General features: G+C 41.6%; 1 protein-coding gene across 4 annotated transcripts; it reads left to right on the top strand.

The window, feature by feature from the left end:
- Positions 1-43361: 43361 nt before the first annotated feature.
- On the top strand, positions 43362-62088 carry LOC115124277 (cytosolic phospholipase A2 epsilon-like). Of its 4 annotated transcripts, none has more exons than XM_029653682.2 (15): positions 43362-43466; positions 43870-43955; positions 44487-44594; positions 44834-44976; positions 45227-45422; positions 45640-45745; positions 46147-46287; positions 46455-46532; positions 52953-53135; positions 53218-53385; positions 55017-55061; positions 55233-55316; positions 57073-57227; positions 58036-58210; positions 61324-62088. In XM_029653682.2, the coding sequence occupies exons 2-15, from the start codon at positions 43929-43931 to the stop codon at positions 61506-61508; spliced, it is 1794 nt and encodes a 597-aa protein (XP_029509542.1). In that variant the 5' UTR covers positions 43362-43466; positions 43870-43928; the 3' UTR covers positions 61509-62088. The 4 variants fall into 4 exon arrangements, with proteins under 4 accessions (XP_029509542.1, XP_029509540.1, XP_029509543.1 ...); XM_029653680.2 differs by lacking the exon at positions 55017-55061 and adding an exon at positions 54903-54983; XM_029653681.2 differs by lacking the exon at positions 55017-55061 and adding an exon at positions 54903-54983 and having other exon boundaries at positions 43377-43466; positions 43900-43955.
- The last annotated feature ends 10001 nt before the right edge of the window (positions 62089-72089 follow it).

Here is a 72089-nt window from a genome sequence, read left to right as displayed (position 1 = left end):
TGCTCTTGGTGAGGCTTCTCCTCCGCTTTCTTCACTTGTTGTTCCTGATAAGGTTTCTCCTCCACTCTCTTCGCCTGTTGTTCCCTCCTCAGGCCGAACTGGGCTTCCATCTGGGAAGGCGTGCCTTTCAGGGAAGAGATGTTCCCATTCTTTAGGCGATACCTCGGGGTCCCACTGTAGAAGGCTTCCGTCAACAGAGTCTGCCCCAACAAGTATATCATCAGGAGTAGCAGACATGTTACCCCCCCCCCCATTTCTGGGCTTTCTGGCCATACTGGAGGAGACTTTGGTCGTTTGTCTCTTTACTTTTCAGGCCCTTTTCCCCCTGATGCTTCTTCTGAGTGTGTTAGCTGATGCACTCGTTGTATCTGGTCTGCCATTTTCTTGATTCCTCCCCGGCGCTTTGATCGATTCCGCTGCTCCTGCTCCCTCCGGGCTCCCCTCTGGTGAATCAGCATCCTCTGTGTCCCCATCTCTGTATGGTTGTGTCCTTCTCTCCGTCGGGACTCGGGTGCAGTGGTTTAGATGATACCACGTCTTGCTTCCTTTCACTTGGACGGCCGTGTTTGTGGCTGTTGCCACCTCGTGGGGTCCTTCCCTCCTCGGCTGATCCCACTTCCTTCGGAATACTCGAACGTAGACTGGATATCCTGGTATCACTGGGAGAGGTCCTTCTGGTCCCCTTGGATCATCAGATGTGGAACCTCTCATCCTGGTTCAGGTTTCTGCCTTCTTTCTGTGGGGCATTCAGACTTAGAGACTTATGGCCTCTGTTCTATGACTACACCATACATTCTCTTACTTCCATCACTCATCACACAAACTGACATTCCAGCTGAAGCTGGAGAACCCTTCTCCATCTGGTTTCCTAAACATAAGACTTGGAAAACAAAGGACAAAACATAACAGTATTGACAATGTTATGTGTTATGCATGACTATATTCATGAATACTTAAATCTGAGACCATGACAATTCCCACTCTCTCTTCACCTGACTCTATGCCTCCAGGATACTTTTCTGCTGGACTCCACAAAAATGGAGGCCCTAATTAGCTTCCTCGTGCTTTTATCCAGTCTTCCCCTTTCGGCCGTAGGTTCTGAGAGGTGTTCCCAAATCATGTCATTTTTTACTTAGTTCCCCATCTGCTCTATTTCAACTGATAAGCATGTGCATAACCTTAATCAACATTATTTCTCCTTGAAGTAATTCAACACTGAATGGGCTTCCACATCGAGCCTTCAACATGTGGTTTAGAGTACAACTACCCTAACATCTATCCTTATTCACATGATACATTATCAAATAAAACAAATAACCCCCAAACTCAACCCAGTATGTCTACAGTAGAATCTAGTCTCTCTCTCTCTCTTTTGTTTTGTTTCACGTCCTCTGTCATGGTGTTTTCAAGCTCACCCATTATTCAGCTGGACCTTACTTCTTGTGAAACTTATGCACCCATCAAAGAGAGACATGATGATCTTTACCACTGCAGGTGCTGTAAGAAGTATATCCCCAGCCCGGTGTATCTTGATGTACACTCAGTCTCCAGAACTCAGCCCATGCCCTTCCATCTGGCGTCTTACGTGCTGTCTTTTCCTGGGAACATACATACTAACACGTGGGTTATTTCCTGACAACAGAATTTCTTAAATAACAGCCCTATGTAAACATTCTGTTATGTAAACATTCTGTCTCAAATACCTGGCCTCTTGCCACAAAAATATTCATAATGATAGCCAAATTATGGTCCCTACAGCAACTGCTGTAAGAATATCATGTAATCAGTGTCTTCCAGTTGAAAGAATATCCAATCCTAACAAAACTAAGTCCTAAGCTTCTTCAAAATGTCACTACGTATTACTTTTACCATAATCTAGGTGTGTGTAATGTTCTATCGACTTTTAGAATTGTCCCTATACTTTTACAAGACCAACTGTCCTTCCTTTTCTGTGAATTATCTTGTCTATCAATATACATTGTTTCTAGAAATAACCCCCCCCCTTGTTACCATAACCTTCATATGAGCCCCCAATGTAGTTACAGTTTTTCTAACCCATAACACATAAGTCACTACTCCTAATTTCCTTCCATAGTTTGATACATACTTAAACATTCTCAAATAATTTTTAGTCAATTTATATCAGTCTCTCCTCAGATTTTCCCTTTAAGACAAAAATAAATTGACCAAACAAGAAAAATAGTAAAGTAAATTATAATAACTGCATATTTGCAATAAATTACCACTATTTATAATGTCTTCTTCATCCTTGGGTGTTATCACACAACAGTTATTCATTCCAATGTATCACTCCAATTACAATGATATTGCAAAATAAAATAATCTAATATTCTGCAAGTTCTGTCAATCAACCTGTCTCAGGATTAGTTTCCAGAGTTTTCCCATATTCAAAACATAACTAAATGTTGTTTATAAATTGTCCAATTCAATATTCAGGATAACAGTCCTTAGTGTTTACTTTACCTCAAATTTTACCTACTCAATTTAATACATCATCCCTTTAATAATGAACATTATACTAAAAACTTTTAGTACCAGTAACATCTATTTTATCATGCCCCCTTTTGCCTCTGTTTTTCTGTCATGAGTAGCCTGGTAATAAAAGGTCATTACCCCAATCCCCTTTAGTCTTTCTTCTCCCAGACACATATCATTCCAGATACAGTTCACAGGTCATCAGACACAGTTGTCCCACACTATTCAGCCAGTAGGGTGGGTTTGAGTTTCCCACCCACTTGGTGTGATGATAGTCTCTCCCAAGCATTAATGCATTCTGACATTACATTTCCATGATAACTCCCTTATTCTACTGGCAATCTCTCAAATGAGCTACAGATTATGTAGTTATCAACATAACCCTTGCAGAAACCCCCACTCCAATAACCTATTTGGAGTAACTGTTATCCCTTGTTTACATATATTTCCATTTTATATGTAGAATGAACAAAGCACATTTTGTATTTACCCAAAGACCATAACCCCAGGGAACTGATATTTTCTCCTATAACCCCATGTTAAATAAAAATAAACCTTAACTAGTCAATTCAAGATTTACAACTCTTCATCTTTTTCCCAAGGAAATAATGGAATTTCAAAGTGATAGTACACTTTGAATAGAGACTGGTGTTTCTCAATCATTTTATAATTAAATCCCACCTGTTCCAACAATTTCTAGTGAAGTTGATCAGTCTTCACGGGAAATTCTTAGGGTTCAGGGCATTTGACACCATTAAAATGTTTTCACTCTCCTTTCTTTAGAAACAACTTAACCACATTTTCAAAAACATTTCCATCCTTCTGCATACCCAATCTGAAACTGAATTGAAAAAATCATTGAAAATGTAACCCCTTTTCTCTGGAAAAGAAATGTACATTTCGTTAACATTCACAATGTTAAATTTTCAATCAGCAAGTATTACACATACTAAAATCCCCTCACTTTTCCCAAGCATGCGACAGAGGCTCCAGCCATGCACAGAACGCACAATGCCTCCCTGCTTGGCCATCTGTATCCTACCCTTAGAAATTGAAAACACCCATACACTACAATTTGCTCTTCTTCCAACCACCTTCACCACGTCTGCAATCCTTCCTATACGTTTATTCTCCGCATTTTGACGCCAATAACAACTTCTCCACGCATTTTATCACCACTGAAACCGCCATTTTAATGCAAAACGACTCCAAGTGGGGCTATTTGTAAATTACATCGGTACCTTACTAGAAGTTAGGTAAAATGTGATCTAGTACGTATTTCATCACATATAAACTGTACTCTCTATGAACCACTTTTTGATCAATCAGAGACTATACACCGCTTGGTGAAAACTCCATTCGTACTAACCTTAGAACGATCAGTTGTTGTTCTTTTGAAACGGGTGTAAATTCCTGTATATCTGCATTCTCTGCTATCACATTCCAGTGTCATCTTACACTAATTTTCCCCCACACTAGTTAGCCCTGATCTACAACTTCTTACGCTTCCCCCATCGTAATGTATTTCTGATGATAGAATGTTAATTAACATTAAAACGCTGATAAGTTAAGCTTCTTGTTATGGTTTTATGTGATTGTTCCAATTCATTATTTTATTTATCCTGTTTACCGGGTAATGTTGCCCTACATTATACGGTTTGCTCCTTCATATTCAAATTGAATTGGTAGAATTAACGTGCACGTCTTTCAGCGTCTCTATGGCTTTATTACATTTCGCTATCTCTATATTCCAGGGAGAAACAGTCCGTTTGTTTCCATGCCACTATTTATTTTCCCTAAACACTCCCTTCGCTTTATACACTTTATTGACTATTTTCCAAGATAGATCTACCCTACTTTCTCAAATAATAATTTATTAGTCACATCACTTAATACCTCCTATTAAAACCTATTTTATAATGTCTACTACTGTATTACTGAATTCTACAGAAGCCTTAATGTCTTATTCTAGTACAGCACCTCAAATATCACTGTGTTTTTATCTTTGCTTATACTATTACTTTAACATTATTCAGTGTATTAAATCCTATTTCATATAATTTCCCTTCTAATTCAGCTTTTTTACAATGTCTGCCCTTTCTTATCTCTTTATTTATCCGCTTGCTATATTCTCTCTTAGCCTATTTTACTGTTTAATTCCTGAGGCTATTTTTAAATTGCAGCCTCCTATTTCGTTTACGGGGCTCGTGATATTTTTAATATGTATTCTAGACTTCTCACTTTATTCTAGACCGCCTAGATTTATTTTAACCAGTATATTTTAGTCTATCTGTATATTTTTAAGTTATTTCTTCCTATTTCGCATCCGTTTTATACTATCCGGGTAATGCTTCTTTAATTATTTTTATTTACTTGTTTCGACATCTTTTCATTATTCTTACCGCAATCGCTTATTTTATTTTGATGTTCCTTACTTTTGTTCCCTCTACCCTATGGTATTTAAACTATGATAGGGATCACTCTGTAAATGTTTTAAGCTGATAAAGGATCACTTTTGGCCAGTCAGAAGAAGTCAACTATATACTCTGTCACAGGAGGGCTGCGCACTCCCTCTTCTTGGACGTTCTGTCTAACCACATCCAACTTGTTCCTATCTTTACAGTTCTATCCTCACACAGAATTGTATTACAACATCTTTCTCATTCATTCATTTATTTCCATTCATTCATTCAATCCTTTTGTTTTTACCTAAAAACAAAACAGTCTCTTTCTCTGGACTTAATTCCCTTCCACAACATAAACCTAGATTATAGGATTTCTTTTTGCAGTTGAACGTCGCACAATCAGGCTAGCGTTCTTCCAGTGTTCTAAATATCCGTCCGTTTCAGACCTCTTTCATAGAGCGGTAGCCACGAATATTTCCCTATCTACTTATCAATAAAGTAGCCTACCCATACAGACCTTCAGTTAAATATTTCGAAGCGGTATCGCAGGATTACTTATCAATAAAGTAACCCTATCCATTCAGACCTTCCGGTAAATATTTTGAAGCGGTATCGCAGGATTTCCTTTTTCAGTTGAACGTCGCACAATCAGGCTATTGTTCTTCCTGTGTTCTAAATATCCACCCGTACAGACCTTCTTTTCAAAGCGGTAGCCATGTGTATCTATTTACTAAATACTCATCCGTACAGACCTTTTCCTTGAAGCGGTAGCCATGGATATTTATCTATCTCATTACTTATTTATTTTCTAAACATATAAGCAGACGGCTATAGCCCTGCCCCGGAACATTCCGAATCTCACAACCGACACCAGCGAAGTTCACAGCCCCCGCCTACTTACTCACTAAACATGCATGCACATTCATTATACAATTCCCAAGCTTACACACATGCATGCAAATTCATTGAATTTCAAAAAGTTCTTTCGTTTCTATAATTTTTTGGAAATTTTAGAGAGAGAGACCTACTTGACACTCCTCTTGCTGAGGCAGGATCTCTGAAGCGATCTACGCAAACATTTCACTGTTGTCTTACCTTAGCTGGGTGGCCACCCTTGTTTGCCCAGATCGTCCAAAGATCCCGCTGCCAGCCAAGAACGTTTTTCAGTCCTTGATTCTCCTGGCAAGCTCGCCAAGTCTGTGGTGGCAAATCGGTTCAAATATGACACAACCAAGAACTTTGTGAAAATCAATATAGACTTTTAATACAACAGTATCATAAGCTGGAGCGGGCCGCGGAACACACACACTTTTTCAGAGCACTCGCTCTGAGTTATACACATACCACATAAGTCCCTCCCATATGCAAATTAAGTTACATCCCAATCTGTGCATCCTGCTTGTTCAGCCCAGTAACGCCCACATCTGCTTTCCGTCAGATTATAATGATGACAAGACCCTTGCTTTGACCTAAAGATAATATACGTCCCTCTTTCCTGTGGCCTGTGTTTAGACCCTGTAATTAGTTTTAGTGTCCCTTTGTATGTGTCTTTTATCTCTAGTTTTTAGTGTGTCCAGCTGCCCTGGTCGCCTTCTCTTCATATGGTTGTCTAAGATCAAACAGACTTATATGTCTCCCCTGTGATGTGATTGATGTCTGTAATCCATCAGTTGGTCATTTGGCTGACCCCCTCCTTTGTCTATCCCTCTGATCTTTATATGTCCAGCTGGTCTAGGCGTCTATGTATCTGCATTTTTAGTGTTCCCAGCTGTCCCATACTACCATGGCCTTTCTCTGCTTCCTGCCCTATACAATAGACAATGCATTTTACCAGACAATATTTGTGTTGTTCCATGTATGTACATAATTTTCTCCCATAACAGTTGTGATTGTATATTCCATATTGTCCATTTGATTTTGACCTGTCCTGTTATTAGGTTATGTTGTTAACATGACATGCTCATTATAATTGATTTAGTGCCTTTTAGGTTATTAGCCTATTAGATCAGAGAACCTGCATGATGTAAATGTGTCCTACATCTTCATACATTTGATCTCCAGCCAGCAGGATACAGAAAAGACCACATACTCTTTCCTCCATATCCTCTATCTGCTACATGATTTATGTTAGATCATGTTGTTTAATGAACATTGGTGGAGCGCTGCAGAGATGCATCTCTCCAACAGCACCCTGGAGAGGCAGTAGGCTCCACAATGCATCATTTATCAATTTGTTTATTGGTTCTTTTAATCCACACATACTCTACAGTGACTATGCCTGAAACTCAAGTCACACCATTGTTGTAGATAATGACATATTCCATGTATTATTCAGGACTATTATTATTTATTTTGACAACAGGACAGTCTCACAAGAGAACTGACTGCGCTAAATGGCACCCTGTTTCCCTCAGGATTTCCCAAACTTTGTCTTGGGTCTCAATCAGTTCCTGATTAGAGGGCAACAGTGAAAAAACCCAGTGACACTGGCTTCGAGGTCCAGAGTTGAGTTTGAGGGTCATAGACTAATGACTTGTTGACCTTTTAGACTACGTATGCATAACTAAATGTGAATATGCATGTAGGTCTATAGGCCTATATGTAGATGTATGGGCCTGCATATGTATAGGCCTATACTGGTAGGGCTACATATAGGTGGATAGGCCTATTAGATACACTGCACATTGGAGTATAGCCTGCATCTCACGTCTCATTTACTCGACCAGTGCAGCAGCATACTGTGGACACAGACCTCATTACGGACCTCCTGCAGGTACTAATGATCACACTCACTTCCCCTCGTTTCTATTTGGCTGTATGGGTCCGTGAGGTAGTTGGCGCCAATTGGTTTTTGCAGGAAACCGACTACTGCTGATACCCCACTAGAGGGGACACCGTGGTTAGTGCTACACCCTGGAGGAGAGACAGGGCACTAGGGTCAGTCACTAGAGGGGACACGGTGGTTAGTGGTACATCCTGGAGGAGAGACAGGGCACTAGGGTCAGACACTAGAGGGGACACGGTGGTTAGTGGAAACCCCTGGAGGAGAGACAGGGCACTAGGATCAGTCACTAGAGGGGACACAGTGGTTAGTGGTATATCCTGGAGGAGAGACAGGGCACTAGGGTCAGTCACTAGAGGGGACACAGTGGATAGTGGTATATCTTGGAGGAGAGACAGGGCACTAGGGTCAGTCACTAGAGGGGACACAGTGGTTAGTGGTATATCCTGGAGGAGAGACAGGGCACTAGGGTCAGACACTAGAGGGGACACGGTGGTTAGTGGAAACCCCTGGAGGAGAGACAGGGCACTAGGATCAGTCACTAGAGGGGACACAGTGGTTAGTGGTATATCCTGGAGGAGAGACAGGGCACTAGGGTCAGTCACTAGAGGGGACACAGTGGTTAGTGGTATATCTTGGAGGAGAGACAGGGCACTAGGGTCAGTCACTAGAGGGGACACAGTGGTTAGTGGTATATCCTGGAGGAGAGACAGGGCACTAGGGTCAGACACTAGAGGGGACACGGTGGTTAGTGGGACCCCCTGGAGGAGAGACAGGGCACTAGGGTCAGTCACTAGAGGGGACACAGTGGTTAGTGGTATATCCTGGAGGAGAGACAGGACACTAGGGTCAGACACTAGAGGGGACATGGTGGTTAGTGGAAGCCCCTGGAGGAGAGACAGGGCACTAGGGTCAGTCACTAGAGGGGACACGGTGGTTAGTGGAACCCCCTGGAGGAGAGACAGGGCACTAGGGTCAGTCACTAGAGGGGACACAGTGGTTAGTGGTATATCCTGGAGGAGAGACAGGGCACTAGGGTCAGACACTAGAGGGGACATGGTGGTTAGTGGAACCCCCTGGAGGAGAGACAGGGCACTAGGGTCAGTCACTAGAGGGGACACAGTGGTTAGTGGTATATCCTGGAGGAGAGACAGGGCACTAGGGTCAGTCACTAGAGGGGACACAGTGGTTAGTGGTATATCCTGGAGGAGAGACAGGGCACTAGGGTCAGACACTAGAGGGGACATGGTGGTTAGTGGAACCCCCTGGAGGAGAGACAGGGCACTAGGGTCAGTCATTATGGTACAATAAATTGTCAGGAAAGCAGATCATAATGAAGTATGTGTGGTCTCATCCTCTCACCCGATGGAAATAGAAGATAATGACAAAAATAGCTAAATTATTGTGAACATTACACAGAAAGTATAGGGTCATTTTACTGTAATAATACCATATAAGGCAGTCTATTCAGTGGGGTGTATTTAGAAATGTGTTTGATATTGAAGGACAATGAAAAGACTCCTCAATATAATGAGATGGGATGAGTTGCCCTGGTTTCCATCCATTATAGTGTAAATGGCTTAAAGATAAAAAAAATATAAATCAATAGAATGGGCCCCAAGAGGATTATCCATAGAGTGCAGTTGGGCTCTACCACAGTTTCATTGTGTGTATTTGTGCATGCGTGGCCGTACATGTGTCAGGGTGTGTGTGTGTGGTTGCGTGCGAGCGAGTGACCAATATCATATTACCTGAGTGCTCATGTCAGCAAAGATGTATAAAACACACATCAAACATGACACTGTGGTAGGGCCCAACTGCACTCTATGGATCTCAAACTCAACGTCTGTAATGAGACAACTACAGTGTTCTATTCACAGAATCAGAATGAATAGAACAGGCATCCCCTTCTACAGCTTCTATATCTATTGTTATCCTGAATGTGGGCTGTAGATAATAAGGGACATTGGGCCGTAGAGACTGGAGAGACACAAACACAGTCAATTAGCAGTTTTAAGACTCCCACCCACTGCTCTCATTCTTTCCTGTCTCTACATGCCCCAAAATGTTACTTCTCTACCGACCCTACAACAGAGAGTGTGGGGGTGTGTGGTTCTCACTTTACAGGAGAGATAGAGACCCACTCTCTACTCAGGTTTCTATTTTTGTGAATGTTTGTATTAAATTCTATTGATATTGTAATTATTGGGTAGATCATTGGCTCCATAAATCCTCAGAAGCCTGTGTGTGTGGGGGGGCTTGTTGTGATGCTAAATAGTTGTATTTCCAATCAATTTAACAGGTCTAAGAATTGCTTTGGTTCTTGTTGATGTTGAATTTCATTTGTCTTTGTAGTATGCTGCATGACAGTAGGTTTTACAGGGGTGACTGATTGTCCATAAATAATATATGCAGAGGACTACAATAAAAATAACCTCCATTATAGAAAATTCTGCAACAATTCAGTTACTTGCATTGCCCCTTTAAACAGGCTAGATGAGATATTGATTTGGCCTAGTTTCACGGGAATTAAAACACTGTTTTTCATGCTCCAAAAGGCCTATGCAGTTTAGCCAAATGTAGTCCATAAGAAAATGAACAGATTTCAGACAGGCATAAAAATGTATCCTACATGGGGCATCTCCTCACTGTCCTTTTGGTAAACCCTGTCCTACCCACTGACCTGCATTGTGGATGGTGTTTCCCCCACCCCTCTGAATACCCCTCTGTATGACTGACGGGTTGGTGTCGCAGTGATTTTATGCATAGCAATACTGCCACCCTCTGGCGCAAGGTAAGGATGACATCGTGGATCGCATTCAGGAGAAGATTATAGCAAATACAGTGATTTGTGTGGATAAGTGAGCGTGCCATGTGTCACTATAATTGATTGTTTACTAAGTTGAATATTTATTTGCTTTTTGTGGTTTACTTGATAGACGTATTTGTAACAGTACTCTTCTTGCGTTGTGTACAATCAATCATCGACACAAGCTCCAACTTGTAGCACCAGTTGTTATGGGTGTAAGATGGCACAGTGAATCCATCTGTTGGTAAATGTTCATTACTGCAACTCTTGTGTTTTACCGGGGTGCTTGAGATACCCGGATGTGTTGTCATGTACTGAACAAGACTGGTTACTCACATCAATGCCTCTGTCTCGTCATTTAACATTCAAACATGGTGTCAGAGTCGGATAACTAACCATGCTTTCCGCAAATTAGAGTCACCTGCTCTGGTTTACAAACAAATGCTTATTTGTGTAAAATTTACCCCGGAATTGGCCTTAAGCCTAGAGTGAGTTTGGTAGTTAGCTTCAGTGTTGTTAGCACCGGTTAGACATGGCAGCGAACATTCCCCCTCCCCGCCGTTATGAAGCTCAGCGGGGATTGGAACACGAACTGGGATACGTTTAGAGGTGAATGGGAGGACTATGCGCTAGCAACGGGACTTCTGGAAAAGGAAGATGAGGTAGTGGCTGCCGCAGTGAGGGCAAAAGGACAAAAGTGGTTTGTCACTCTGCTACTTAATAATAAACCACAGCAATGCCAGCTAGATTCAGGGGCCACATGCAACATTATGAGCCTTAAAGACAAAAGGAGGCTCGCGCCCAGAGACAAACTCACACAGAGTAGCACCAAGCTGAAACTGTATTCAGGCCAGTTCATGACCTCTTTAGGCCTGTTTGTGACAGAGTGTGTTTTACGTGGCCAGAAATACACCCTTGAGTTTGAAATAGTTGAGGGGCAGCCAGTACATGTTGTCATGTACTGAACAAGACTGGTTACTCGCATCAATGCCTCTGTCTCGTCATGTAACATTCAAACACCAGTCATGGAGCTTTACTCTGATAGAAACAGCACAAAATTCCACGTCATGCAATGCACAGCCCACCATCCAACTCTGCACGTGACGCACGCTGGTTTGGTGCTTGTTCACTGGGCAATGTAGTTAACAAAATAATATAACAATTACAATATACAATATAATATTTTGAACAATGTACCTTATAGAAACAGCACAAAATTGCACGTCATGCAATGCACAGCTCACCATCCAACTCTGCACGTGACGCAGTGTACAAAATATACGAACCCCCCCACCAGACACAGTAAGTTGCTAGCTAGTATTAGCTGGAATTCTAAAACCAAAAAACCCATTGGCTTAACAATAAAGTGTCAAGGGGAATCACCAATATAACCCTGTTACATATGTACATTATATGTTTTTGTAATGCATTCAGGCTGTATCACAACCGGAAGTGATTGGGAGTCCCATAGGGCGGCGCACATTTGGCCCAGCTTCGTCCGGGTTTGGCCTGGGTAGGCATCATTGTAAATAAGATTTTGTTCTTAACTGACTTGACTAGTTAAATAAAATATAAATACAAATAATTCAACACAGCCGCGGGATGTACAGGTGATGAAGGTGAAATGGTAAATCTGAAATAATTTGTGTTGCAATAAAAAACTTTGAAAAACTATTTTCTGTTGCATTATTGATATACATTGACATGTTTTGCTCATGATCCTATCTATTCAGTTGTGGGGGTTTGGAGTCGGACATGCTCTTGCTGTTTAGAGTTTAGTTCGAGTTAAGTCGGGTCTCTCTCTCCCTCTCTGTCTTTCTCCCCTCTCTTCTCGCCCCCTTGTAGTGAATATCAAGTGATCTGGAGCGGTGCTCGCAATAGTCATTCACTATTTTTTGTTGTTGTTGTTTACAATTCTAAACTTGTCGAAAAGGGAATGTGAACTATATAAAATAAGGAACATGGCATTATCTCGCCCTCATCTTGCAGGCCATCTTCTTTCCATGTCAAACATGTATGTGTAGGCCCACTAGCCCAACAGCCCAGCAGCCCTAGTCTAGCAAGCAGTACAGTGAGTGGTGCTTTCCATTTGTGCTCAGTTTTAATAGGCACAATCTTAGTGACAACACCCGTCTCGCTATCTCTCTCTCACACACATTTCCATTGTAATTATGCAGTACAAAGAAATGTGCGCTCTGTTCACAACTGTCTATTCCTAGGCAGCGCGTGAGTTTCAAGTTTGGGGAAGCTTACAATTTATCCTACCATTGCTACCAATCTGTTTGACAGTTATTATTTTCATCAGTGAAATTTCGTGGAACAGTTTAATTTCAATAATAACGTTTTCGTTTCTCAAAATCATTGTCACGTGGTTAATAATACAAATCTGAATTAAAATTATATAAATCCTAGAGATAACATTCCACTGATGGGAGAGCACCAGCCTCTGCCTTATGGACACGTTGATTCACTGTGAGCCATTGACAGCTAAAGAAATGAGCGCATGGAACTAAGAGATAGCCTAGACCAATGCAGCAATAGGCCTAAAATTGTCAACTAAGTAAAAATAGCCTGCAGTAAACCAACAAATTAACCTCTTGCTCCTACTGAGACGCTTGCGTCCCATCCAGAGCTCTGGAAATGCAAATGCGCTACGCTAAATGCTAATAGTATTAGTTAAAACTCAAACGTTCATTAAAATACACATGCAGGGTATTGAATTAAAGCTACACTCGTTGTGAATCCAGGCAACGAGTCAGATTTTTAAAATGCTTTTCGGCGAAAGCATGAGAAGCTATTATCTGATAGCATGTAACACCACAAAAGACCCGCAGGGGACGTAAACAAAATAATTAGCATTTCGGCGCTACACAAACCGCACAATAAAATAGAAAATATTCATTACCTTTGACCATCTTCTTTGTTGGCACTCCTAGATGTCCCATAATCACTATTGGGTCTTTTTTTCGATTAAATCGGTCCATATATAGCCTAGATATCGTTATATGTAGACTGTGTGATAAACGAAAAAAAAGAGCGTTTCATAACGTAACGTCATTTTTTTAAATTCAAAAAGTCGACGATAAACTTTCACAAAACACTTCGAAATACTTTTGTAATGCAACTTTAGGTATTAGTAAACGTTAATAAGCGATCAAATTAATCACAAGACGAAGTATATTCTATAGCTGTCCGTCTGGAAAAATGTCCGGGTAGAAACTCAACCAAAATCTCAGGTCCGAGACCTGAAGAACTGCGCTGCCTTGCATCTGTTTGACCAAGAAACAAATAGTAGGCAAATGACAAGACTCTAGACACCGTGTGGAAGCTGTAGGTACTGCAACCTCAGCCCCATTAATTGTGGTTCACCTTTATCAATGGGTTCAAGTCGCGCAGGGATATATTTTTCCATTTTCAGTGATCAGATTTTCCTGCGCTTTCCGATGAAACGCACGTTATGTTATAGCCACAGCCGTGATTTAACCAGTTTTATAAACGTCTGAGTGTTTTCTATCCACACATACTAATCATATGCATATACTATATTCCTGGCATGAGTAGCAGGGCGCTGAAATGTTGCGCGATTTTTAACAGAATGTTCAAAAAAGTAGGGGGTAGGAGTAACAGGTTAAACAGAAAATATCCTGATGAAAATGCAGGTTCTTTCAACGCATTAATCTCTATACTCTGCCTGTCTGCCTCCCTTTATATCTGTCTTGACTTGAGCTATTTCTATCTGTCTTTACTTGAGCTATTTCTGTCTGTCTTGACTTGAGCTATTTCTATCTGTCTTGACTTGAGTTAACACCAGTGAAGTGCAACATTGTAGCCTATCAACTCAATCAACTGGGACCGGCAGAATGACTGTATTTATGAAGGTCCGACCTGAAGCTGTCAGTAGCGAACTTGCAACATTATATCAACTAGCCTACTCAGGGCCCTCAGAGTTTCCTTGCCAGTGAGCTAGAGACAGAGACAGCTGATTTTGCAAAGGGAAATGTGTTCAGGTGTTTTATGAAATTTCCACCTGATATATGGGATCCTCAGAGCATGACATTTTGGCCAGGTGATTATCAAGGAGGAGTGTTGGAAAGATTTGTCAAATACTGTGAGGAACTATAATCACTTACAATGGATTTAAAAAACAGACTTAGTTGATTTACAGTGTGAGGTGAAGAAAACAATTACTGAGAAGCTCAGCTTATTTGTGTTGGTGAATTAAGACCATCAGAAACCAGACATCCATTTTCCTACATTTGCACGCAGCTGGCCAGTTAGCCTACTTCTATATTGGCTCAAAATTCAATGTAAAAATTGACAAAACTCGTAAATGATTATATGAAATAAACCTAAACTTGTTTCTCACAAGTGTAGCAGGTTGTGAAATCTGCAAACAATGTTTCCACTCCTAGAATGAGAACGGTAAATGACTGTAACACATGCATTCAAATAAATTAATGCAACCAAATGATGGGGATTAATGGTAAATGTACTACTGGGGACATTTGCAATGGGGGAAAAAAAAGATTTAAAGGCAAACAATTAACACAATAAAACATTAGGTTAATTGCAGGGTCCCAACTAGGCATATAGAACAACATGCTTGTGATTTGAAACAATCCACAGCTTTAAAATAAGCTAATGATCCTCTGTGTCTGAGTCTTACTCTCTGGTGATGTATTTTGAATGAACATGTAATTGGGGAATAGAAACCAGGAGTGTAGAAAACAAAGATAAAACAAATGGGAAAATGAAAAGTGGATCGGCGATGGCTAGAAAGCAGGTGACGTCGACCACCGAATGCCGCCCGAACAAGGAGAGGGACTGACTTCGGCGGAAGTCGTGACAGCTGCCGTGACTAGGCTACTGTTACAGAATCTTATCCTATGCTTACTCATATTAAATACTGTAGCGAGCCTGGTTTATAAGTGAGGATATTGACTCTTCCACTTGAGCATGCCTTTGTGGCAGTCTATTTCCGCGGGGCTACGGGCCAGAAGGTTGAGGGTTCACGCACGTCATTACAATCCAGTGCTTTTTATTCTCATAGGACACGAGGACAAATGTATAGTTCATATAAAATAACATCTAGACCTATTTATTTTTAATGAGAACCAATGCTTGTGGACAGCAAAGGAAAACCATGAACCTTTTAAAATGATTGTTCACACACTTGGCCATTCCATATATGGTTTAGCTGAAAACGTCACGATACTTATGCTTGGCCAGATAGCTACCAACAATGACAAGAAACTGCCATGTGGAGAATTAATTTATTTATTTTATTTATTTATTTCACCTTTATTTAACCAGGTAAGCTAGTTGAGAACAAGTTCTCATTTACAACTGCAACCTGGCCAAGAGCAAAGCAGTTTGACACATACAACAACACAGAGTTACACGTGGAATAAACAAACATACAGTCAATAATACAGTAGAATAAAAGTATACATACAGTGTGTGCAAATGAGGTAAGATAAGGGAGGCAAAGGCAATAAATAGTCCATGGTGGTGAAGTAATTACAATATACCAATTAAACACTGGAGTGATACATGTGCAGACGATGAATGTGCAAGTAGAGATACTGGCGTGCAAAGGAGCAAGATAAATAAATACAGTATGAGAATGAAGTAGTTGGATGGGCTATTTACAGATGGGCTATGAATAGGTCTAGTGATCTGTGAGCTGCTCTAACAGCTGTGCTTAAAGTTAGTGAGGGAGATATGAGTCTCCAGCTTCAGTGATTTTTGCAGTTCTTTCCAGTCATTGGCAGCATAGAACTTGAAGGAAAGGTGGCCAAATGAGGAATTGGCTTTGGTAGTGACCAGTGAGATATACCTGCTGGAGCGGGTGCTATGGGTGGGTGCTGCTATGTTGACCAGTGAGCTGACATAAGGCAGGGCTTTACCTAGCAAAGACTTGTAGGTGACCTGGAGCCAGTGGGTTTGGCGACGAGTATGAAGCGAGGGCCAGCCAACGAGAGCGTACAGGTCGCAGTGGAGGGTAATATATGGGGCGTAAGTGAGTGACTCTTAAGTGACTAGTTTCAGCTAGTTTATGCCTCCTTCAAATGTTCACATACTAATCGGAACCAACCCTGTCTGTTTTGCCTCATAGTTGCACACGGGATGGTTTTGTTGCTAAACTACTATATCGGTTTAAAGTTAAGTCACGGCTGACCTGATAGCGGGGTCGAGGATGGTTTTGAATTACACTGGGATCCATATATAGATCACAGAACCATAACACGTTCACGTTGCAAACCTGGAGTTAGATCAGAGATGGAAGAGGAAGTGAGACATCTCACTGGCTCCTTGTTTCTGGTTCATAGCAGAGAAGAAGAGGAAGAGAGAGAGGCCCAACTCAGGTGTCGTTTTTTTCACTGTTTCATCCATTAATAAATTTGTTTTTGTATGGAGGTCAATGAGAATGTAGAATTTGGTCAGTCCAAAAATGTATGGGGTTTTAAAAATTTGCAATGAGGTTTATTTGATCGAATAGAAGTTTCATAAGACTTAATAATGATATAAGTAGGACACAGGACATCCCATCAGCTTTGAGAAAAAAAGTGGGGTCAGAGTTACTACTATTATTATGACTGAGTGGAATCAGAGTTACTACTATTATTATGACTGAGTGGGATCAGAGTTACTACTATTATTATTTTTTATTTTTTATTTTAAATTTATTTTTTTACCCCTTTTTCTCCCCAATTTCGTGGTATCCAATTATTGTAGTAGCTACTATCTTGTCTCATCGCTAAAACTCCCGTACGGGCTCGGGAGAGACGAAGGTTGAATGTCATGCGTCCTCCGATACACAACCCAACCAGCCGTACTGCTTATTAACACAGCGCGCATACTACTATTATTATGACTGAGTGGGATCAGAGTTACTACTATTATTATGACTGAGTGGGATCAGAGTTACTACTATTATTATGACTGAGTGGGGTCAGAGTTAATACTATTATTATGACTGAGTGGGGTCAGAGTTACTACTACTTTTATGACTGAGTGGGATCAGAGTTACTACTATTAGTATGACTGAGTGGGATCAGAGTTACTACTATTATTATGACTGAGTGGGATCAGAGTTACTACTATTATTATGACTGAGTGGGATCAAAGTTACTACTATTATTATGACTGAGTGGGATCAGAGTTACTACTATTATTATGACTGAGTGGGATCAGAGTTACTACTATTATTATGACTGAGTGTAATCAGAGTTACTACTATTATTATGACTGAGTGGGGTCAGAGTTACTACTATTATTATGACTGAGTGGGATCAGAGTTACTACTATTATTATGACTGAGTGGGGTCAGAGTTACTACTATTATTATGACTGAGTGGGGTCAGAGTTACTACTATTATTATGACTGAGTGGGGTCAGAGTTACTACTATTATTATGACTGAGTGGGATCAGAGTTACTACTATTATTATGACTGAGTGGGGTCAGAGTTACTACTATTATTATGACTGAGTGGGGTCAGAGTTACTACTATTATTATAATGACTGGAGATCTGTTCTCCCTGGCAACAACAGGCAGGCATGTAGGCTCTCATTTTTATTTTATTTTATTTGACTAGGCAAGTCAGTTAAGAACAAATTCTTATTTTCAATCTGTCTAGGAACACCCTTTTCAGGGGCAGAACGACAGATATGTACCTTGTGAGCTCGGGGATTCGAACTTGCAACCTTTCTGTTACTAGTCCAATGCTCTAACCACTAGGCTACTCTGCCGCCCCATAAAATCGAATGCAGTCCTTAGGTTATCACCAAGCCATCAAATATCTACTGTCAGAAGAACAAGATATGTGAAAGTACTCATATAGGAACACATTCTAATATTAAAGTAATGTGATTAACACAATGTTGTAATCCTACGACATGGTACAAACACTTTTACTGAATGGAAATGTATGGATCAAACACCTTTCACTGAATGGAAATGTATGGTTCAACCACCTTTTACTGAATGGAAATCTATGGTTCAAACACCTTTCACTGAATGGAAATGTATGGTTCAACCACCTTTTACTGAATGGAAATCTATGGTTCAAACACCTTTCACTGAATGGAAATGTATGGTTCAAAAACCTTTTACTGAATGGAAATGTATGGTTCAAACACCTTTTACTGCATGGAAATGTATGGTTCAAACACCTTTCACTGGATGGAAATGTATGGTTCAAACACCTTTCACTGGATGGAAATGTATGGTTCAAACACTTTTCACTGGATGGAAATGTATGGTTCAAACACCTTTCACTGAATGGAAAGGTATGGTTCAAACACCTTTTACTGAATGGAAATGTATGGATCAAACACCTTTCACTGGATGGAAATGTATGGTTCAAACACTTTTCACTGGATGGAAATGTATGGTTCAAACACCTCTCACTAAAGAATGAATGTCTGTTGTTTCTCTGCCTTACTCTTCTGTCGGTTACTGCACTGAAAGCTAGTGTTGTTTTGAATCACTTGGCCTAAATGTTGTTGGGATAAAGAATGTCTAGTCAGCCATGATAGACTTTTGCAATATGAAAGTATTTCTTACTCTTTGAGTATTTCTCTGCTTCCATAAATACATACCTTTTACTAAACAGATCATCTGATGATTCATCATTGTTGGAGGAAATTATAGTTGAAATGATTAATTATTTATACATTTATTTTAGAACCATTAAGTTTTAATACTGGATAAGAGCGTCTGCTAAATGACTTAAATGTAAATGTAATGTTATGGTATGAAATGTATGGGTTCTTGGTTAAACTAGGACTGAAAATATAGGTAAAACGAATTAATTGTCTGTACCTTGCGGGTTTAAGGAGGAGGGATGGCATATCTTTTCAGACAGATAAGAATGTTCTTTGATGTTCCATTAGTGGAGGAGAAAATGTATTTTAGACAGATTGGAATGTTTGCTTTATGAGGGGAGTAGGAGACAATCTCCAGACCTGAAGACACTGCGCTATTGTGTGAGAAACTGATGACATCACTTTTATCTTCTCTCTTTAAAATGTAATGTTCTTTGTATTTTGGGTCAGTACTCTCTTGAATTAAACGCTGTTACCTGACTTTTAAGACCGGGGCTCTGTCCATTTCTTATAAAAATATTGGGTCTTACAATCCCATAGAATGCATTGACAGAGTAATTAATTCTGATTGGGAAACAATACAGAGGAATTTAGAATTCCTTTAACAATTGGTCCTTCGATCCCGGATCTAAATACCCCTCCCTGTTATCTGGAGGTAGTACGTCGAAAATCGTGCACGGACGAGTTTTCACTCGTTTTACTAAAGACCTGACCTCCGAATTGAGGTTAAAATTCAGGCCGGCGTATTACCACAGAGTACAGGAAAGGTGACTAGATACAACGAACATTGCTTTTCCCAGTCGGCAGCAGGTCAGTAGCCTTTATTCTCGAATTTGGGAGGGATTATTTAGGATATTTATTGATTCAAATGTTATAAAGGAGTTGAATTTGATCAATAATAGGTGCTTGAATATTCTGAACAAATAAAATGGGTTTCTACCTTGGGTTTTAACCAAAATCGCTAGGAAGGAAACAAGTCTGAAATTGACCTGTGGTAAGGAGCGCTACCATAAATAAACTAGAGCTAAATAAATCCTGGTTTTGCAAGCCAGAAGGTTATTAATGAGAGATATAGTACGCATTGGAGAATTAGGACGCTTGTTCCGTACAAATAGGATAGCCATTCATTCAAAAAACATACCTAAATAAAGTTTGAACTTGAGTAGTCTATCTGTATATGGGAAGTAGTCTGACTGTCAAGAAGTAGCAGATAAGATATATATATATATAACAGGTGAGGATAAATTAGGCTTGGTGAGAAGGCAGGGTAATTCTAGGCAAACAGAATAATTGAACCTGTACAATGCTGAAAGAAATTAATATCAAAGGATGAGGTTAACTTAGTCTAGAGTAGTGAGATATGAGACATTAACGTTGAAAGTCCCAAAAAGAATATCCTATGGGTGAAATGTGATGTCCGCTCAAAAGTCTTCTATAGACGTGGTTCACAGGAGAGGTTAACTTAGTCTAGAGTAGTGAGATATGAGATATTAACGTTGAAAGTCCCAAAAATAATATACTATGGGTGAAATGTGATGTCCGATCAAAAGTCTTCTATGGACGCGGTTCACAGGAAGGAAAATACATACGGATTATTTTTAAAGAGACACACACATAGTCAGACAGAAAAGGACTAAAAGTAATTAAGTAACGGTAAATTGCTAATTCGTAGAAAGACACGCACATAGCATTTCAAATTAAATATAGTAAGGCATAGATAAGTGAATAAATACCATAGCTACTAGTAACGGTAAGGATTAAGAATGGGTGGAAATGCCTCAAAAGAAGCAACGGAACTAACGGGAGACGAGCGTTATAATGGAACAGAAAGACAAGAGAAACATCGATTTCGGTCTAAGATGGAGAAAGAAATACGATTTTGATGGCCGTCTAAATGTAGAAAAGCTGGAATCCCTTATAAAACAGATACATAAGGAATGTGGAAATAATGTGAAAAAGCAGAATAAACAGGGGTTATACACAGCCGGAGTTTGGCTTTCGGAAGCAAAAAAGAGAATTGGACGCGTAGGAAAAAAGGTTAAATCTGACAAGACTCGAGAGGCGCTGCCCTCCGCTCCCGCAGATGAAAAAGTTGGGTGGAGGTGAGGGTAACAAACTATATCTTCCTCGATTATACCAACAATACAGAGATAATCCAGTCGACGAAATAGTGGTTATAAGAATACGGCCGCAGGAGCTACCTGTGAAATTACCACCCGTGTATGTGGATCCCGCTGAAGCCGTGGGAGGTCTAATGGAGTTAGAGAAGGGAATAAAGTCGAGAAAAGTGGATAAGGTGAGTCAAAAGAAAAATATAAGATGTTTTAATTGTAACAAAATTGGACATTTCGCCCGGGAGTGTAACACTCCCTGCAAACGTCGTCAACAAGGTTGTAATTTAACTATGGGGAAAGTCAGAGGCGACAATCGGTTAAAAAAAAGGAAGAGTCAGATACAAAGGGAGCGAGATTAATGAGAATCCTAACTGAGGGAAAACTTTGGGCGTTTAAATTGGGGCTATTTTCTGTTGTCTAGATGCCGGAGTAACAAATACAGATAACTGTAAAATGGGTATATTTGCGGAGAGTCTCAATCAACTCCATAGCGTTGGTAGTATAGTGGTGAGCGCAGCAGTCTTACCAACGGCAATCCACGGTTCGGTTCCCAGCCGAGGCGGTTAACTAAAACTGATATTAGAGTGAAATTTGCATGTTTTGCCGGAAAAATACGGTCGCCAGTGTTTGTCTAAATATAACTGAACGTTTATTATGTGTTTTAGATTGAATTTTTTTTTTTTAAAGAAGGCATTAAAAATAATGGCGAGACAATTGAGGTAATACGCTATTTTGCCCAAAATGATCTGGGGGAATAATGTATTGAGATGGGAGTCGTATTTAAATAAATGTATCATAGAAGAGAAAGTCACCTAAAGTTAAATGTAGGGAATAACGGAGAGATACGATACAATTTCGGGCTATCCGGACGTTATAGCTATTTATGAATCGACTGACATATGATACATTTAGCACAAAACATGGTACGTTCAGATGTTAGGGTATAGTAAGTTGAGAAGCTGGGTTGGTTTTACTTTGATGATTAGAATTTAAAACTGAACGCAATCTGAATAGGGAATATATATTTTACAGAGGCAGGCAGATTTGTGGTGTCGTTTCACGTTGAACAACATCGTTCCTCAAATTTAAACAGAGAAAAGGGGTTGTGGCATTTAGAGGGAAAATGCGTGCATTAGAACTTAGAGTTACTTTTCAAAAGCGGCCAAAAGTTCCAAATACATTTCTTTTAAAAAAGGAGAAGTATCGTAAAGATAGTCTGAAAAGATGCTACAGCTTGCAACGGAAGTGCTAGGCACTCAATGGGCTATATAGTGCAACGCTTTGGACTATAAAATAGGTAAGAATAGTTTAATCGTAAAAAGTTGTGATTGTTTTTCCGAGTATTGATTTTTGGTTAGGTAACGCCTGGGAATTCGAACTAGAAGTTAACGTATCCTAAAAAAACACTATCTATTTTTCTTTACTTTTCTTTACGGGGAAAAAGTATATGTCTTATCTTAAAGGGACAGTGCACGTCAATCACAGTGATTTTAGTGTATGGCAGTGTATAAAATATTTTGGGAGGAACAATTTGAAGATAGCCTGAATGAGTTACATGACACATCGAGAGATTTAAAACAAATTATGTGAAGGGATTATCAGAATTATTAGGTTTCGTTGTAATAGTAAAAGTTTGGGTTAAGGGGATTTCCCTGCTCCCAGTGACAATGTATTTTAAAGGTGTACACTCACATATGGATTATTATAAGTTTTAATAGACAAGTGAATAACGTATTGGGAATAGAGTCGTAATTAAAATACTAAGTCAAAGACGAGACAGTTACTTAGATGAAAATGAATTCTAAAGAATAACGAAGAGACAATTACGATCTATACCCATCGAAATGTTTTATAAAATTAGCGAATTTAGAGATTGGTTGGGGTGATAAATTATAATTCAAGATTTTAACAGATGTGATAAATTAGGATTGGTTTATCAAACAACATTTAATTACAATTCATTGAAAGTCGCTACGAATTGGGCTGAGGTTGAGCGCTTGATGATGACATCACTAGCGAAGCACTATTGGTCGCCACGGAAATTACGTTGTGAATGGGGGTAACGGAGAAAATTGTTTGTCTGTTAAAGTAAATTGCGTCCATTAGTGTTTCGAGTAACTTCAGAAGTTGATAAAAATGACAAAATACATTTTTAACAGTAATTTGAGAGTCGCCAGGATAGTCAGGAGAGATGCAAAAAACTAGCAGCTGATACGTTAGGTAGGCATCATAAGATTTGTGGCGTTTGTTTGGATTGAACTAGGCTATGGGAGAGAGAGACTGGATGTCTGAATCGTAAAACATTGTGGTAATGGATTCCGATGGTTGTGATTCCAGGTTTGATTGATTGTTAACACCAGTGAATTTGAGCACTTTCCATTGTGTGGAACCATGTTAGGGTATTTAACGTTTGAAAAGCAACCTCTATAGAAAAACATAACTGCATACGTTTCGGGAAGTAAGCTAGGTTGAATTTGGTTATTCAAGCTTTTCCCCTGATACGTAGACATGCGTAACAGGGGCAAGTCGGGGTTTGTTTTTGTTTTTCTTGAGGAACTAACAGATGTGAACGTGAGTCTCTGAGTGATTTTGCCATCTGAAGCATTATAAGTAGTGAGTTTTCGTATAGTTTATTTTTAGCTGATAAAAGTGGTATGTTTATTTGTTTGCTAGTTATAGTCAATTTTGGGGTTTGATTTAATTTAGGTAAACATTGTATTCTGGCGTGTTTAAGTAGGATTCTTCATTCCGGGACGGATGGAAGTTATCTAAAATAAGTAAATTAAAGGAGCCATGGGAGAATGCGACTGCATTTTTATTAAATATCTGGGATTAAATTACGGATTTCTTACACTGAGAAATGTACGACATTTGCGGCAGAGGGAAAAAGTAATACATTGGATGATAATGTTATCGGGTTAATTGTATCTAAGGGTAGCATGTTCATTTAAGTAAACATGTACATAGACGATGTTTAAAACTTATGATTAATGATTTGAGTCAAATGGGAATTATCATTAGGTTTTAGTTATAGTTCACTTATTGAGTTTCTGAATCGAAGTAGCATAGTGAATGCTAGTTAGGCGTGTTGTGTCTCACTTTTAGAAGCCTCCTGGGATTATAATTTTGGGGAGAGAGCGGCCATAAACGACCAAATTAAAAAAGGTTTGCAAGTATATACACATAAAACAATTGTTATAACTATTTGTTTTAGTGCAAAGCTATTTTAAAGAGGACGCTCACATATGGAACCCTATGAGTTTTTATTTTATGGGTTTTAATTACACAGGTGACTATTTCTATTTTAAGAATAAAGGGTTCTTTCTGTCTATCTTTTGGGGTCTGATCAGCCCCGGGGGAGAGCCATTTGTATAATGAATTGTGGTCAGTTGGGTTACTAATTTTAAGGTAAAATAGTTATAATGGAATGTAGTTTGGGGTTTTAGAATTATTGTTTGAATCACTGAAGCTGATTTACAATATTAGCGGGGAAGTTTTTGAATTGGCTATTATTATTCAGAAAATAGTTATATTTATCATTTTGAGAAATAGAGGATTATTGTAAGAATTAAGATAGATTGATTAAGGAAATGTAAGGACTTTAGAGATGGCCACTTATAGACATGTTTTTTCTAAAATCAATGATTTTAGATAGTCAAACAGTGAGACACTTAGTGGCATTTTAAGAAATAGCAGAGAAAGGAATTACCTTTGAAATCGGTAAATATATATATTTAAGAACATATATAAATAGCACAGATACTTATTAAACTAGATAAGCCACTGGTCAGAGAATTGATACAGGATTGGGATGAATGGATGCCCAAGAGAGAATTGGACATACATGATAATGTCAGAAAATAAGGATAATTTATTAATCCTACCTAAGTCATTATTTAGGGTATATAAGGTTGATACCTGGGCAGAGCCAGGTATCAAAAGGGGGGTGGGTAAGTTAGTGTTGGAGGAAATTCTAGTTGAAATGATTAATTATGTATACATTTATTTAAGAACCATTTATTTTAATACTATTATGTTATGGTATGAAATGTATGGGTTCTTGGTTAAGCTGTTACTGAAAATGTAAGTAAAACAAATTAATTGTCTGTACCTTGCGGGGAAGGGAGAAGGAGGGCATATCTTTTCAGACAGATAAGAATGTTTGTTTTATGTTCCATTAGTGGAGAAAAGTTTATCTTTTAGACAGATTGGAATGTTTGGTTTATGAGGGGAGTAGAAGACATCTCCAGACCTGAAAACACTGTGCTATTGTGTGGATCGGAGAGAGTGTGAGAAACTGATGATGTCATTTTATGTTCTCTCTTTAAAATGTAAGGTTCTTTGTATTTTTGGTCAGTAATCTCTTGTAATAAACGCTGTTACCTGACTTTTAAGATTGGTCTCGATCTACTTCATGCATAATTAATGAATTTACAACTCATTAATGAAATAGAGAGAGTGCGAATTTGATTTTGGCTATAAAACATATAGGAATTTAGAATTCCTCTAACAATTGGTCCTTCGATCCCGGATCTAAATACCCCTCCCTGTTATCTGGAGGTAGTACGCTGAAAATCGTGCACGGACGACTTTTTGACTCGTTTTACTAAAAAGACCTGACCACTGAATTGTGGTTAAAATTCAGGCCTGCGTACTACCACAGAAAATCAGGAAGGGTGACTAAATACAACGAACAGTGCTTTTCCCAGTCGGCAGCAGCAGGTAAAGTAGCCTTTATTCTCGAATTTGGGAGGGATTATTTAGGATATTTATTGATTAAAATGTTATGAAGGAGTTGAATTTGATCAATAATAGGTGCTTGAATATTCTGAACAAATAAAATGGGTTTCTACCGGGGGTATTAACCAAAATCGATAGGAAGGAAGCAGGACCGAAATTGAGCTGTGGTAAGGTGCGCTACCATCAAATAAACTAGAGCTTAATAAAGCCTGGTCTTGCAAGCCAGAAGGTTATTAAGGAGTGATATAGTACGCATTGGAGAATTAGGACGCTTGTTCCGTACAAATAGGATAGCCAATAATTCAAAAGACATACCTAAATAAAGATAAATTAGGCTTGGTGAGAAGGCAGGGTAATTCTAGGCGAACAGAATAATTGAACCTGTACAATGCTGAAAGAAATTAATATCAAAAGATAAGTGATTAGTCTAGAGTAGTGAGATATGAGACATTAACGTTGAAAGTCCCAAAAGGAATATCCTATGGGTGAAATGTGATGTCCGATCAAAAGTCTTCTATAGACGTGGTTCACAGGAGAGGTTAACTTAGTCTAGAGTAGTGAGATATGAGACATTAACGTTGAAAGTCCTGTTAGTGTTTATATACTGGAGAGTCGAGACCAAATCACGGGCGCTGGACAGAGTGGATTTCAGTTGTAACAAAAGGCAGTTTTAATGAGTTAAAAGATATCTTGTCCCGCAGTTTTACGTGCACGGATCTAGTTCATATAACTCGATAAGGAGTCAGGTGAAAAAGAGAGCTTACACAAAGGTTACATTCATTTTTATACATAGAATAAAGTAGATAGAGTCTTGTCGTGTTGGTCTTCTGACTGGTCCCAAAAGGTTGGAGGCGGACCTGCTCTTGCCAGAGCAGGAGCCCCCATTGGTGCACAGCAGTCTTCTGTTCTGGGCACCCGACCAGTAGAAGGGGTTAAGTGTGTTTATACTAGGATATGTTTGTGTCAGGGGTTCGTGAGGTAGAGGGGCAGTTTACTATGGCTGGGTGTATGTGTTCATGCGATGGAATGTCTTTGTTTCCTGGGGTCGTAAGACAACAAAGCTGAGGGGATAGTGTTAGGGGGTAGTTTTATTGCTGGCTGTGTGAGCTAGTTCCTGTTTTAGCAGGGGTACGTAAGATGACTTGAGTCAGGCGGTTTGGCTTGGCGCGGTATAATATATGAACTATGTATATGAATGTTTACATATATATATATATATATATAACAGTCCCAAAAGAATATCCTATGGGTGAAATGTGATGTCCGATCAAAAGTCTTCTATGGACGCGGTTCACAGGGTGGAAAATACATACTGATTATTTTTAAAGCAACACACACATAGTCAGACAGAAAAAGTAACTAAGTAACGGAAAATTACAAATTTATAGAACTGCACGCACATAGAATTTAAAATGATATAGAAAGGCATAGATAAGTGATTAGATACCATAGCTACTAGTAACGGCAAGGAGGTATAATGGAGTTAGAGAAGGGAATAAAGTCGAGAAAAATGGAAGGGAGGCGTCCAAAATCTGACTCAGACAAAGAACCTGAATGGAAGCTGATAATACGAATATAGCAAGGAAGGGTTTTAAATTAGGACGATTTTCTGGGAATTCCCGGTGTCTAAGTTTTGGGACTACGGACAATTATAATAGTAATGTTGAGAAAAATGGATAAGGTGAGTCAATAGAAAAATACAAGATGGTTTAATTGTAACGAAATTGGAAATTTCGCCCGGGAGTGTAACACTCCCTGCCAAAGTCGTCAACAGGTTGTAATTTAACTGTGGGGAAAGTCAGAGGCGACAATCGAGTAAAGAAAGAGAAGTTTCAGATACAAAGGGAGCGAGATTAACGAGAATTCTAACTGAGGGAAAACTTTGGGCGTCTAAATTGGGGCGATTTTCTGTTGTCTAAATGTCGGAGTTACAAATTTAAACAGAGAAGATGGGTCTATTTGCGGAGAGTCTCAGTCAATTCCATTGCGCTGGTAGTATAGTGGTGAGCACAGCAGTTTTACCAACGGCAATCCACGGTTCGGTTCCCAGCCGAGGCGGTTAACTAAAATTGATTTTAGATTGTAATTGACCTATTTGCATGTTTTGCCTGAAAAATACGGTCACCAGTGTTTGTAAAAGATATGAAATGAACGTTTAAGATGGGTTTTAGATAGAATTGAAAAAAGAAGTCATTAAAAATAATGGCGAGACAATTTCGATGTAATACGCTATTTTGCCCAAAATGATCTGGTGGAATAATGTATTGCGATGGGAGTCGTATTAAATAAATGTATCATAGAAGAGAAAATCACATAAAGTTAAATGTAGGGAATAACGGAGAGATACGATACAATTTCGGGCTATCCGGACGTTATAGCTATTTATGAATCGACTGACATATGATAAGTTTAGCACAAAACATGGTACATTTAAATGTTAGAGTATGGTAAATTGAGAAGTTGGGTTGGTTTTACTTTGATGATTAGAATTTAAAACTGAACGCAATCTGAATAGGGAATATATATTTTACAGAGGCAGGCAGATGTGTGATGACGTTTCACGTTGAACAACATCGTTCCTCAAATTTAAACCGAGAAAAGGGGTTGTGGCATTTAGAGGGAAATGTGTGCATTATAGCTTAGAGTTACTTTTCAAAAGCGGCCAAAAGTTCCAAATACATTTCTTTTAAAAAAGGAGAAGTATCGTAAAGATGCTACAGCTTGCAATGGAAGTGCCAGGCACTAAATGGGCTATATAGTGCAACGCTTTGGACTATAAAATAGGTAAGAATAGTTTAATCGTAAAAAGTTGTGATTGTTTTTCCGAGTATTGATTTTTGGTTAGGTAACGCCTGGGCATTCGAACTAGAAGTTAAAGTATCCTAAAAAAACACTATCTATTTTCTATACTTTTCATTACGGGGAAAAATAATGTCTTAACTTAAAGGGACAGTGCACGTCAATCACAGTGGTTTGAGTGTATGGCAGTGTAAAAAATATTGTGGGACGACAATTTGAAGATAGAAAAATAAGTTACCTGAAACATCAAGAGATTTAAAACAAACGATGTGAAGGGATTATCAGAATTATTGGGTGTCGTTGTAGTAGTAAAAGTTTGGGTTAAGGGGATTTCCCTGTTCCCATTGACAAGGTATTTTAAAGGTGTACTCTCAGATATGGGGTGGTAAATTATAATTCAGGATTTGAACAGATGTGATAAATTAGGTTTGGTTAATCGAACAAGCATTATTTACAATTCATTTAAAGTCGCTACGAATTGGGCTGAGGTTGAGAGCTTGATGATGACGTCACTAGCGAGGAACCTTTGTCGCCAGGGACTGGGGATAACGGAGAAAATTGTTTGTCTGTTAGTGTGTGTATTGGTGTTTCGAGTAACTTTTCAGAAGTTGATATAAATTACAAAATACATTTTTAACAGTAATTTGAGAGTTGCCAGGATAGTCAGGAAAGATGCTAAAAACAGCTGATACCTAGGTAGGCATCAAGGGTTGTGGCGTTTGTTTGGATTGAACCATGTTAGGGAGAGAGAGACTGGATGTATGATTCGTAAAACATCGTGGTAATGGATTCCATGGTTGTGATTCCAGGTTTGATTGTTTATGTAACACCAGTGAATTTGAGCACTTTCAATTGTGTGGAACCATGTTAGGGTATTTAAAGTTTGAAAAGCAACCTCTATAGAAAAACATAACTGCATATGTTTCGGGAAGTAAGCTAGGTTGAATTTGGTTATTCGAACTTTTCCCCTGATACGTAGACATGCGTGCTTAAGTAGGATTCTTCATTCCGGGACGGATGGAAGTTATCGAAAATAAGTCAATTAAAGGAGCCATGGGAGAATGCGAATGCATATTTATTAAATATCGGGGATTAAATTACGGATTTCTTACACTGAGAAATGTACGATATTTGCGGCAGAGGGGAAAAAGTAATACAATAATGTTATCGGGTTAATTGTATCTAAGGGTAACATGTTCATTTAAGTAAACATATACATTGATGTTGTTTAAAACTTATGATTAATGATTTTAGTTAACCTGTTACTCCTACCCCCTACTTTTTCGAACATTCTGTTAAAAATCGCGCAACATTTCAGCGCCCTGCTACTCATGCCAGGAATATAGTATATGCATATGATTAGTATGTGTGGATAGAAAACACTCAGACGTTTATAAAACTGGTTAAATCACGGCTGTGACTATAACAGATCGTGAGTTTCATCCAAAAGCGCAGGAAAATCTGACTATAACAGATCGTGAGTTTCATCCAAAAGCGCAGGAAAATCTGATCACTGAAAATTGAAAAATATATCCCTGCGCGACTTGAACCCATTGATAAAGGTGAACCACATTTAATGGGGCTGAGGTTGCAGTACCTACAGCTTCCACACGGTGTCTAGAGTCTTGTCATTTGCCTACTCTTTGTTTCTTGGTCAAACAGATGCAAGGCAGCACAGTTCTTCAGGTCTAGGACTGGATATTTTGGTTGAGATTCTACCCGGACATTTTTCCAGACGGACAGCTATAGAATATACTTCGTCTTGTGATTAATTTGATCGCTTATTAACGTTTACTAATACCTAAAGTTGCATTACAAAAGTATTTCGAAGTGTTTTGTGAAAGTTTGTCGTCGACTTTTTGAATTTAAAAAAATGACGTTACGTTATGAAACGCTGTTTTTTTTCGTTGAGCACACAGTCTACATAGAACGATATCTAGGCTATATCTGGACCGATTTAATCGAAAAAAAGACCCAATAGTGATTATGGGACATCTAGGAGTGCCAACAAAGAAGATGGTCAAAGGTAATGAATGTTTTCTATTTTATTGTGCGGTTTGTGTAGCGCCGAATATGCTAATTATTTTGTTTACGTCCCCTGCGGGTCTTTTGTGGTGTTACATGCTATCAGATAATAGCTTCTCATGCTTTCGCCGAAAAGCATTTTAAAAATCGGACTTGTTGCCTGGATTCACAACGAGTGTAGCTTTAATGCAATACCCTGCATGTGTATTTTAATGAACGTTTGAGTTTTAACTAATACTATTAGCATTTAGCGTAGCGCATTTGCATTTCCAGAGCTCTAGATGGGACGCCTGCGTGCCAGGTAGAAGCAAGAGGTTAAAGGGGAATCATCATTAGGTTTAGTTTATAGTTCACTTTTCAGTTTCTGAATCGGAATTAGCATAGTGAATGCTAGTTAGGAGTGTTGTGTTCTTCTGGGAAAATTGATGCTTAAGGTGTCTCAATTTTAGAGTTAGGAGTGTTGTGTTCTTCTGGGAAAATTGATGCTTAAGGTGTCTCAATTTTAGATGTTTCCTGGGATTATAATCTGGGGAGAATGAGGCCATAAACGACCAAATTAAAACAGGTCTGCAAGTATATACACATAAAACCATTGATAGGACTATTTGTTTTAGTGCAAAGGTATTTTAAAGAGGCACACTCACATATGGAACATTATGAGTTTTAATTATACAAGTGAATTTTATGACCTATTGATCTTATCGTGACTGTCTTCTGAGGTCTGATCAGCCTCAGGGGAGAGTCATTTGTATAATGAATGTGGTCATATTGAGTTACTGGTTTTAAGGTAAATTCAATATAATGGAGTTTTGGTTGAGGGGTTAGAATTATTGTTTGAACCGCAAATGAGAAAGTGGTTCAGGATTCTGTTTTACAACATTAGCTGTGAAGTTTTTGAATGGGCTATTAATGATTTGGTATTGTAACAGAGAAAAAGTCATATTTATCATTGAGAATAAATAGGGGAAGATAAAATAGATTAAGCCAATAGGGGAGGGAATTACATAGAAAAATATAGTTGCAGTTTTTTAGGGGTGATAAATTACTGTAGAGAAGGTATTCCACACTTTGCAACACATATTAAATCCATGTTATTGTCAGATAGAATACTGAGGGTCCCCGAAGGAGAGGGCTTGTTAGTGTAGGAAGGATTTTAATATGGTTAGCATTTATTAGACTTTGTTTGATTATTATAAGTTTTTAAATAGTATTACATTTAACATTTACATTACATTTAAGTCATTTAGCAACAGTTTTGACTGGGCTGAGCGGGAACTGTACTTCCTCAGTGGTAGGTAGGCGAGCAGGCCAGAGGTGGATGAACGCAGTGCCCTTGTTTGGGTGTAGGGCCTGATCAGAGCCTGGAGGTACTGAGGTGCCGTTCCCCTCACAGCTCCGTAGGCAAGCACCATGGTCTTGTAGCGGATGCGAGCTTCAACTGGAAGCCAGTGGAGAGAGCGGAGGAGCGGGGTGACGTGAGAGAACTTGGGAAGGTTGAACACCAGACGGGCTGCGGCGTTCTGGATGAGTTGTAGGGGTTTAATGGCACAGGCAGGGAGCCCAGCCAACAGCGAGTTGCAGTAATCCAGACGGGAGATGACGAGTGCCTGGATTAGGACCTGCGCCGCTTCCTGTGTGAGGCAGGGTCGTACTCTGCGGATGTTGTAGAGCATGAACCTACAGGAACGGGCCACCGCCTTGATGTTAGTTGAGAACGACAGGGTGTTGTCCAGGATCACGCCAAGGTTCTTAGCGCTCTGGGAGGAGGACACAATGGAGTTGTCAACCGTGATGGCGAGATCATGGAACGGGCAGTCCTTCCCGGGAGGAAGAGCAGCTCCGTCTTGCCGAGGTTCAGCTTGAGGTGGTGATCCGTCATCCACACTGATATGTCTGCCAGACATGCAGAGATGCGATTCGCCACCTGATCATCAGAAGGGGAAAGGAGAAGATTAATTGTGTGTCGTCTGCATAGCAATGATAGGAGAGACCATGTGAGGTTATGACAGAGCCAAGTGACTTGGTGTATAGCGAGAATAGGAGAGGGCCTAGAACAGAGCCCTGGGGACACCAGTGGTGAGAGCACGTGGTGTGGAGACGGATTCTCGCCACGCCACCTGGTAGGAGCGACCTGTCAGGTAGGACGCAATCCAAGCGTGGGCCGCGCCGGAGATGCCCAACTCGGAGAGGGTGGAGAGGAGGATCTGATGGTTCACAGTATCGAAGGCAGCCGATAGGTCTAGAAGGATGAGAGCAGAGGAGAGAGAGTTAGCTTTAGCAGTGCGGAGCGCCTCCGTGATACAGAGAAGAGCAGTCTCAGTTGAATGACTAGTCTTGAAACCTGACTGATTTGGATCAAGAAGGTCATTCTGAGAGAGATAGCGGGAGAGCTGGCTAAGGACGGCACGTTCAAGAGTTTTGGAGAGAAAAGAAAGAAGGGATACTGGTCTGTAGTTGTTGACATCGGAGGGATCGAGTGTAGGTTTTTTCAGAAGGGGTGCAACTCTCGCTCTCTTGAAGACGGAAGGGACGTAGCCAGCGGTCAGGGATGAGTTGATGAGCGAGGTGAGGTAAGGGAGAAGGTCTCCGGAAATGGTCTGGAGAAGAGAGGAGGGGATAGGGTCAAGCGGGCAGGTTGTTGGGCGGCCGGCCGTCACAAGACGCGAGATTTCATCTGGAGAGAGGGGGGAGAAAGAGGTCAGAGCACAGGGTAGGGCAGTGTGAGCAGAACCAGCGGTGTCGTTTGACTTAGCAGGAATATAGGACATCTGTGATGATTTAGGATTATTGTTAGGATTAAGATAGATTGATTAAGGAAATGTAAGGACTTTAGAGAAAAGCCGCTCATAGACACGTTTTTTCTAAAATCAATGATTGTAGATAAAGTCAAACAGTTAGAAGCTTAGTGGAATTTGAGAGATATGAGAGAAAAGGGTTATCGGGAATATATATATTTAAGAAAATATATAAGTAGCGCAGATAGTTCTTAAAAGTAGATAAGAAACTTGACAAGGAATTGGTACAGGATTGACATGAATGGACGCCCAAGGGAGAATTGGACATGTGGAAAATTAGAAGGGGCTCCTACATGATGATGTCAGACATAAGGAGAATTTACTAATCTTACCTAAGACATTGTTTAAGAATAGGCAGAGCCAGGTAACAAAGGGGGGATGGGTATATTGTGATTGTGTTCTAGAATAGGATGTGACCTACGGGATAATTAACTGATACATTTTTTTTTAGCTAATAAACAGAACAAATGAGAAACTGTTTGTTAACCAAACCTGTATGTCCAAGATTTTATGCACTACAGGTGAATTACAGGTGAAGTCACTCAATCCAGTCCCTGAGGCCTGTTGGGGGGACCATACCAAGGACTCCTGGTGACAGCTAGCTGAAAGAGCTACCCGGATTCATATCGCACGGCGGGAGGGTAAGACACAAGTTTTTGTCGAACAATAAACAGTGTTCGAGAGGAGAACTGGAATTAACAGAATTCCGGGGGCCATCTCTCGAATGAAGTAACCCTACCTGTCTTTTCACCCCTGTTTTGTTCATAGAAGTGAAGATGTGTCTGGCTCTTGCTAAGTGATGTGTTCTCGGGGACAGGGTGGGGCTTCACATGGAAGCTGTTCGTCTGAGCTGTTTTATCGTGGGTGACATATTTGACCCATGGGTTAGAAGATGAGGATTTTGTTCCAAAATAAGCATAAGAGATCCCTAGATCTGGGTAGACAGGAAGTTAAAGTAGAGGCTGGGAAGGATCTCTCAATGGAGTTTTAAGTTTACCAAAATGGAGTCTCTAACTACATGGCAGTCTAGGACTCTTAGCCATTATGGCATATATCGGTGCAGGTTCCCATATTGATCGTGGACACAGGTCATAGCTCATTTGGAGAGAGAGGGCTATGTGAATCCACTCACCCAGTATGGAAGAAGGTAGAGTAGAGTGAAGATAAGAGTTTTTGATTGTAATCAGGAGAGAAGGATGTATTGCATAAAGATATGCTTAACCCTTTAAAACAGAAATGAAGGGGGATCTAGGGTTGTGGTATGGATATGACCAGGTCTTGGTCGACACCCTAGTACGGTTTTGGGTAGAGGAGGTTAGGCCGATATGGTAAAGCTGTTCACGAAAGCAGGAATGCCAGATAATGACAGTTGTATTGATTTGCACTATTTAAATCCCCAGGTTCCTCCCTTTACAGTGACCGGAGGAGATTATTACCGGTTGGCCCGGTACAGTACTCTTGGGAAATGATGTCAGGGCGAGGTTTTACCAACAGATTGGACAGGATTATGCTCCATTGCAATGCCTTTCACACTCATTCAACACCAAGACATGAAGTATAGCCAAATGGGAGAAAAGAGCTATTCCATCCGGGTCTCTTATTGACTGAGTATACATTGATAACATTGGGGTTCCAAGGGGGGTGCCAGATGAGTCAAAGCAAGAAATCAGATCCTAGCAGGATTAGAGTTAAGCATTTCCGGGGGGTCTACTCTCAATAAGAACGTGGACTGGATTAATTATATTTATGATAATCAACAGCGCTTTAACAAGTATACCAGAGATGCTATTAAAGGTTATGCAGAACAGACTGAAGCAACCAGCTGGATGGCTTGGCAGAATAGAATTGCATTAATGGCTGAAAAGGGAGTAGTATGCGTGATTATCAGGACCATGTTTGTGCTTACATCCCAAGTAACACAGCTCCGGACGAATCGGTGCCCGAAGTCTCAGCTGGTTTGACCACCCTAGTTCACGAGTTGGAAATTAACTCAGGGGTGGATGCTTCTCAGACAAATTGGGTTGACAGTGTGTTTGGAAGATGGAAAAACGTTATGATTACTGTGTTATGGGCTACCTTCACCTGTGTGACTGTGTTAGTTTTGTACGGACGTGGTTGATTGTGTGTATGAAAGCTATCATTTCCAGGACTCTGGAGAAATCGATGACACTTCAGATGGAGATAAATGGACCAATCCTAAGCTCTGACCAGTGGAATACAAAATACATGGCTTGGACGTAATAGAAGAATCCGGATCCTTTCACTCGCGAGAAGACCGTATTTGATGTTTAGGAAATGTAGATGTTTTCTTGTTTCAATGTATAGACTGTTTTTTCATGAAGATTAACAGAACATCCTGATAAGTAGAATTAAGATTCTGATGTTGGGTTAAAAATATTTGGTGTTAAGGTTAGATTTGATTAATGATGGGTGAAGAGTCTGATAAACATTTATAATAATGTTGGTTATAAGTCTATTCGTATGATAAATCTGATAAACATGTATAATAAGGTTAGTTATAAGTTTATTCATATTTTTATTTTTTATGTTTGATAAAATTAGATGTAGATTTGAATGTATAATATTTAATCAAAGGGAGGATTTGTTGGAGGAAATTATAGTTGAAATGATTAATTATGTATACATTTCTTTTAGAACCATTAAGTTTTAATACTATTATGTTATGGTATGAAATGTATGGGTTCTTGGTTAACCTCTTACCTCTACCTGGGACGCTTGCGTCCCAACTAGAGCTCTGGAAATGCAAATGCGCTACGCTAAATGCTAATAGTATTAGTTAAAACTCAAAAGTTCATTAAAATACACATGCAGGGTATCAAATTAAAGCTACACTCGTTGTGAATCCAGGCAACAAGTCAGATTTTTAAAATGCTTTTCGGCGACAGCATGAGAAGCTATTATCTGATAGCATGCACCAATACACTACAACAGAAAAGCACAGCAGGGGACGTAAACAAAATAATTAGCATTTCGGCGTTACACAAACCGCACAATAAAATAGAAAACAGTCATTACCTTTCACCATCTTCTTTGTTGGCACTCCTAGATGTCCCATAAACACTATTGGGTCTTTATTTCGATTAAATCGGGCCATATAAAGCCAAGATATCGTTATATGTAGACTGTGTGATAAACGAAAAAAACAGCGATTTCACAACGTAACGTCATTTTTTAAAATTCAAAAAGTAGACGATAAACTTTCACAAAACACTTCGAAATACGTTTGTAATGCTACTTTAGGTATTAGTAAAGGTTAATAAGCGATAAAAATCATCCGTAGGCGATGTACATATCATTAGCTGTCGTCTTGGAAAAAATTTCAGGAGAGAGCTCTTCCGGAATGATCTGGGCGGAGACCGGAGGTACGTCGTGCCCCTCTTTCGGTTCAACCAAGAATCAAAGAGGATTAAATTCACAAGATACTCGACAACATGGGGATGCTGTGGGAGTTGAATGCTCGGTCTTATCTAATTCGGCTCACTGTTAACAATTGCGGTAGTGGCGCAAGGATATTTATTTCCATTTTCTGTGATCAGGTTTTCCTGCGCTTTCCGATGTAACGCACGTTATGTAATAGCCACAGTCGTGATTTAACCAGTTTTAAAAACGTCAGAGGGTTTCCTATACACACATTCTAACCATATGAACGTACTATATTCCTGGCATGAGTAGCAGGGCGCTGAAATGTTGCGCGATTTTTAACAAAATGTTCAAAAAAGTAGGGTCGACTGAAGAGGTTAAACTAGGACTGAAAATGTAGGTAAAACAAATTAATTGTCTGTACCTTGCGGGTTTAAGGGAGAGGGATGGCATATCTTTTCAGACGGATAAGAATGTTCTTTGATGTTCCATTAGTGGAGGAGAAAATGTCTTTTAGACAGATTGGAATGTTTGCTTTATGAGGGGAGTAGGAGACAATCTCCAGACCTGAAGACACTGCGCTATTGTGTGGATCGGAGAGAGTGTGAGAAACTGATGACGTCACTTTTATCTTCTCTCTTTAAAATGTAATGTTCTTTGTATTTTGGGTCAGTACTCTCTTGAATTAAACGCTGTTACCTGACTTTTAAGACCGGGGCTCTGTCCATTTCTTATAAAAATATTGGGTCTTACAATCCCATAGAATGCATTGACAGAGTAATTAATTCTGATTGGGAAACAATTCAGAGGAATTTAGAATTCCTTTAACAATCATTTGCTTGGATACTTGAACAAATAATAATAACTGATAATACATTAGACTTACTTATACGTGACGTTTTACGTAAAAAGTATTTGGGAAAAATATCCTAAATTGAAATGGAATTTACCCCAACCCTGGTCTTAACCATAAAATAACACCTTTACCCTAGTCAAAATTGTGTTGTGTGGTGAAAAGATAAGGCAGGATGACACACTTGAACACAATCGATTCCTCTCCGTCACGTATTTTCTCTCTTCATCATTGAAGTAGTGACACAGAAAAAGTATATTATTTCATGGTGATACCATCTGGTGAAGTAAAGTGTTGATAGCTAAGGATAAAGGAGGGAGGAGCAAATACAACAGAGATATTGTGGGACGATAAGGTAGAGCGTTGGGACAGTAACCGAAAGGTCGCTGGTTTCAATCCCGAGCCGGCAAGGTGGACAAATCTGCTGTTCTGCTGTTGAGCAAGGCAGATAACCCCCAACAACATCTGCACTGTGGACATTGATTTAGGTAGCAGCCCGCACCTTTTTGTTGAACGCATTCAGTTGTACAACTGACTAGTTATGCCCCTTGTCTTTTAGAAGAGTTCTCTGGAAGAGGGAGGAGGAAGAAATGAAACAGAGGTGTGTTGTCACGTTCTGACCTTTATTTCCTGTGTTTTGTATTAGTTAGTATGGTCAGGGCGTGAGTTGGATGGGCAGTCTATGTTTGTTTTTCTATGATTTGAGTATTTCTATGTTTCGGCCTAGTATGGTTCTCAATCAGAGGCAGGTGTCATTAGTTGTCTCTGATTGAGAATCATACTTAGGTAGCCTGGGTTTCACTGTGTGTTGGTGGGTGATTATATCTGTCTCTGTGTTTGCACCAGATAGGACTGTTTTGAGTTTCACATTTCTTGTTTGTTGTAGTCAGTTGTTCATGTGTATTTTAACGTATTAAAAAAGAACCATGGACACTTACCACGCCGCATATTGGTCCTCTGATCCGTTTCGCCTCTCCTCTTCGGAAGAAGAGGAGGAAATTCATTACATGTGTGCTGATAAGGTAGAAGGGTTCTCTGGAAGAGGGAGGAGGAAGAAATGAAACAGGTGTGTGCTGATAAGTTGGAAGGGTTCTCTGGAAAGAGGGAGGAGGAAGAAATGAAACAGAGGTGTGTGCTGATAAGGTAGAATAGTTCTCTGGAAGAGGGAGGAGGAAGAAATGAAACAGAGGTGTGTGCTGATAAGGTAGAATAGTTCTCTGGAAGAGGGAGGAGGAGGAAATTAAACAGAGGAGTGTGTTGATAAGGTAGAATAGTTCTCTGGAAGAGGGAGGAGGAGGAAATTAAACAGAGGAGTGTGTTGATAAGTTAGAAGGGTTCTATGGAAAAGGGAGGAGGAAGAGGAGGAGGAGGAGATACAACAGTTAGAGTTGTTGTGTGTCTGTTAATGTGTATTCATATCTAAACTTAAAGGAAAACAAGTTTCACCTTGAGCCAAATAGCATGTCCCTTCAAGCCGAGTACAGATACAACAGCCAAGACAAGATGCAATGATTTTTGACGGTTTTAAAATGTGTTTTATCTACCCAGTTTTAGAACGTCTCCTGTCGGCTGTTGGCGTCTCTAAGATTTAATGTGTAAAACCTTAGCTTTTAGTCTTAAGCAATTCTGTTCAGTGTTGAAACTACAATCCCACTCCGCCCTTAGACAAATTCAACTGAGTATTAGTGTATCCCAAGAACAGTTGATCATGACTTGTATCAGTTCAAGGGGGCCTGAAAAAAGGCAGATCAACCTTATCGAAAAGGCTAAACACAGCTAGGTGATGTTATCTAAGCCCAAGCAATAAGGATTGACAGTTTAGTGGAAATATTCAGAGTCAAGGCTGCAACTTTCACTTTTTTCAAACCTGTTGAAGATCTGGTATTTCTATTTCAAATGGTTATGTTATATTTCAGTCTTCTATGATGTATACAGTGTAATATTGGGATGTAAACGTAATATTGAACACATTTCAACTCTATATCTGACATGATACAGGTGTCTTCTTATTTTTTAAAGCCCACAACCATGTGTGTGAGGTGTATACTTTTGTTTCAAAGTAGTTACCAAGAAACACTCTGTGTGGCCCTGATTCAGCCTAATGAGGTAAAAGGCTAACTAGATGCTAAAAATCCTCAATCAACAATTAACCTAATTAAGGACCTTAAGTAAAACAACACTGATGAAAAGAGTCCGTAAAAACAAAAGCGAGTTTAATAGAAATCCCAAATGGCCATAAAAGTCTGGATTTTACCGCAAAAATCACACAAGCTTGATACATGATGATACAGTGCCTTCAGAAACATTCAGACACCTTGACCTTTGCCACATTTTGTCACGTTACAGCCTTATTTTAAAATGTATTAAATAAATACAAATCCTCAGCAATCTACACCCAATACCCAATAATGACAAAGGAAAAACAGTTTTTTAGAAATATCAGAAATACCATATTTACATAAGTATTCAGACCCTTTGCTATGAGACTAATAATTGAGCTCAGGTGCATCCTGTTTCCATTGATCATCCATGAGATGGAGTCCACCTGTGGTCATTTCAATTGATTGGGCATTATTTGGAAAGGCACAAACCTGTCTATATAATATCCCACAGTTGACCGTTCATGTCAGAGCAAAAACAAAGCCATGAGGTCGAAGGAATTGTCCATAGAGCTCCGAAACAGGATTGTGTTGAGACACAGATCTGGGGAAGGGCACCAAAACGTCTCTGCAGCATTGAAGGTCCCCAAGAACACAGTGGCCTCCATCATTCTTAAATGGAAGACGTTTAGAAGACTCTTCCAAGAGCTTTCCGCCCGGCCAAACTGAGCAATCGGGGGAGAAGGGCCTTGGTCAGGGAGGTGACCAAGAACCTGATGGTCACTCTGACAGAGCGGTAGAGTTACTCTGTGGAGATGGGAGAACCTTCCAGAAGGACAATCAGGCCTTTATGGTAGAGTGGTCAGACGGAAGCCACTCCTCAGTAAAAGGCACATGACAAACCGCTTAGAGTTTGCCAAAAAGTCAGCTAAAGATTCTCGGACCATGAGAAACAAGATTCTTTGATTGGATGAAACCAAGATTGAAGTCGTTGGCCTGAATGCCAAGCATCACATCTGGAGGAAACCTAGCACCATCCCTACGGTGATGCACGGTGGTGGAAGAATCATGCTGTGGGATGTTTTTCAACAGCAGGGACTGGGAGAATACTCAGGATCGAGGCAAAGATGAACAGAGAAAAGTACAGAGAGATCCTTGATGAAAACCTGCTCCAGAGCTCTCAGGACCTCAGACCAGGGTGAAGGTTCTCCTTCCAACAGTACAACGACCCTAAGCACACAGACAAGACAACGCAGGAGTCGCTTTGGGACAAGTCTATGAGCGGCCCAGCCAAAGGCAGGACTTAAACCTGATTGAACATCTCTGGAGAGACTTGAAAAAAGCTGTGCAGCGACAGAGCTTGAGAGGATCTTCAGAGAAGAATGGGAGAACCTTCCCAAATACAGGTGTGCCAAGCTTGTAACGTCATACCCAAGAAGATACGGGGCTGTAATCACTGCCAACGGTCCTTCAACAAAGTACTGAGTAAAGGATCTGAATACTTATGTAAATGTAATATTTCAGTTTTTTATTTTTTATAAATTAGCAAACATTTATAAAAAATGCTTTTTGCTTTGTCACTTTGGTTATTGTGTGTTGATTGATGAGGGGATTTTCTTTTTTAATAACGTATCAATATATGGAAAAAGTCAACTGGTCTGAATACTTTCTGAAGTTAATGTTTTCATGATACGTTTAGTGCCTTTAACTCACATTCTTATAGGACTACCAATAAACTGTTTAAAAAAATAAAAGATGATGTCTAAACAAGAAAACCACTTGAGACGATGTTCATTTCATTCACTGGAAAATCCAAAAAATGTCTATCACTTTTGAGTTATACTTTGCTTTCATACCTTATATTTGTATTTTTCTGTTTCTGCATCTAAGCCCTAAAAAATAGCACCACTCCAGTTTACCAAGGAAATGTCACTGATAAGATGGCGTCGGAGAAGAAGGTTGACGTTTTACGTTTTCCCAACCAATTGTGTTTTTTGTTTTTGTTTCTTTGCTTTGTTTAACACATTTTTCAAAACTTATTTTGTACATAATGTTGCCGCTATCGTCTCTTTTGACTGTAAATAACTTCTGAACATCAGAACTGCGATTACTCACCACGGACTGGCAGAATCCATTTTTCCTCTAACGATTCCAACGAGCCCGATGTGAATGATATACTGCTTTCCCGGGAACAGGCCCAGATCCCCCCATCTGCATGAAGAGAAGGCAGAGAAAAATGGGCCAGAGGGCGGGCTGCCTTCTAAGAATTCGTAGGTGATCGACAAAAAACATAATTCCTTCCATTCTGCCAGCAAACATGTCATCTTTGGAAAATAAAATCGATGACTTACACAGAAGATTAAACTACCAACGGGACATTCAAAACTGTAATATCTTATGCTTCATGGAGTCGTGGCTGAACGATGACATTACAACATTATCAACATACAGCTGGCTGGTTATACACTGTGCCAGCAGGATAGAACAGTGGCGTCTGGTAAGACAAGGGGCGGTGGACGATGTATTTTTGTAAACAACAGCTGGTCCATGATATCTAAGGAATTTTGGAGCTATTGCTCGACTGAGGTAGAGTATCTCATGACAAGCTGTTGACCACAATGTCTATCTAGAGAGTTTTCATCTGTATTTTTCGTAGCCGTCTACATACCATCACAAACTGAGGCTGGCACTAAGACTGTATTGAATGAGTTGTATTCAACATAAGGACAATAAATCCCTCACCCAGAGGTGGCGCTCCTAGTAACCGGGGACTTTAATGCAGGGAAACTTAAATCCGTGTGACCAAATTTCTGTCAGCATGTTAAATGTGCAACCGGAGGGGAAAAAAACTCTGGACCACCTTTACTCCACACACAGAGACAAATACAATGCTCTCCCTCACCCTCCATTTGGCAAATCTGACCTTTAATTCTATCCTCCTGATTCCTGCTTACAAGTTAAAATTTGACAGTTTTAATTAACAGAAAACCTAGGAATGCACTCACTTCCTTGTCTAAAAACCCCAGAGCTAAGTTTCAGTTGGGTCAACCATAGGCTAACGACCTTCTGTGTTTACACAGTCCACAACCCATTTGTTTCTGCCTAGTTAGAATGGTGTTCATTAACTTTTTATTACTCCTTGTCCGTGTCACATAATCCCTTCTTATGAACTCATATTGTTAATCACTTATAAAACAGAGTATAAGTTTACTTAGTTACAATTCTATTTAAAATGGGGATATTGTTTATTCATTTATCCATAATAAATTCAACAACATGTGACTAATACAATTTGATTTGATATCAAAGAAATACTCACTACCATAGAAAAGGGGCATGATAAGTGTTTCCTGCATTTTTCTATGTAACTGTCAATCTTAAGGGTGTGTGTGTGTGTGTGTGTGTGTGTGTGTGTGTGTGTGTGTGTGTGTGTGTGTGTGTGTGTGTGTGTGTGTGTGTGTGTAACTGGGCCTATATAAGATGACGGGACTAGAATGTGGAGATCAACTGGAGGTGAAGATTAAGACTGGACTAGTCTGCTAAACTACACTATCTGGTAAGACTTCTCTGTCTAAACACTGCATGTAGCGTTTGTGTATTTTATTGTTGAGATATATTACATTGTTCATGTTGTAATGGCCTTTGTGACAATCTGTCTTTGTAAAAAGTGCTGAATAAATAAATGTTGTTGATTGTTGTGTAATAGAATGATGCAGGTGACCTTAATTTAAATCAGTCGATTCTTTGGCATCTAGTTTTGCAGTCACATTGATAGATGTGTTTAGGACACAAAAACTATTATAGAATATAGTTGGGTTTCAACTGAGCCCTATATCTCCTAAGACCCAAATGTGATCATTTAGAGAGTAATTGACTATCACAGTAATGTTATTAGTATTATAATATTTTTTAACCCAAATAACATCTTATTGAGAGTTTTCTGACCCTATGACATGCAGAAAAACCAAGGGATTGGTTTGTGTTTAAAGGATCTGTTTTAGTGGACTCAGAGAGAACAATGTTGAAACAAACAGATACTCCTGAGGTAAGAAACTCATCATCACAATATAGTAGGACATTTGTCTGAAATAAACCACGCAATATTATGTTTGGTTCTCATCAAATACTTTGCTACTGCATAGCTGATATCGCTCAAATATACATTGAACACAACCCCTTTCTGTTGCTGTCAATACTAAGCTCACCACATTCAATCATAATGAAAGGAAACTTACTTCATTATGTTGATGTTTACACAATATAACGATGACATTTGTCTGCAACATACCAAACTGTACTGTAATACATACAGTATATATGAATATGCATCCAGAATTAAGTAATATAATATACTTTCCTGACTAAGTGAGAGTATAATATGTCAGAATTATGTGTTATTTATCTTACAATAACTTTTTATGAAATGCCATGTTACTTTAGAAGTGTTATGGCTCAATTAAAGACATTGAATAAAATATTTTTTCTTACCTATCAACACTTCAGTTCACCAAACTATATCATTATGAAGTAATATCCCGTACACATCATTTTTGCTGTCTTTTGTTCATTCTGTCAGACTGTGCGTCTTTCTGACTCCATCAATGATGAAGAGATAAAATACGTGACGGTGAGGAAGACTTTGATTAAGAAGTGGCTGAACAGTCTGGATATCTACTGTGAACTAGTGGGTACTCTAATTTCCTCTTTCTTTTGATCATTCTCTCTCTCGTGCAAGCTCTCATTCTCTCTCTCACTCCACATCCATCTACATAGGGATCCCCCCTCATGTCTCCAGCTACCTGTTAGCCCAGCCCCCCCTTCTCTCTTATATAATGTATGATGTGAAATTCTCTAGATTTGATCTCTCTGTCTCTCTCTCTGTCTCTGTCTGTTTCTCTCTGTCTCTCTCTCCCCATCTCTCAGGAGGATGTTCCTAACATAGCGTTGCTGGGGTCAGGTGGAGGAGAGAGGGCAGCAGTGGGCATGCTGGGATCTCTGCATCAGCTGGAACAGGACAACCTGCTGGGCAGCCTCCTCTATATGTGTGGGGTGTCAGGCACCACCTGGTACACGCACGCACGTGCACACACACACACACACACACACACACACACACACACACACACACACACACACACACACACACACACACACACACACACACACACACACACATATATATACTATTATTCTTAGCAGGAAAGTTCATTTTGAAGACCTTAAAACAAATAACTTTTCTCTCTCCCGCCCCCAAAATCACTCACCCAATTACTGACACACACACGCACGCACGCACACACACACACACACACACAGGTGCATGTCATCCCTGTACAGCGATCCAGATTGGTCATTGAATAAGCGTTGTGATGAGGTGATAAAGAAGCTGAAGGGTCCTAAAGTGAACTTGAGCAAAGCTGTGGAGTGGCTGAAATTGACTAAAGGACAAAACCAGGACTTCAACCTCACTGACTTCTGGGGCGCCTTCACTGCCTCCTATTTCATGAAAGAGGTCAGTGTATGGTTGTATGTGTGTTTCCCTGTCTGTCTGTCTATCTGTCTGCCAGCCAGTGTGTGTGGACGTCAGTGTATGGTTTATGTATGTGTCCATCTGTCTTTCTCTCTTTCTCTCCCTCTGTTGAGCTGATTACTCCCCCACCCTTCTCTCCCCCATCTTTCCCGCCATTCCCCCCCATCTCTTCCATTTTGTTCTCTGTCTCCTGTATCAGATGAACACTCGCTGTCTCTCTGAAGAAGCTCACAGGAACAGCACCAACCCCTACCCCATCTACAGCGCCATAGAACTGGAGCTCAAAAAACTGGACTGCACTAAAGGTGACTGTTATGAGACGTTCATTCAAACTTCAGAGTTAAAATTAATGTTATTTGCGTAAAGCTCCTATTGCTTGATTCTGATACTCGGGTATCATCTTTGTAAAACGAGGTTCCAAGTCGAACGTTTCAGAGCTCCGAGTGCACTGTGAACGCAGCATCAATCAATCAAATGTATTTGTATTGAGCTTTTTACAAAGACAATTGTTTCAAAGTGTTTTACAACCAGAACAACACAAATAATATAAACAATTAATACAATATGAACAAACACTCTACTGTAGACGCCCAAAAACCAAGCCAGGCATTAGTCTGAGTCCCTGTCGGCCTCTGTTTAGAAGTAGTGCACTATATAGGGAATAGGGTGTCATTTCAGACAATTCTCCCCCACTGTTTAACTGTAGCGGTGTGGTTTGAGATGACCCCCCACGAGAGTGGCTTCTCCGGATTGGGAGCTTTCGTCCCCACTTCCTGTCTCAGGAGCCGGTTTGAAGGCGGGACTCTGATAGAGAAGAGGAAGGAAATGGACATGGTTCTGCTGCAAGGTGGGGCACGCACAGACACACACAGAAGCACATTCACACAACCACACACGCACGCAAACATACCCCCCCACACGCACACACACACACAAACACACACAAACACACACAACCACACAACCAAACTCTTACAGATGATTAATTGCTGTTTGTTTGTTGTTGCTGGGCAGGTATCTGTGGGAGTGCCATTGCAGATTGGCAGAGGGACATTGCGGAGGTATTACAATGGATCTGGGACTTACTGCGAGGTAAGCTTCAACGCAGCATGCTAGTTAGCCTGCAAGGCTAGTGTGTAAGATTGTAAAAAAAAATTTGGGGGGGGTTCATTGAAACAATGTTCCCTTTGCATTCATTTGTGATAAATATCTTAAATGTTTTTAATTAGGTAAGACTTCTTGCAATACGGTAGTCTTTCACACCTCCCCTTACTCCCAACCAACCAGACGATAAAACATCCATCAGACAATGTTAGAGAGAAAATGTAAAAGAAAAGTCAAGAAGAAAGAATAAAAATGAACATAGTGCCTGTATGTATAATACAACCCAGGAACAGACCCAGTACAGAAACACAAAGAAACAACAATGAAGACAATCACCTTCAATCAAAAAGAAACACAAACATAAAACAATACTACAAAACAATTAGTAGACAATAAAGTAGTGGACAATACTAGACAATTACCTACATGACAATACTAGACAATTACCTACATGACAATACTAGACAATTACCTACATGACAATACTAGACAATTACCTACATGACAATACTAGACAATTAACTACATGACAATACTAGACAATTACCTACATGACAATACTAGACAATTACCTACATGACAATACTAGACAATTACCTACATGACAATACTAGACAATTAACTACATGACAATACTAGACAATTACCTACATGACAATACTAGACAATTACCTACATGACAATACTAGACAATTACCTACAGGACAATACTAGACAATTAACTACATGACAATACTAGACAATAAAGTAGTGGACAATATTAGACAATTAACTACATGACAATACCAGACAATTACCTACATGACAATACTAGACAATTACCTACATGACAATACTAGACAATTACCTACATGACAATACTAGACAATAACCTACATGACAATACTAGACAATAAAGTAGTGGACAATACTAGACAATAAACTGCATGACAATACTAGACAATTACCTACATGACAATACTGGACAATAAAGTAGTGGACAATACTAGACAATAAACTACATGACAATACTAGACAATTACCTACATGACAATACTAGACAATAAAGTAGTGGACAATACTAGACAATTACCTACATGACAATACTAGACAATTACCTACATGACAATACTAGACAATTAACTACAGGACAATACTAGACAATAAAGTAGTGGACAATATTAGACAATTAACTACATGACAATACCAGACAATTACCTACATGACAATACTAGACAATTACCTACATGACAATACTAGACAATTACCTACATGACAATACTAGACAATAACCTACATGACAATACTAGACAATAAAGTAGTGGACAATACTAGACAATAAACTACATGACAATACTAGACAATTACCTACAATACTAGACAATAAAGTAGTGGACAATAACAATTACCTACATGACAATACTAGACAATACCTACATGACAATAACAATTACCTACATGACAATACTAGACAATAAAGTAGTGGACAATACTAGACAATTACCTACATGACAATACTAGACAATAACCTACATGACAATACTAGACAATAAAGTAGTGGACAATACTAGACAATAAAGTAGTGGACAATACTAGACAATTAACTACATGACAATACTAGACAATACCTACATGACAATAGACAATAAAGTAGACAATACTAGACAATTAACTACATGACAATACTAGACAATAAACTACAGGACAATACTAGACAATAAAGTAGTGGACAATATTAGACAATTAACTACATGACAATACCAGACAATTACCTACATGACAATACTAGACAATTACCTACATGACAATACTAGACAATTACCTACATGACAATACTAGACAATAACCTACATGACAATACTAGACAATAAAGTAGTGGACAATACTAGACAATAAACTGCATGACAATACTAGACAATTACCTACATGACAATACTAGACAATAAAGTAGTGGACAATACTAGACAATAAACTACATGACAATACTAGACAATACCTAGACAATACTAGACAATAAAGTAGTGGACAATACTAGACAATTACCTACATGACAATACTAGACAATTACCTACATGACAATACTAGACAATTAACTACAGACAATACTAGACAATAAAGTAGTGGACAATATTAGACAATTAACTACATGACAATACCAGACAATTACCTACATGACAATACTAGACAATTACCTACATGACAATACTAGACAATTACCTACATGACAATACTAGACAATAACCTACATGACAATACTAGACAATAAAGTAGTGGACAATACTAGACAATAAACTACATGACAATACTAGACAATTACCTACATGACAATACTAGACAATAAAGTAGTGGACAATACTAGACAATTACCTACATGACAATACTAGACAATTACCTACATGACAATACTAGACAATTACCTACATGACAATACTAGACAATAAAGTAGTGGACAATACTAGACAATTACCTACATGACAATACTAGACAATAACCTACATGACAATACTAGACAATAAAGTAGTGGACAATACTAGACAATAAAGTAGTGGACAATACTAGACAATTAACTACATGACAATACTAGACAATTACCTACATGACAATACTAGACAATAAAGTAGTGGACAATACTAGACAATTAACTACATGACAATACTAGACAATAAACTACAGGACAATAATAGACAATAAACTACATGACAATAATAGATAATAAACTACAGGACAATACTAGACAATAAACTAGAGGACACTACTAGACAATTAACTACATGACAATACTAGACCATAACATACCAGACAATACTAGACAATAAACTACATGACAATACTAGATAATAAACTACAGGACAATACTAGACAATAAACTAGAGGACACTACTAGACAATTAACTACATGACAATACTAGACAATAATCTACAGGACAATACTAGACAATAACATACCAGACAATACTAGACAACAAACTACAGGACAATACTAAACAATGAACTACAGGACAATACTAGACAATAACATACCAGACAATACTAGACAACAAACTACAGGACAATACTAGACAATAATCTACAGGACAATACTAGACAATAACATACCAGACAATACTAGACAATAATCTACAGGACAATACTAGACAATAACATACCAGACACTACTAAACAATAATCTACAGGACAATACTAGACAATAAACTACAGGACAATACTAGACAATAAACTACAGGACAATACTAAACAATAATCTACAGGACAATACTAGACAATTAACTACAGGACAATACGAGACCATAAACTACAGGACAATAATCTACAGGACAATACTAGACAATAACATACCAGACAATACTAGACAACAAACTACAGGACAATACTAAACAATAAACTACAGGACAATACTAGACAATAAACTACAGGACAATACTAGACAATAAACTACAGGACAATACTAGACAATAATCTACAGGACAATACTAAACAATAATCTACAGGACAATACTAGACAATTAACTACAGGACAATACGAGACCATAAACTACAGGACAATAATCTACAGGAAAATACTAGACAATAACATACCAGACAATAATAGACAACAAACTACAGGACAATACTAAACAATGAACTACAGGACAATACTAGACAATAACATACCAGACAATACTAGACAACAAACTACAGGACAATACTAGACAATAATCTACAGGACAATACTAGACAATAACATACCAGACAATACTAGACAATAATCTACAGGACAATACTAGACAATAACATACCAGACACTACTAAACAATAATCTACAGGACAATACTAGACAATAAACTACAGGACAATACTAGACAATAAACTACAGGACAATACTAAACAATAATCTACAGGACAATACTAGACAATTAACTACAGGACAATACGAGACCATAAACTACAGGACAATAATCTACAGGACAATACTAGACAATAACATACCAGACAATACTAGACAACAAACTACAGGACAATACTAAACAATAAACTACAGGACAATACTAGACAATAAACTACATGACAATACCTAGAAGCCGGTCTTTGGGTGTTGCTAGACTCGAGACAAAGTCGAGGCCATTATCACAACGGGTTACCAACATATTCAAAAAATGATTGACATATTTTCATAAAAAAATGTAATTTGATGAATTTATTCATACTATTTCATCCTTCCAGAAGATATAGTCCCAACCCAAATCTAGGGTTTCTATCCAAGCCGGTTGTGTCACGGTCGTTGGAATAAATGGACCAAGGCGCAGCGTGCGTAGAGTTCCACATGTTTTATTAAATGAAACTCACCAAAAACAAACAGAACAAACGAAACGTGAAGTAAATGCAATTTTCACAGGCACTACACAAAAACAAGATCCCACAAAAACCCAGTGGGAAACGGCTGCCTAAAAATGATCCCCAATCAGAGACAACAATAGACAGTTGCCTCTGATTTGGAACCATACCAGGCCAACATAGAAATACAAAAACTAGAGTACCCACCCTAGTCACACCCCGACCTAACCACATTAGAGAATAAAAGGTTCTCTAAGGTCAGGGCGTGGCAGGTTGGTCGGTCATTCGATAGGTTCAGACGCGACCCAGTCGTTCAGTCTTTTTCTTCTTTATCTATGAATGCGACCCAGTCGTTCAGTCTTTTTCTTCTGTATCTATGAATGCGACCCAGTCGTTCGTTCTAAATGTTCCATTGCCATACTGGCTGGGAAATATCTTATCTCTTCCTTGCTAGCTAGCCAACTACAGCGAACTTACAGTCTAATCAAAAAGTAACAGAAAAGTAGCTGCATTTGCATTTGTTTAAGCTGTTTTCTAGTGACAGCTATGTTTTTAGATCAAATCAAATTTTATTTGTCACATGCAGATGTTAATGCGAGTGTAGCGAAATGATTGTGCTTCTAGTTCTGACAGTGCAGTATTATCTAACAAGTAATCTAACAAAATCACAACGACTACCTTATACATACAAATGTAAAGGGATGGAATAAGAATATGTACATATAAATATATGGATGAGCGATGACCATGCGGCAGAGGCAAGATGCAATAGATGGTATGAAATACAGTATATACATATGAGATGAGTAATGTAGGATATGTAAACATTATTAAAGTGGCATTATTTAAAGTGACTATTGATACCTTTATTAAATCAATTTATTAAAGTTGCCAGTGATTTGAGTCTGTATGTTGGCAGCAGGCTCTATGTTAGTGATAGATGTGTTGTCTCTCGGTCCCAGCTTTGATGCACCTGTACTGACCTCGCCTTCTGGATGATAGCGGGGTGAACAGGCAGTGGCTCGGGTGGTTTTTGTCCTTGATAATCTTTTTGGCCTTCCTGTGACATCGGGTGGTGTAGGTGTCCTGGAGGGCAGGTAGTTTGCCCCCGGTGATGCGTTGTGCAGACCGCACTACCCTCTGGAAAGCCTTGCGGTTCAGGGCGGTGCAGTTGCTGTACTAGGCGGTGATACAGCCCGACAGGATGCTCTCGATTGTGCATCTGTAAAAGTTTGTGAGGATTTTTGGAGACAAGCCAAATGTCTTTAGTCTCCAAGGCTGTGACTATAATCGAAGATAATTATTTTGAGATACATCCCACAGCTAACACAATCACTTCAAACTGAAGCTTGAAAGACTGCAAACTAGATGCATTTCATTTCGTTTGACCTGTTTTCAATATTCATTTCTATGTATATATCAATGAAAATAGGTTCATGATTTAGACTGGCGGGGAAACACTGTCTGCCTGTCTGTCACGTCCCGACACCCAACACGTTCATTACTATGGGACAGCTGGAGATTGAATATTGAAACAATGTTGAAAAAGTCAAAGAGACAGACAGCAAGATTTATACAAATCTCTGCTATTGAAAACTAAACTTTTATAGTGGAGATCAAGTTTATAAAGTGTCTGGCTGGGCTGATGAAACAGTGGAATGTGCAGTCAGATGGAACAGAGTAAATAGGCATTTTAATGTCATGGATTTAGCCGGTGGTAATTTGTGGAATAGACCCTGGCTGGAATGTGGTTTTAACCAATCAGCATTCATGATTAGACCCACCCGTTGTATAATAGACAAACGACATGACAGTAGTAAAAAAAACTACAGGACAATAGTAGACATTTTATAATGGGTGGGTCTAATCCTGAATGCTGATTGGGTAAAACCACATTCTAGCCGGTGATGGGAGATGGACCAGAGGATGTTGGCGGGAGGAGCTATAGGAGGTCAGACTCATTGTAATGGCTGGAATGGAATAGGCCAAGAGGACATCCTCAAAACCAAGGACGACACTTGAGATTTACATGTCTCAGACAGGGTTACCTCATCATGAGAGGAGGTTGTGTTTCCAAATCATCTCTGCTACACGTGACCAACCTGTTCTGTTCTGCAGGGTACGAGAGCATGATGTTGAAAGAGAACATGAATATGGTTGAGAGAAGCGGGAAGGTAAAGGTGTGTGAGTGTGTGCCCTCCCGAGTGGTGAGGTGTGTGTCTGAGCTGATCAAGTACGCTGAGGACCCAGATCCACTGAAGACAAGGGAAGTCATCACCACACTGGGACAGCTACTGGAAGGTGAGGCACACACTTATACACTCACTAGTGCACAAAGACACCATAATCATGACCCTAGTGATAATGTGTATAATGACTCTAGGTCATGTGAGCAGTAAGGGTGAGATGCTGTGGAACATGGACCCTGAGAGCTGGAAGAGAACCAGCCTGGTGGAGAGAAAAAAGTTCATAGAGACAGTCAGTCTGGAGCTCATCCTCTCCCCAGACAGCTGGGCAAAAGACTGGAAGGACAAACGCTGCAACTGCAACGGTAACAAAGGCATTTTATTACTCCAACACCATGTTAGCCCATTGAACTACAGCGGTTCCAAAAATATTTTTTATTTCTGGCTGACTGGGAGAACACTTTGAAGAACCTTTATGGGTTCCATGTACTGCCGAACCCCATTAAATTCAATGTATAACCATGTATAACCTTCTGTGGAAAAGGTTCTACATAGAACTTAATAGGGTTCTACATGAAACCCAAACGGGTTATCACTGAAGAGCCCTTTATAGGTAGGTAGCACTATGTAGTACTTTTATACTTAGAGGCATTAGACCCTACACCTGCACAGGTAACACTAACTTCCACAGTACCACTTTTATTACCTGACTTTGCCTTCATGACTCAAGACCATGTTAGTTCACTGAGCTGATGCCTTGGAGCTGAGTTTTTTACAGAAGGTTTGGGGACCTGGATGTAAAATGCAGAATGATTATGTGGTAATATGGTCTTAGTGTAAGAGGGTATATGGTACTAGGTAGTTATAAACAGTGGACATCTGTATCTAGTACAGCTCCAATAGGGGAGGCTGGTGGAGGGAGAAATCAGAGGACAGGTTATTGTAATGCTTGGGAATGGCATCATGAACGGTATCAAACACATATCAAACACGAGTTTGGTACGATTTCTCATTCCGTTCTATCCATTGCAGTGAACCCATGATCCGATTTCTCCCACCAGCAGCCCCCTGTGGTTCAGCATCATGTCATTGGGCGGCAGGGTAACCTAGTGGTTAGAGCATTGGACTAGTAACTGGAATGTTGCAAGTTCAAATCCCAGAGCTGACAAAGTACAAATCTGTTGATCTGCCCCTGTAAAGGCAGTTAACCCAATGTTCCTAGGCTGTCATTGAAAATAAGAATTTGTTCTTAACTGACTTGCCTAGTTAAATAAAGGTTAAATAAAAAATGTCCAGCCGCCCAGTCACTTATAGGATACGTGTTCCTGCTGTAGGGTATAGTGGTTACTGGCTAAGTGTGTGTGCACGCATGTATCAGACAATAACAACCGGCAGAGGGATGCAAATGGAAGATTGGCTTGCCGGGTAGATTGGGGTATGTGAGCGGGCGTACAACAATGACTTGGATCCTTAAATTCAGGAGTTCATATCAGCATCGAGTCAATTTTGACAAAAGTCCTTTAAGTGTTTTTGTTTGCTAATTCTTGTTGCTCATACACATTTTTGATAGTACCTTCAATTTACCCTTATCCAAGCCACTCCAAGATAATACCTAATCCTAATCTCTCAACGTTAACGCCTAATCCTAACCACTCAAAGTTAATGCCTAACCTTAACTAGTGATGTTAGGTTTGATACTGGAGCTCTGAGGCATGTGTCGAAGTCTCTAAGCAGCTAATTTTGAAGCAGTGTGCCGATGTGTGTATTACTTTATCAAAAGTATAACATCAATGACGTCTGAAGCTTCATTTTTATCACGTGCTTTTTCAAACCGTGTGATACATGCCAGACCATGAGGTAATCTTTGTCTTATTCTCTGCAGATGAAGCGATGTCCAGTAGGTTGATAAGAACATTGGAAAAGCCAGAAAGAGTGTCAATAACAAACTCCTGGCTCTCCGATGGTAATGTTTTTTTTCATTAAATCAAATCTACAGGACAGACGGTTAATTGGTCAATAACAAACTGCTGGATCTTTGATGGTAATGTTTTTTTTATTACCTTTCTGTCCAGTATGATTACTATGGAAGTTGTGTGTGTGTGTGGGTGTTCCCTTAAAAGAAGGATACAGAATACATAATCTCTCCATCACTGAGATTATTTTCGACCACTTGATATGAATAATTTGATATTGGTGTGTGTGTCTCCTCCAGGCTGGTGGATTCTAGAGAACATTTCCCCTCTGGTCAATACATGGGAATGGGGAACCACATCCAACTTCCTCTTTAAGGTCCAAGGTACAGTAACATCAGACCTCTTCCTAACTTGATAGCATAACTAGTATCAGTCATCAGGATCTTATGTTTCCCTCCAAAATAGCAACTTTCTTGGTTCTCTCTTCTCGCACTCTCTCATCCCCCGCTCACTCTCTCTCTCTACCCCTGCTCGCTTTTTCTACCCTCCCCTGCTCACCCTCTCTACCCTCCCCCACTCGCTCGTTCTCTCTACCCTCCCCCGCTCACTCGTTCTCTCTACCCTCCCCCGCCTGCTCGTTCTCTCTACCCTCCCCGCCTGCTCGTTCTCTCTACCCTCCCCCGCCTGCTCGTTCTCTCTACCCTCCCCCGCTCGCTCGTTCTCTAAACCCTCCCCGCTCGCTCGTTCTCTCTACCCTCCCCGGCCTGCTCATTCTCTCTACCCTCCCCCGACTGCTCGTTCTCTCTACCCTCCCCCGCCTGCTCGTTCTCTCTACCCTCCCCCGCCTGCTCATTCTCTCTACCCTCCCCCGCCTGCTCGTTCTCTCTACCCTCCCCCGCCTGCTCATTCTCTCTACCCTCCCCCGCCTGCTCGATCTCTCTACCCTCCCCCGCCTGCTTGCCCTCTCTACCCTCCCGGCTCGTTCTCTCTACCCTCCCCCGCCTGGTCGTTCTCTCTACCCTCCCCCGCCTGGTCGTTCTCTCTACCCTCCCCGCCTGCTCGCCCTCTCTACCCTCCCCCGCCTGCTTGCCCTCTCTACCCTCCCCTGCTCGTTCTCTCTACCCTCCCCCGCCTGCTCATTCTCTCTACCCTCCCCCGCCTGCTCGATCTCTCTACCCTCCCCCGCCTGCTTGCCCTCTCTACCCTCCCGGCTCGTTCTCTCTACCCTCCCCCGCCTGGTCGTTCTCACTACCCTCCCCCGCCTGCTCGTTCTCTCTACCCTCCCCCGCCTGGTCGTTCTCTCTACCCTCCCCCGCCTGCTCGTTCTCTCTACCCTCCCCCGCCTGCTCGTTATCTCTACCCTCCCCCCACCTGCTCAATCTCTACCCTCCCCCACCTGCTCATTCTCTCTACCCTCCCCCACCTGCTCGATCTCTCTACCCTCCCCCGCTCGCTCGCCCTCTCTACCCTCCCCGCTCGCTCGTTCTCTCTACCCTCCCCCGCTCGCTCGTTCTCTCTACCCTCCTCCGCTCGCTCGTTCTCTCTACCCTCCCCCGCTCGCTCGTTCTCTCTACCCTCCCCCCGCTCGCTCGTTCTCTCTACCCTCCCGGCCTGCTCGTTCTCTCTACCCTCCCCCGCCTGCTCATTCTCTCTACCCTCCCCCACTCGCTCGTTCTCTCTACCCTCCCCCGCCTGCTCGTTCTCTCTACCCTCCCCCGCCTGCTCGTTCTCTCTACCCTCCCCCGCCTGCTCGCCCTCTCTACCCTCCCCCGCCTGCTCGCCCTCTCTACCCTCCCCCGCCTGCTCGTTCTCTCTACCCTCCCCGCTCGCTTGCCCTCTCTACCCTCCCCCGCCTGCTCGTCCTCTCTACCCTCCCCCGCTCTCCCTCTCTACCCTCCCCCACACTCCCTCTCTACCCTCCCCGCACTCCCTCTCTACCCTCCCCCCGCTCGCTCTCTCTACCCTCCCCCGCTCGCTCTCTACCCTCTCACCCCCGCTCGCTCTCTAACCTCCCTCCCCGCTCTACCCCCCGCTCTAGCTAAGTGCTCGCTCGCTCGCTCTCTACCCCCTGTCTCACTCTACGCCCCGCTCACTCTCTACCCCTCCTTTCGATTTACCTCTCCATCTCCATCTCCCCAGATGCTAGAGTTCCGGAGAGCATGCAACTCAAAGAGAAGATTCACCTGGTAGACGCTGCATTAAAGATCAACTCTCCCTACCCTTCCGTCCTGCGCACTTCGAGGAAGGTCGACCTCATCATCTCCTTGGACTTCAGCAAAGACAACCCATTTGAGGCAAACACACACACGCACACATGTATTCCTATTCAAGCCTTTCAGAAGAATATGAAGTGCCTAGGTAGTAGTGACCCTCTCTCTCTCTCCCCTCTAATGTGCTCTTTAGGTAGATGTGACTCTCTCTCTCTCTCTTGTGTGCTCTCTAGGTAGTAGTGACCCTCTCTCTCTCTCTCTCGCTCACACACACACTCTCTAGGTAGTAGTGACCCTATCTCTCTCTCCCCCCTCTCTTGTGTGCTCTCTAGGTAGTAGTGACCCTCTCTCTCTCCCCTCTCTTGCTCACTCTCTAGGTAGTAGTGACCCTAACTCTCTTTTGTGTGCTCTCTAGGTAGTAGTGACCCTCTCTCTCTCCCCTCTCTTGCTCACTCTCTAGGTAGTAGTGACCCTCTCTCTCTCCTCTCTTGCTCACTCTCTAGGTAGTAGTGACCCTAACTCTCTTTTGTGTGCTCTCTAAGTAGTAGTGACCCTCTCTCTCTCCCCTCTCTTGCTCACGCTCTAGAGAGTAGTGACTAGGGCATGTGTCAAACTCATTCCACGGAGGGAGTATCTGTGGGTTTTCACTCCACCCTAGTACTATATTGATGAATGGTCACTAATTAGTAAGGAAGTCCCCTCACCTGGTTGTCTAGGTCTTCATTGAAAAACCAAAAACATGCAGCCACTCGGCCCTCCCTGGACTGAGTGACACTCCTGGCCTAGGGAGTAGGGCCTAGTGAGAAGGAAGTAGTGCCTAGGAATTAGGGAATAAGGGCTAGTTTGGAGAAGGACTTTGACATAACCATACTACTGGTCCTGCTCCTCACAGACGGTGTTTAGTGCCAAACAGTACGCGGATGAGCTGAAGCTTCCCTTTCCCCCAGTGAATGACGATATAAGGAAGGAGAAAGACCATCCTAAGGGCTGCTACGTTTTTGAGGGGCGACACCCTGAAGAGCCCACCGTCATGCACATGCCCCTGTTCAACCTGCAGAACTGCCAAGGTGTGTGGTAGTCATCATAGTAGTCAGTGTCTCTCTGTCTGTTATACTTGTCTCTCTGACTACGCCCTTTTCTGACTTAGTTTTTCTCTGTGTCATGTCTTTTTCCTGTATATCTGCACCAACTGTCTGCGTTTTATGATGGCATTAGTATTGTTTATCAGGAGCCACATTTGCTACAGCTACTCTTCCTGGGGTTCCCACAAAACACAATGGTAAATCTAAACAAACTTAAAGATACCAAAAACAATTTAGTCCAATGTTGCTAAATATCACATGGCTGTCCATGGTAATCATTTCTGTGTGTGTATGTGTGAACAAGTAAAATGGAAAATGTTGACTCACCCTACTTGTAGACTAGTTGAACACCAATGCCATCCTCTCTTTCATGTTGACATAACAGTCTATACATTTACATTTACATTTAAGTCATTTAGCAGACGCTCTTATCCAGAGCGACTTACAAATTGGTGCTTTCACCTTATGACATCCAGTGGAACAGCCACTTTACAATAGTGCATCTAGGTCTTTTAAGGGGGGAGGGGAGAAGGATTACTTTATCCTATCCTAGGTATTCCTTAAAGAGGTGGGGTTTCAGGTGTCTCCGGAAGGTGGTGATTGACTCCGCTGTCCTGGCGTCGTGAGGAGTTTGTTCCACCATTGGGGGCCAGAGCAGCGAACAGTTTTGACTGGGCTGAGCGGGAACTGTACTTCCTCAGTGGTAGGGAGGCGAGCAGGCCAGAGGTGGATGAACGCAGTGCCCTTGTTTGGGTGTAGGGCCTGATCAGAGCCTGGAGGTACTGAGGTGCCGTTCCCCTCACAGCTCCGTAGGCAAGCACCATGGTCTTGTAGCGGATGCGAGCTTCAACTGGAAGCCAGTGGAGAGAGCGGAGGAGCGGGGTGACGTGAGAGAACTTGGGAAGGTTGAACACCAGACGGGCTGCGGCGTTCTGGATGAGTTGTAGGGGTTTAATGGCACAGGCAGGGAGCCCAGCCAACAGCGAGTTGCAGTAATCCAGACGGGAGATGACAAGTGCCTGGATTAGGACCTGCGCCGCTTCCTGTGTGAGGCAGGGTCGTACTCTGCGGATGTTGTAGAGCATGAACCTACAGGAACGGGCCACCGCCTTGATGTTATTTGAGAACGACAGGGTGTTGTCCAGGATCACGCCAAGGTTCTTAGCGCTCTGGGACGAGGACACAATGGAGTTGTCAACCGTGATGGCGAGATCATGGAACGGGCAGTCCTTCCCCGGGAGGAAGAGCAGCTCCGTCTTGCCGAGGTTCAGCTTGAGGTCTATGGCTTTTAGTTTTTGTTGTCATAGGCTATCTAGCTAAAATTCTTGCTTGCCTAACTTCCTTGCATGGGCAACCATGACCCAGCTAAATTAACTAGTTGACATGAGACTACTAGACTACATATAGACCCTACAGATGCGCGTGACTCTTGGCGGCAGTGCGTAACACATCGCCATCTTCACCCATTAAACAGCATAGATTTGTTTTTATTACTTCTAAACAAAATAACTTTTTGGGGTTCTCATACGCTTACAATGATGTTTTGATTCTTGCTTGAACAGTCGCTAAGATTATATTTGGTTGTGATCTTTGCAAAATAACTATTTTCGATGCAGCAGTTATCTAGAATGCTAACGATCATTGAAATAGCAGGACATTCATACAAACCTTAAAATCCAATTATAATCCAAAAGTAGTGTGAAATGCACTCATAAGCAACATGTAGAGGCTTTTCTTGCTGGCGTTCTATAAGAACTCCCCCTTGTTCTGACACCAGGTTGCACACCTCGCCCTCGTGTGGGAATGTTTGTAAACACAGAAACAAGTCTATTGAACCTCAATCATGTCAAGCCAGTGGCACAACATATTAATTTATGGTGACATCAGAATCGGCATCAGAATCCTTGGCCTGTAGAGAGAATTAAGTCAAAACCCCATCTCCATCCATGGTTTAGGAAAGGGACTATTTAGCAAGCAAGCTACTGCAGGATTTGATTGGTGTAAATCCAAACTGGCCTCCCTTGGGGTGCGTTTTGCTGCACTAGGATAACCCACAGTTGAGATCAGCTCAATGCTGATAGGATAATTATTTAAAACAGTGATAAAGGAAGTCCAAAATGCTTGCTGGCATCACTCAATCAAATGCTACTGCTGCAACATGTTATACTCTTTGGGTCCAGGCAGCATCAGATGCATGAGCTACACATACTGACACAGGGGGGGCGCTGTTTCCCTCCCTCAGATCATTTATCCGGTGAGATTCAGCCACTTACGAAGTGACCTGAAAAGTATAAAAACACAGAAGCTGTGTTCGAATACCCATACTAACATACTGTATACTACATACTTAACGTGTATATACTATTAGTTCAATTTAGCATACTGTAAATTAACGGAATCCTTTCAGTTGAGTGTACTAGCGCTTCGCATGTCGACCAGAAGTTGATGCTGTTGCTATGCAACCGCTTGTTAGCTTGTTAGCATAACAAATTACTAGCTAGACTTTGGGTTTGTTCGTAAATTCAATCGGGAGTGTCAGGGAGTTGTCAGCTTGTCCGTTCGTAAACTCAGAGCGTTTCGCTCTCAGAACACTTAAGAACAATTAAGCTTCTTTGCCAACGTTTACTGACACCGGCCACATTCAATGGGTGTTGAGCGTTTGTAAATGTATTTATTCTGTGCTCTGGTATTGTCAGATGAGAGTGCTCAGAAATCGGAGTAGATAGCCAGAGCGAATTTATGAACACACCTGCAACACTATACCACTTAGCTAAGCTTTTGAATGACGTGAATAATCAAGTCAATAAACATTGGGCAGTTAGTAAATATACTGCATGTTTGATGTATTAGTAGCCAACTAACATTACAGTGGGTAGCTGACATACCTGTTACATAGTGCTGTAATGATATGCTGTTCGGTTTTTATAGCGTAGCTAATAAAATGTAACTTATTTGCAAGGTCATGACTTTATTACATTGCTGAACATTTTCTTAAGGACACACCTCAAATATGTCCACCCCTCCCATATGTCCACCCCTCCCATCTGAGCACAAGCCAGCTGATTTAAGACATGTATATTGTTCTGTTCTCTTCCTAGACGAGGACGAGATTAAGAAGGAGAGTGAGAAGTACAAAACATTCCAGCTTCACTATGGTGCGCCGGAGATCGACCACCTCCTGGAGAAGGCCCAGGCCAACATGAGGAACAACAGAGACAGGATCCTGGAACAGATCAAAATGGCCATCCAACGCAGAAAGAAGCGCATATCAGTGGCTCAATAGTTTTTAATCAGTGGTGGAAAGTATCTGTACTTTACTATTAATACTTGACAACTTTTACTTCACGACATTCCTAAAGAAAATAATATACTTTTTACTCCATACATTTTCTCTGACTGCCGAAATTGGCTTGTTACATTTTGAATGCTTAGCAGAACAGAAAAAGTATAATTCACGCACTTATCAAGAGGACATTCTTGTTCCTCCCTACTGCCTCTGATCTGGCAGACTGATTAGAAGCACCTGCTGTGCATCGGTTGCTCACCTGTGTTCCCTACAAATGCTGTCTTGAATCAAAAGGATTTGTACCTACACACTGGAGAAAGTTGCAGCGTCTGTGTATGTTGTCCCTAATGCAGTGAAAATAATACAAATAATATACAAAATTAATTCAGCTTTATGCGACATCTTTTTGAGTTCGGACACATGACACTCTTTGTCTGCTTCTGAGAGAGTGTGATTGTCCCCTTTTTGATTAGGACTCACTAAACACATTCATTGATTGATGTCTGAGTGTTGGCGTGTGCCCCTGGCTATCTGTGAAAAATAAAATGGTGCCGTCTGGGTTGCTTAATATAAGGAATATGAATTTATGTATCCTTTTCCTTTTGATACTGTTCCTGGAGAGCCTCCGTCCTGTAGGTTTTTGGTCCAGACCTTGTTCCTGTGTTTGGAGTGAAAAGCTACAGGAGGGTAGCACTTAAGGAACAGGGTCGGACAGCCCTGGTCTATATGCTTCGGACACAAAGACTATTCTTGTTCTCATAGACTAGGGGTTTTCAACTCTGACCCTACGGGGTCCGGACCCTGCTGGTCTTCTGTTCTAACTGATAATTAATTGCACCCACCTGGTGTCCCAGGTCTAAATCAGTTCCTGATTAGAGGTGAACAATGAAAACAAATGCACTGGCTTCGAGGTCCAGAGTAGAGTTTGAGGGTCATAGACTAATGACTTGATGGCCTTTTAGACTACGCATAACTAAATGTGAATATGCATGTAGGTCTATAGGCCTATATGTTGGTGAATGGGCCTGCATATGTATAGGCCTATACTGGTAGGGCTACATATAGGTGGATAGGCTTACTATATACACTGCACATTGGAGTATAGCCTGCATCTCACGTCTCATTTCCTCGACCAGTGCAGCAGCATACTGTGGACACACACACACCTCATTACGGACCTCCTGCAGGTACTAATGATCACACTCACTTCCCATCGTTTGTCTTTGTCTGTATGGGTCCATGAGGTAGGGGGCTCCAATTGGTTTTTGGAACTCACCAGCTGTTTCACGACCCCCCACACGCCCCACCCCCCCAGAGGTAGAGGATTGGGAGGGGAGACCGATGAGGGGGATGCCACATTCTCCATGATGACCCCCCCCCCCTTCCTCACCGCCAGGAAACAAACTGCTGCTGATACCCCACTAGAGGGGACACTGGGGAGAGAGGGCACTAGGGCCAGTCACTAGAGGGGACACGGTGGTTAGTGGAACCCCCTGGAGGAGAGACAGGGCACTGGGGTCAGTCACTAGAGAGGACACAGTGGTTTGTGGTACCCCCTGGAGGAGAGAAAGGGCACTAGGGTCAGTCACTAGATGGGACACGGTGGTTAGTGGTACATCCAGGAGGAGAGACAGGGCACTAGGGTCAGTGACTAGAGGGGACACGGTGGTTAGTGGTACATCCTGGAGGAGAGACAGGGCACTAGGGTCAGTCACTAGAGGGGACACGGTGGTTAGTGGTATATCCTGGAGGAGAGAAAGGGCACTAGGGTCGGTCACTAGAGGGGACACGGTGGTTAGTGGTACATCCTGGAGGAGAGACAGGGAACTAGGGTCAGTGACTAGAGGGGACACGGTGGTTAGTGGTACATCCTGGAGGAGAGACAGGGCACTAGGGTCAGTCACTAGAGGGGACACGGTGGTTAGTGGTATATCCTGGAGGAGAGAAAGGGCACTAGGGTCAGTCACTAGATGGGACACGGTGGTTAGTGGTACATCCAGGAGGAGAGACAGGGCACTAGGGTCAGTGACTAGAGGGGACACGGTGGTTAGTGGTACATCCTGGAGGAGAGACAGGGCACTAGGGTCAGTCACTAGAGGGGACACGGTGGTTAGTGGTATATCCTGGAGGAGAGAAAGGGCACTAGGGTCGGTCACTAGAGGGGACACGGTGGTTAGTGGTACATCCTGGAGGAGAGACAGGGCACTAGGGTCAGTGACTAGAGGGGACACGGTGGTTAGTGGTACATCCTGGAGGAGAGACAGGGCACTAGAGTCAGTCATTATTGTACAATAAATTGTCAGGAAAGCAGATCATAATGAAGTATGTGTGCTCTCATCCTCTCACCCAACGGGAATAGAAGATAATGACAATAATTGCTAAATTACTGTGAACATTATACATAAAGTACAGGGTCGTATAACTGTAAAAGTACTTTATAAGGCAGTCTATTCAGTGGGGTGTATTTAGAAATGTGTTTGATATTGAAGTACAATGAAAATACCCCTCAATATAATGAGATGGGATGAGTTGCCCTGGTTTCCATCCATTATAGTCTAAATGGCTTAAAGATAAAAAGAGAAATCAATAGAATGGGCCCCTTGAGGATTATTATTCTATTGTGTGTGTATGTGTGTATTCGTGTGCATGCATGTGCCTGGGTGTGTATGTAAGTGTGTGGTTGCATGCGAGCGAGTGACCAATATCATATTACCCTGAGTGCTCATGTCAGCAAAGATGTATGAAACACACATAAAACATGACACTGTGGTAAAGCCCAACTGCACTCTATGGATCTCAAACTCAATGTTCGTAATGAGACAACTACAGTGTTCTATTTACAGAATCAGAATGAGTAGAACAGGCATCCCCTTCTACAGCTTCTATTTCCATTGTCTATCTTGCATGTGGGATGTTGATAGTCAGGGACGATTGGATTGTAGAGACTAGAGACACAAACACAGTCAATTAGCAGTTTTAAGACTCCCTCCCACTGCTCTCACTCTTTCCTGTCTCTACATGCCCCAAAATGTTACTTCTCTACCGACCCTAAAACAGAGAGTGTGGGGGTGGGTGGTTCTCACTTTACAGGAGAGGTAAAGACCCACTCTCTACTCAGGTTTTCATGATTGTGAATGTTTGTATTAAATTCTATTGATATTGTAATTATTGGGTAGATCATTTACTCCATAAATCCTCAGAAGCCTGTGTGTGGGGGGGCTTGTTGTGATGCTAAATTGTTGTATTTCCTATAAATTAAACAGGTCTAAGAATTGCTTTGGTTCTTGTTGATGTTGAATTTCATTTGTCTTTGTATTATGTTGCATGACAGTAGGTTTTACAGGGGTGACTGATTGTCCATAAATAATATATGCAGAGGACTACAATAAAAATAATCTTCATTCTAGAAAATTCTGCAACATTTCAGTTACTTGCACTGCCCCTTAAAAAAAGGCTAGATGAGATATTGATTTGGCCTAGTTTCACGGGAATTATAACATCGTTTTTCATGCGACGAAAGATTTGTGGCCTATGCTGTTTAGCCAAATGTAGTCCATAAGAAAATGAACAGATTGCAGACAGAGGGATAAAAATGTATCCTACATGGGGCATCTCCTCACTGTCCTTTTGGGAAACCCTGTCCTACCCACTGACCTGCATTGTGGATGGTGTTTCCCCCACCCCTCTGAATACTCCTCTGTTTGTATGACTGACGGGTTGGTGGCGCAAATGAATTTTACGCATAGCAATACTGCCACCATGTGGCGTAAGGTAAGGATGACGTCGTGGATCGCATTCAGGAGAGGATTATAGCAAATACAGTAGTTTGTGTGGATTTGTGAGCGTGCGATGTGTCACTATAATTGGTTATCTACTACGTTGTATATTTATTAGGTTTTTGTGGTTTACTTGACAGACGTATGTACATTACATATTTCTGTTATGCATTCAGGCTGTATCACAACCGGCAGTGATTGGGAGTCCCATAGTTCCAACAGCACCCCCTGTTGGTGAGATGGTAAATCTGAAATAATTTGTGTTGCAATAAAAAACGATGAAAAACTATTTTCTGTTGGATTCAGTTGTGGGGGTTTGGAGTCGGACATGCTCTTGCTGTTTAGAGTTTAGTTAGAGTAGTCGGGTCTCTCACTCTCCCTCTCCCCTCTCTTCTCGCCCCCTTGTAGTGAATATCAAGTTATCTGGAGTGGTGCTCGCAATAGTTTCCACATTTAACCTCTTCAGTCGACCCTCTACTTTTTTGAACATTTTGTTAAAAATCGCGCAACATTTCAGCGCCCTGCTACTCATGCCAGGAATATAGTACGTTCATATGGTTAGAATGTGTGGATAGGAAACCCTCGGACGTTTTTAAAACTGGTTAAATCACGACTGTGGCTATTACATAACGTGCGTTACATCGGAAAGCGCAGGAAAACCTGATCACAGAAAATGGAAATAAATATCCTTGCGCCACTTCCAGCAATTGTTAACAGTGAGCCGAATTAGATAAGACCGAGCATTCAACTCCCACAGCATCCCCATGTTGTCGAGAGTCTTGTGAATTTAATCATCTTTGATTCTTGGTTGAACCGAAAGAGGGGCACCGCTTACCTCCGGTCTCCGCCCAGATCATTCCGGAAGAGCTCTCTCCTGAAATTTTTTCCAAGACGACAGCTAATGATATTTACATCGCCTACGGATGATTTTTATCGCTTATTAACGTTTACTAATACCTAAAGTAGCATTACAAACGTATTTCAAAGTGTTTTGTGAAAGTTTATCGTCTACTTTTTGAATTTTAAAAAATGACGTTACGTTGTGAAATCGCTGTTTTTTTCGTTTATCACACAGTCTACATATAACGATATCTTGGCTTTATATGGCCCGATTTAATCGAAATAAAGACCCAATAGTGTTTATGGGACATCTAGGAGTGCCAACAAAGAAGATGGTGAAAGGTAATGACTGTTTTCTATTTTATTGTGCGGTTTGTGTAACGCCGAAATGCTAATTATTTTGTTTACGTCCCCTGCTGTGCTTTTCTGTTGTAGTGTATTGGTGCATGCTATCAGATAATAGCTTCTCATGCTGTCGCCGAAAAGCATTTTAAAAATCGGACTTGTTGCCTGGATTCACAACGAGTGTAGCTTTAATTTGATACCCTGCATGTGTATTTTAATGAACTTTTGAGTTTTAACTAATACTATTAGCATTTAGCGTAGCGCATTTGCATTTCCAGAGCTCTAGTTGGGACGCAAGCGTCCCAAGTAGAGGCAACAGGTTAAAAAATTTGTCGAGAAGGAAATGGGAACAATATAAAATTAGGAACATGGCATTCTTTCACCTTAGTCTCGCAGGCCTGCTCCTTTCCATGTCAAACACGTATGTGTAGGCCCACTAGCCCACCAGCCCCAGTCTAACAGGCAACACAGTGAGTGGTGCTTTCCACCCACTGGTGCTGGATTTAGGTGAATGCTTTTCTCCAGGATGGATCGCATAGCTGTCCATTTGTGCTCAGTTTTAATAGGCACAATCTTAGTGACAACACCCCCCTCGTTATCTCTCTCTCTCTCTCTCTCTCTCTCTCTCTCTCCCTCTCACACACTTCCGTTGTAATTATGCAGTACAAAGAAATGTGCGCTCTGTTCACAACTGTCTGTTCCTAGGCAGTGTGTGAGTTTCAAGTTTGGGGAAGTTTACAATTATTCTACCATTTCTACAAATCTGTTTGACAGTTATTATATGCGAAATTTCGTGGAACAGTTTAAGTTCAATAATAACGTTTTCGTTTCTCAAAATCATTGTCACGTGTTTAATAATACAAATCGGAATTAACAGTCTGTTTGTTTTTCTATGATTAAAGAACCATGAATAGAAACCACGCTGCGTTTTGGTCCGCCTCTCCTTCACCGCAAGAAAACCGTTACAGAATCACCCACCGCAACAGGACCAAGCAGCGAAATAAAGACTTCTGGACTTGGGAAGAAATCCTCGATGGGAAAGGACCCTGGGCAAAACCAGGGGAGTGTTGCCGCCCCAAGGTACAGCAGGAGAAGCGGCAGCAGGAGCAGCTCGAGGAGGAATGGACATGGGAGGACGAATTGGACGGAAAAGGATCCTGGGCACAGCCTGGAGAATATCGCCGCCCCAAAGAAGAGCTGGAGGCGGAGAAGGCAGAGAGGCGCTGGTATGAGGAGGCAGCACGGTGGCGTGGATGGAAGCCCGAGAGTCAGCCCCAAAAATTTGTGGGGGGAGGCACACAGGAAGTGTGGCGAAGCCAGGTAGGAGACCTGCGCCAACTTCCTGTGCTTACCGGGGGGCGAGAGAGACCGGGCAGGCACCGTGTTATGCGGTGGAGCGCACGGTGTCCCCAGTGCGGGTACATAGCCCGGTGCGGTACATACTAGCTCCGCGTATCGGCCGGGCTAGAGTGAGCATCGAGTCAAGTGCCATGAAGCCGGCTCTACGCATCTGGTCCCCAGTGCGTCTCCTTGGGCCGGCTTACATGGCACCAGCCTTGCGCACGGTGTCCCCGGTTCGCCTGCATAGCCCAGTGCGGGCTATTCCACCTCGCCGCACTGGCAGGGCGACCGGGAGCATTCAACCGGGTAAGGTTGGGCAGGCTCGGTGCTCAAGAGCGCCAGGGCGCCTGCACGGTCCGGTCTATCCGGTACCACCTCCACGCACCGGTGGCAGCTCCGGCACCAGGTTTCCTGGGCGTGTCCTCGGCCCAGTACCACCAGTGCCAGCACCACGCATCAGGCCTACAGTGCGCCTCGCCTGTCCAGCGCTGCCGGAGCCTTCCTCCTCTCCAGCGCTGCCCGGAATCTCCCGCCTCTCCGGCGCTGCTAGAGCCTTCCTCCTCTCCAGCGCAGCCGGAGTCTCCCGCCAGTCCAGCGCAGCCAGAGCTTTCCTCTCCAGCATTGCCGGAGCTTCCCGTCTGCCCAGCGCCGCCTGAGCCACCCGTTTGCCCAGCGTTGCCAGTGCCGTCAGTCTGCCCAGCGCCGCCAGTGCCGCCAGCCTGTAAGGAGCCGCCAGTGCCGCCAGTCTGCAAGGAGCCGCCAGTGCCGCCAGTCAGCCAGGGGCCGCCAGTGCCGCCAGTCAGCCAGGGGCAGCCAGAGCCCCTGAGCCCAGAGGCGCCAGAGCCCCAGAGCTTCCGCCCCTCTGTCCCGAGCTGCCCCTCTGTCCCGAGCTGCCCCGGAAGCTGCCACGGAAGCGGACAAGAAGGCGGACTAAGACGATGGTGATGTGGGGTCCGCGTCCTGCGCCAGAGCCGCCACCGCGGACAGACGCCCACCCAGACCCTCCCCTATAGGTTAAGGTTTTGCGGCCGGAGTCCGCACCTTTGGGGGGGGGGGGTACTGTCACGTTCTGACCTTTATTTCCTTTGTTTTGTCATTATTTAGTATGGTCAGGGCGTGAGTTGGGGTGGGCAGTTTTTCTATGATTTGGGTATTTCTATGTTTCGGCCTAGTATGGTTCTCAATCAGAGGCAGGTGTCATCAGTTGTCTCTGATTGAGAATCATACTTAGGTAGCCTGGGTTTCACTGTGTGTTTGTGGGTGATTGTTCCTGTCTCTGTGTTTGCACCAGATAGGGCTGTTTTAGGTTTTCACGTTTCTTGTTTTTGTTAGTCTGTTCATGTATAGTTTTCTTCATTAAAGAACCATGAATAGAAATCACGCTGCGTTTTGGTCCGCCTCTCCTTCACCGCAAGAAAACCGTTACACCGGATGAAAATGCAGGTTCTTTCAATCCTGTTAATCTCTCTACTCTGCCTGTCTGCCTACCTTTCTATCTGTCTTGACTTGAGCTATTTCTCTCCGTCTTGACTTGAGCTATTTCTCTCCGTCTTGACTTGAGCTATCGACCTGGCCGTGGTATCCTGGAAGGATATTGATCTCATCCCCTCAGAGGATGCCTGGTAATTTTGTTTAAATGCCTTCCTAACCATCTTAAATAAGCATGCCCCATTCAAGAAATGTAGAACCAGGAACAGATATAGCCCTTGGTTCTCCCCAGACCTGACTGCCCTTAACCAACACAAAAACATCCTATGGCGTTCTGCATTAGCATCGAACAGCCCCTGTGATATGCAGCTGTTCAGGGAAGCTAGAAACCATTATACACAGGCAGTTAGAAAAGCCAAGGCTAGCTTTTTCAAGCAGAAATTTGCTTCCTGCAACACTAACTCAAAAAAGTTCTGGGACACTGTAAAGTCCATGGAGAAAAAGAACACCTCCTCCCAGCTGCCCACTGCACTGAAGATAGGAAACACTGTCACCACTGATACATCCATTATAATTGAGAGTTTCAATAAGCATTTTTCAATGGCTGGCCATGCTTTCCACCTGGCTACTCCTTCCCCGGTCAACAGCACTGCACCCCCCACAGCAACTCGCCCAAGCCTTCCCCATTTCTCCTTCTCCCAAATCCAGTCAGCTGATGTTCTGAAAGAGCTGCAAAATCTGGACCCCTACAAATAACCCGGGCTAGACAATCTGGACCCTTTCTTTCTAAAATGATCTGCCAAAATTGTTGCCACCCCTATTACTAGCCTGTTCAACCTCTCTTTCGTTTCGTCTGAGATTCCCAAAGATTGGAAAGCAGCTGCGCTCATCCCCCTCTTCAAAGGGGGACAACCTCTTGACCCAAACTGCTACAGACCTATATCTATCCTACCCTGCCTTTCTAAGGTCTTCGAAAGCCAAGTCAACAAACAGATTACCGACCATTTTGAATCTCACCATACCTTCTCTGCTATGCAATCTGGTTTCAGAGCTGGGCATGGGTGCACCTCAGCCACGCTCAAGGTCCTAAACGATATCTTAACCGCCATCGATAAGAAAAATTACTGTGCAGCCGTATTCATTGATCTGGCCAAGGCTTTCGACTCTGTCAATCACCACATCCTCATCGGCAGACTCGACAGCCTTGGTTTCTCAAATGATTGCGTCGCCTGGTTCACCAACTACTTCTCTGATAGAGTTCAGTGTGTCAAATCGGAGGGTCTGCTGTCTGGACCTCTGGCAGTCTCTATGGGGGTGCCACAGGGTTCAATTCTTGGACCGACTCTCTTCTCTGTATACATCAATGATGTCGCTCTTGCTGCTGGTGAGTCTCTGATCCACCTCTACGCAGACGACACCATTCTGTATACTTCTGGCCCTTCTTTGGACACTGTGTTAACAACCCTCCAGGCAAGCTTCAATGCCATACAACTCTTCTTCCGTGGCCTCCAATTGCTCCGAAATAGAAGTAAAACTAAATGTATGCTCTTCAACCGATCGCTGCCTGCACCTGCCGACCTGTCCAACATCACTACTCTGGACGGCTCTGACTGATACGTGGACAACTACAAATACCTAGGTGTCTGGTTAGACTGTAAACTCTCCTTCCAGACCCACATCAAACATCTCCAATCCAAAGTTAAATCTAGAATTGGCTTCCTATTTCGCAACAAAGCATCCTTCACTCATGCTGCCAAACATACCCTTGTAAAACTGACCATCCTACCAATCCTCCACCTTCGGCAATGTCATTTACAAAATAGCCTCCAATACCCTACTCAACAAATTGGATGCAGTCTATCACAGTGCAATCCGTTTTGTCACCAAAGCCCCATATACTACTCACCATTGCGACCTGTACGCTCTCGTTGGCTGGCCCTCGCTTCATACTCGTCGCCAAACCCACTGGCTTCATGTCATCTACAAGACCCTGCTAGGTAAAGTCCCCCCTTATCTCAGCTCGCTGGTCACCATAGCATCACCCACCTGTAGCACGTGCTCCAGCAGGTATATCTCTCTGGTCACCCCCAAAACCAATTCTTTCTTTGGCCGCCTCTCCTTCCAGTTCAAATCAAATCAAATCAAATGTATTTATATAGCCCTTCCTACATCAGCTGATATCTCAAAGTGCTGTACAGAAACCCAGCCTAAAACCCCAAACAGCAAGCAATGCAGGTGTAGAAGCACGGTGGCTAGGAAAAACTCCCTAGAAAGGCCAAAACCTAGGAAGAAACCTAGAGAGGAACCAGGCTATGTGGGGTGGCCAGTCCTCTTCTGGCTGTGCCGGGTGGAGATTATAACAGAACATGGCCAAGATGTTCAAATGTTCATAAATGACCAGCATAGTCCAATAATAATAATAAGGCAGAACAGTTGAAACTGGAGCAGCAGCACGGTCAGGTGGACTGGGGACAGCAAGGAGTCATCATGTCAGGTAGTCCTGAGGCATGGTCCTAGGGCTCAGGTCCTCCGAGAGAGAGAAAGAAAGATAGAAAGAGAGAATTAGAGAGAGCACACTTAAATTCATACAGGACACCGAATAGGACAGGAGAAGTTCTCCGGATATAACAAACTGACCCTAGCCCCCCGACACATAAACTACTGCAGCATAAATACTGGAGGCTGAGACAGGAGGGGTCAGGAGACACTGCGGCCCCATCCGAGGACACCCCTGGACAGGGCCAAACAGGAAGGATATAACCCCATCCACTTTGCCAAAGCACAGCCCCCACACCACTAGAGGGATATCTTCAACCACCAACTTACCATCCTGAGACAAGGCCGAGTA

The sequence above is a fragment of the Oncorhynchus nerka genome, linkage group LG12 (genome assembly GCF_034236695.1).
Source record: "Oncorhynchus nerka isolate Pitt River linkage group LG12, Oner_Uvic_2.0, whole genome shotgun sequence".
NCBI classification, from domain to species: Eukaryota; Metazoa; Chordata; class Actinopteri; order Salmoniformes; family Salmonidae; genus Oncorhynchus; species Oncorhynchus nerka.
This window is presented reverse-complemented; position numbering and strand designations above follow the sequence as displayed.

Coding starts and splice junctions, on each gene's coding strand:
- LOC115124277 (XM_029653680.2), top strand. CDS start 43,929: ATGTTGAAACAAACAGATACTCCTGAG. Junction 46,533..52,952: donor GATCTGGGACTTACTGCGAG/GTAAGCTTCAAC, acceptor TCTGTTCTGCAG/GGTACGAGAGCATGATGTTG. Junction 53,386..54,902: donor CAAACGCTGCAACTGCAACG/GTAACAAAGGCA, acceptor TATTCTCTGCAG/ATGAAGCGATGTCCAGTAGG.